General features: G+C 39.1%; 1 protein-coding gene and 2 long non-coding RNA genes across 5 annotated transcripts in view; all 3 read right to left on the bottom strand.

Annotated features, from left to right (window-relative positions):
* Positions 1 to 13,850: 13,850 nt before the first annotated feature.
* Positions 13,851 to 18,452, bottom strand: LOC120754799 (uncharacterized). Its single transcript, XR_005701570.1, has 3 exons — positions 18,385 to 18,452; positions 14,304 to 14,444; positions 13,851 to 13,964 (listed from the first exon to the last, which is right to left on the bottom strand). It is a non-coding gene; the product is annotated as an uncharacterized LOC120754799 (long non-coding RNA).
* A 16,933-nt stretch (positions 18,453 to 35,385) lies between these two features.
* On the bottom strand, positions 35,386 to 45,257 carry LOC120754201 (uncharacterized). Of its 2 annotated transcripts, none has more exons than XR_005701343.1 (5): positions 45,189 to 45,257; positions 44,648 to 44,712; positions 39,736 to 40,762; positions 39,163 to 39,310; positions 35,386 to 37,986 (listed from the first exon to the last, which is right to left on the bottom strand). It is a non-coding gene; the product is annotated as an uncharacterized LOC120754201 (long non-coding RNA). The 2 variants fall into 2 exon arrangements; XR_005701345.1 differs by having other exon boundaries at positions 39,736 to 39,810; positions 45,189 to 45,242.
* Positions 45,258 to 56,996: 11,739 nt separating this feature from the next.
* Positions 56,997 to 72,089, bottom strand: part of DIO2 (iodothyronine deiodinase 2) — a 15,605-nt gene continuing 512 nt past the window's right edge. Inside the window, exons 1-2 of one of the 2 annotated variants that reach the window (XM_040068696.2) lie at positions 71,958 to 72,089; positions 56,997 to 60,969 (exon numbers count right to left, since the gene is read on the bottom strand). The exon at positions 71,958 to 72,089 is cut by the window's right edge and continues 512 nt beyond it. In XM_040068696.2, coding sequence (XP_039924630.1) covers positions 60,352 to 60,969; positions 71,958 to 72,089 — 750 coding nt within the window. In that variant the 3' untranslated portion in view covers positions 56,997 to 60,351. The remainder of the gene's footprint in view (positions 60,970 to 71,957) is intronic. The other variant, XM_040068697.2, reaches the window with a different exon arrangement.

Genomic DNA, 72,089 nt, shown 5'->3' with positions numbered 1-72,089 from the left:
GAGAAATAAAATTCCAATTTGGAAATTTTCACATTTATTAGATAAAATGCATATTTTCCTGACAATCACTAAGCAAAATGCCAAGAATCTGAGCTGCAAGCTTCAACCAGATTATGTCTTTGACACTGTCCAACAATTAATTTCTTTCCTGATGAAAAATTAGAAACCTTAAGCTCCTAAAATGACTATATTTTTTGGGATCACTAAGCCTGAAAATTGCACTTCTTCACAAATAAGGAGCATTGGGTCATTAAAACAATACAGACTTTGACGGGGTGTTAATGTTAGCATAGAGATTTCCTACAGCTTCTCAGCACTAACAACACTGGCTGTCACTACTGTCACTTGTAATGTTCTGGAAGAGGCAGCTTGGTCCCCCTTATATAAGTTTATGCATTTATATTGTGTATTTATTGCATATTTACAATACATTTGAACTATTGTGTATGTGTAAATTTTATCAACCATTTAGCATCATTTTTATACTTCTTTCAGTTCAATTCATAATTTGGCATTATTTTAGGCACCCTACAGCTTTGCTCTACACAGGTTCTCACACAGAGAGAATTTCAAAAAGTCATATTATTTTCAGATTAACTTCTTCAAGTAGCCTGATTTTTGAGCTGCCTTGGCTTGGAGTGCCTGTCCCATGAAGCAAGGTCTCTATAATATTTGAATAACAACCTTTTTGTAGCCAAACCCCTTCTCCATATGTGGATGGGATCATGCACTGCACAGAGCCCATTTATTGCATTGCCATCAGCCGCCAGCTCCAAGGAGAGGCAGCATTAAAGACATGAGTGGAAGAGACAGGAAGAAAGAGGGCCAGTCCCTGCACAAGGCCACACACCAAAATGCGTCAGATAACCAGAAATTCTCAAGAGCTCCTCCAGGGAAATGCCTCTTTGCATTGCCTTTCTTCTATGTCCCAAAATCTGACCTAAAGAGCAGGTTCAGATACAGATGAATCATTGGCTATGAAACTGAACCACAGAAAGAATTTTCAGAGGTGGCAGGAAGGGTCCAGCAAAATAGTGGTATTCTGAGAAGCAGCTTGTTCCGCAGGAGAGAGAAAATACTTCATGGCTTTCCTCTATGGTTTCTGGGGTTTTTTTTCACTGATCTCAAAATCTTCAGGGCTTCCTGTGCCCCCTTCCCACATGGTATGTCATCGCTGAGAGTCCTCCAGTTAGGAGAGCAGGCAGCACTGCACATCAATGCCACTCTCAGAATCAACAACAGGGACCTATGCAAGGAAAAAAACAGCTACTCAGAAAGCATCTAAATCTTATTCCAGACATGCAAGCAAAGAGGGAGAGAGCAAAATGCCTAAAAAGAACAGTGGTCTCCAAATCAGCTGGCAGTCAGGACCAGGCAAATCCAGCATCCAGATGTTTCTCCATTTGAGGAGCATTTTCACAGGGAAGCCTGGGCTCCAGCACAATCATGAGTTCTTAGTTCAAAAGACTTGATGTCTTCTTTCACAAGAGCAGCAGCTCCAGGGAGGAATGACTTTCCAATGAAAGCGGGACACCTTGAGAAATGTCCTTCACATGATTTAGTCCAGTGACAATACTCCTGGGGGCTATCATGCAAAAACACAGATGGGAGAGAGGGATGAGAGAAGTGTTTGAATCAAGGAGTTTCCTTAACAGTGTTGAAATGCTTAAGGAAGTGCTTAACTTTTATAAAATGTAGTCAGTAGTGGCAGAAGCTTTTCTTTTCCTTTCCCCCTTTTCCCAAAATAACCTGGTACTCACAGTAATTACTACTATCACCAGCCTTCTGGACACAGTCTTGAACTCAAGGAGAGTGGCTTTGATAATACATCCTGGGGAACCTATGAAATAGCTCTTAGGTGTATAAATTTAAAAAGAAAATCAAAAGTAAACTAATTTTTCCATATTTTTTCAGCAGGAGTTTATATCAGGTAGGGAAATACCTGCCATCTTTCTGCTTTGTTTTGGCTTTTTATCTGTGATTGTTCATTAAGACCAGCACTTTCTTCACTGTAGTCACTCTGTATCTCAGCTTTAGCCATCACTCCAAAGGCAGGACCTTTGGAGCAAGCTGACAAATATAAGTGAATATATATTTGCAAGTTCCCTTAGCTTTCAGGTTTCCTGAACTACAGTTATCCTTTCTTACTACACAGAAAACCACTTAAATATCCCTCTTTCTTGTCTTTAGGAACTCCCTAAATGTCACAGATTCCAGCTGCCTTGCTTTTAGTCACCGAGTAACTGATTCCTACCTAGTCCTAGATCAAATCTTCCCTTTTGAAAGGGAAAAAAGTACTGTTTCAGTTCCTACCCTTGCTCCCACACTCAGTGTGTGTCTATCTACACCTGGTGATCTGCGTCATGCTCATTGCTCAATTCTAGAACATGCCTTTGAGTCTATGTGGAATCACCTTGTCCCAAGAAAGCACAGTTCTGTGGTGGTGTGCGTTTGTTTTATCTATTTAATGTAATTTATATTGAGTTTTCTGTAATGGTTTGTTCCTTGTACTCCCCTGTTTTTAGTATTGGTTGTAACCTGTCTGCCCAGAGTTAGAGAAAGTCCGTTACATGTCAGTCATCTCTTCCCCCTTTTATACCTAATTGTCAATCTCCTCTCTCTCCCCTTGGGCGCCCTGTCTGTCACCCCAGGACCCTTCCCTGGATCCTAGAAAGCTCCAGGGAGGGGGTCGAGTGATAGGCTGGGGCCCTGGCAATCCCCTCTCTTGGTTTTTTGGTTGGCCCCCAGTTATTAGGTTTACACCCCCGGTTATACCCCTCGTTATTGTAATTGGCTGACCGGTTGTCGCCACCCCGGTCCCCTCCCCTGTTTTTAAGCTCGTGCACACCTGCTCCCGGGGCTCTTCTGGGCAGGGGGTCAGAGAGTGCCGAGCTCCGTGCTCCCCCTCCCTGCAATAAACACCGTTATACCCTGCCTAGAGGAGTCGCCCTTTCTTCGGCCGCCGCGGTTGCGTTCTCCATCGATCCGCTCGTCGCCGGCTTGGGGGAATTGAGGACCCACGGGGAGGAGGCGGCTCGCCCGACTTGCTGCCCCGACCCATCCACGTTGCTGCAGTGCATAAACTGAGCTGGCCTGTGGCCGCGCTGGCAAGCGCGAGGACGGACACTGCATCACAGTTCCTGGCAGAACGACCCTATGAATAGTCTGGAAATGGAGGGTGAAAAATTAACTGTAGGAGTTACTCAGCATTTTGTATGAGTAGCTCTTTATAGTAGCTGACAGAGAGCTGCTTTAATTATGGAAAGATGTGTCTAAAACATCTGTAAGCATCGAGGCATTTCCTTATTCTATATCCTCCACATTTTGCACTTTTCACCTGCAGCATCTAGAAGATGACATTTTGGAGTGTATTTACTAGGTAATTACCCTAGAACAGCAAATGCAGTTATAAAATGTGAAACTGGCCATATTTTCACTCTTCCTCTTTATGAATAGCCACAAACCATCCTCTGTCCAATCAACAGCCCTTAAACCTGAGTGATGATATGTGACCGGGTCCTCTGAAGATGTTATCCATTCATGCGAGAAATAAGCAGACACAATTGTTGGTGATAATAAGTTTGCACTCCACAGACCCGTCACGATCCTTGGCACTGGTAGCCACTTAACGAGAGTGCGACAGCCCGTTATTCTGAGAGCAGGGATCTTCTGCACGCACCAGGCCGTGCAACAAACACTCAGCATTTTCATTTGCATGCCTCTCATGAGAGCCGCTTTGCACAAGGTGCGGCCAAAGACTGGACGTCACAGCTGCTCTCTCCAAAGGAAGCATTTACACCTGTTTGTAGCAAAACGCAGGTATGAATTTGAAGTAAATTCAGAAAAATTGGTATGGTTATTCCAGATGTCCATCAGTGACAAACTAAAAATTGCTTCAGACATCTAAAAATACCATTCTAAGCTGAAATGACCATCTTTCATATCTGTCACACTATTGATATAACACCTAATAGTCATGGATAGAACATGAAAGGTAGTAAGGAGATTTTCTCATCTAATTTCTTTATTATCCCTTTAAAATTTTAATTCCTAATTGTTACAATGAATATTGCTCAGTCAACATCTGAAATTTTCAGTCAGTTTCAGCTCCTATTTTTCCTATAAGACCAGTTACACTGCTAGTTCTTAAACTTTTGATGACATTTTGTGTCCTGAAAAGTGTTTAAAATGGATATCTTATTTCATATAATGGACAGCTTTGTTTAAAGTGGATATCTTATTTCAGACCGTTACACAGATCTATATGCTCTATTTGGGCTTATACATTACATTAAACTTATAACTAAAATTCTCATCCAGACAGTATAGAAACAATGGCTCGCAAATGTCAGTGCTGTCAGATCTTGGTAGTTCTTACCATGGTTATATTTTTTCCTCATGATACAGCTTCTAAATAAATAAATAAATAGATAGATAGATAGATAGATAAATAAATAAATAAAACCACACGTCCAAAATAGTAAAAAGGTTCTTAACCATTTTGGACCAACTGAAATAATTATAAGTATTATATGGAAAACTGAAGATGTTTTTTTTCCTCTGAGGTGTGATGCAAGGTGGAGACAGATTTTTATTTTAAATTGTTCATTCTTCTAAAGTCAAAACAGAGCTCAACACAGGCTAGTAGCATATACAGCAGGAGCACTATACTTCACCTCTCGAAGGGGGCAGCATGAGACCCTTAAAAGGCAACAACAAAGGAAAAATCATGAAGTCATAATGTTTTTTTAAGGACCCTACTACATGCTGATGCTCGTGATCATAAAAGGATCCCCATTGCCCTGAAGAGATTTGTTTCAAACCACTCTCTACAGGAAAGCCATTATGATGATATAACAGGTCCTGACTCCTGGAATTTATAAGATATGTCCAAGCTGTGAAAAAATGAAACATTCCACAAATCACTTTAATGGAGGTCATCACAGAAATTATCTTTGTGAACTTGAAACTGTCCAACTAAGCATGGTGTGCTGTGGCTTATGATAGAGCTGACAACTGCATGGGGGTTGTTGGCCAAAAAAAGGCTTTAACTCCTTTGTCCTCATTTTTGGGGTCCAAGGTGTTGGTATTACATCCCCATAAAACCCAGAAAGTTTCAAGTACATACCCTCAAAGCTAAATTATCAACAGTGAGTAGCTCAGAACCTTAGTGACAGTAAAGCATCTGCCCATCTTAGTGCTGCTTGTGCTTTCCAGCCTGCTGCAGCAACATCTGTCAGGATGGGCCTGAGAGAATGCAGACCACAGGGAACACAAACAGAAAAGCACAGTCCTCAAACATCTCCGGATATCAGTGAGCTCAGGGCCAGGCATCACATCAAAATGAAGAATAAGGAAAAGATTTTTTTCAAAGGTAATTCTGCTAAAAGAGTGTAGGTGTACAGGTGTAACTAGGATAAAAATTTAGCTTTGAAATTACAAAGCCTTCAAGGAGTTAAGGGACAATCTGCTTCATCTTAAACATTCAACTACTACTTTGAAATTAAAGAGTTTTCTGTTTTAACTTCAGAAGAAAGATTTGCCTTAACTTTCACAGGAAAACTTTCGATGTGACTGAGACCCCACTTCAAACACAGGGAGCACTGGCAGCCATTCAGAGAATACACACACTAGTAAACCTTTCTTTCCATGGCAAGAGAGTCTGCACGGCACAGGTCAACAAAATCCGCAAAGCCACTAAATTACATTCAGTTTGCAAATATAATTTCAATAAATATTTGTCTTTTCAAAGATCCTAGAGAGCTTGTTTAGCTTAGGAATGAGAACACAACCAGCTGCTGGGAGACAAAACAAGCAGCTTTGAAGCAGCCTGAACTCCCCTTGAGCAGCTCACTGTTCAAGTATCAAAAGACACTAGGTTCTGGATATCGTTTACAGGTAAAGATTTGCTGAGAAGTTCATGTTCTCCAAACTGGAGTAATCAACCCTGAAACCTCACTTACAAGGCCAGAAAAGTAATAGCCAGGTACCTCCTTGACTTGGCAGTTTAAGGTGCCCTGGCAGGAATTTAATCCTGTCATTCATATTTTCCTATCATGATTATTTACTCTTATTCCTTTTCTTTTCCTCTGATAAAATTTTATATTGCATCCCTTTGGACTTATTTCCTTGGCATAGAAACAGACAGGGGAAAAAATTAAGGCTTATCATGAAATCCTGGATGATATAATTTCTCACTTATTTGGAAGAAAACTTCAGGACAGAGGGTCCCAAGTAAAAATTGCTTAAGCCTTTGAAGAAGAGACTCTCAGAGATTGAATCTAGCACTTTTCTTGATGTCAAACAAGGCCTCAAAAGTCATGAGTAGCATTTAAGCAGAAAAAAGGTCTTCAGCTGAACAGTCATTTCTATATTTTTGTGTAAGTAAGACCTGGCTATCAATTGCAAACAAATCTGCCCAAACCAGAACTGATGAACTTCCAGCACAGCAGGGCACTGGAGGAGCCAGCACAAGAGAGAAATGCTAAGAAAGAAGCTTTTCCACTCAATGAGGAAAAGACAATCAAGACGGCCAGAGAAAGGCCGGTTAGGTGAAGCATAAATTTAGGGTGAAAATATACATTGTAGCTGTCTTGACAAATAAAAAGAATAAATGTACAAGACTCGCAAACCTTTTGAAAACAGTTTCCCAGATTGTTTGTTTTGAAAGATTTTTTTCCACTTTCAGAAGGGAGCAGATTCAGAATAAGTCACACTCATTATTTTTCAACAAAGTTGACATCAGAATAGGTCTAGCAATAACATCCTCATGCAAGGTTTAAAAACGAGCTTTTTCAACCATAAAATTACTAATTGTCTGTCTTGTAAAAAGATAAAGAAAATGAATGTTTCATTACTGTCAAGCTCTTGATATCTTGTTTTATATGGAGAAAAATTAACCAGTTTCAGCTTCACAAATGTGAAAATTTGAGATATGTCATTAAGCTTTCCTACAAGAAATCATAAAGAGCTGATTGTGTTTATTCTTCAATTGAACTTCTTTCAGTCTGGTATATAGCTCCTCTCCTAAAAGCTGTGGCACTGGAGCAGTTTCTGAAGAGAACGTTGTCAAAAAGTTATTGCAAAGAGATCAGAGAACCTGGATATTCAGTCCTTTTTCCAGCTTTGTAACCACTTTCTTTTGTGCCTTTGAGGAAATTATTTACCTTTGAGGAAATTATTTACCTTCTCTGATCTGTTAGAGCTGAGGCGTTTTTTTGTATAGTGCATACCAAGAAAAGAGAAGTTGATATAGTGTAGCGTGCAAATGATAGATAAGTTGGTGTGCAAGAAAGACTAACTGCAAGGTGTTATCGACTGCCTGGAGCACCTACGAGGCTCCAACAAACTGCACATGCGTGCTAAAAACCACAGAACCAAATGGAACTACAGGAAGGATTGCCTGAAGGAGTCTGTATTGAATTTGACCCCAGCAATTTTCAGCCTTGTGGTCCCCCTACGATGTCTCATGACAGCTGCCAAGGACAGGCCATGTGACAGCCACAGACGCTGACTTACACACAGCTATCTGGGCTAGTTTAAGGCTTTTGCTTTCTGCTTATGTGTGCAGTTCCAATACCTGCATTGGTGTGAAGAGTTACAGTGTTAACCACTCAAGGATTTTACCACCACTACTTTCAGTCATATGGCATTGGTAATACTTTCAGCCAGAGTATGTGCCTGCAAATTTCTTTGAAACCCTCTGATGAATTTAAGCAGTGACCTTCCAGAAAATTTTGAAGGATCTATTCAGCATTGAATTTTATGATCTGGCATATGCAACATATATTTGCAAGAAGCAAAGGAACTTAGGTACATGTCGAACACATGTTGACACCTCTGTGTGTTGTCTGGAACCACTCCATGATCACTGGAAATCTTGTCCATCTACACTCATTAGAGTTTACACTGTGACTGATCTGACCAAATAGTTTACAAAGAGCTTTCAGTTTAATACTGAATTCTATGCCCCACATTTAGGTCAGACCACAGGTTTATAAAAGTTTATGTGACTAGCTCAGGTATGGAAGACCACACTTCCTGTAGATACTTGAATTTATGAGTATGACCCCTTGTTCCTGACATGGGATATTTCGGTTTGGGTATGTTGTCCAGTAATCATAGGAGCTGAGAAGTCTAGCAAGTCTCCTTTTTTTCAACATCCAGTTCCTATTTCAGTTTTGCACAGCAAATATATACTTCTGTAAAACAGCAATCCATTCCAACTAGTTCATAACAGGGCTTTTTTAAGACGCAGCTGTCTACATTTTATGCACCCATCCAAAAATATTGATAGCAAGCAACAGCATTTACACAATACAACATTTTAGGTTGCTAGGCTGTAAGCAAATTTGCACCATAGAAGTGGTTGCCAAGTCATCAGTACTGCAGCATGGAGCTTGGGTAGGTGTTATATACTTACATCCAAAAACATGGTTCAGAAAGCTTTTCTCCAGCAGCTTGTTACACAGTTCTACCTTGACCAGCACCATCTCTTCCACAGTCACATTGGCCTCACCAAACCAGAGGAGCAGGGTGTGAATTGTAGAGTTTATTGCAATTACTCAGCTGCAACGAGGTGTGTTACATAAACAAGTTTTTTTAAAGTGTCCATGTATACATTTATACAGCACGTATAATTTCCAGTAGTAATGGGTCCAATGAAAGACACAACAGTCAAAAGGCAATAAAAGTTCAAAGTTCTATTGAAATTATTCAATTCAGTCCCACTGAATAAAGTTAAAATATTTCACAATATAATATACATTACAATAATTACTTCATTTACTTTTTCATTACAGTAATTAATACGTTTGGTGGTGAGCAAAGCCAGAACAAAATTTTTTACTCATCTTTTTCTTCAGAACATTTGAATTATGCAAAAACTGATTTTCATGTCAGAAAATCATTCTCAGTACATGATCCTTTGTCTAGTAGCTTATGGCCATAAAAACATCATTCAAAACTTAAGCACTGTGAAAAACCAGCTTTTGAAGACACCAGCTATAGTTAATAAATAATTGAAAGGGAAGAAAAGAGTTTTTCTGAGATAAACTGCTCAGGAATTAGTGCTAAAGTCTTTGGAAACAAGATTGTCACAGTTATAACATTACTTGACATGACAAAATAAACCAAGTCAGAAAGATGTGCAGAAAGGGAGCTTAAAGGGAAGAAGACATGTCAGCTGCAGTGTATGAGCCAGGGAGTTTGAGGGAGCATTTTGCCAGATCCTGACAAATATGGGTGGCTTTCAGATGGGTTAGCCATTATTGTCAGGCTCCTTTGCACAAGCACTTAACTGGATTAACAACATTAAAAGACACTCAACTGAATAGCTACTTATCCCTTAAAGAAATGGTTGGTGAAAATGAGCTTCCAGTCTCACAGACAGAGTCATCACCTCATTTTTGGAAGGGGAAGTTGAACAGTTTTGCTGTGCAAAATGCCCATGAAACATCTTCCCTGCAGGTCACTCACTGATCTATGGTGACTATACTGGCAGTCATTTCAGTCATTCAGAGATAAAGAGAGCAAACAAGTCTAAAGAACCTTCAGTAAAATAATCATTTGATAAAAAAAAAAAAAATTCTGGTCCTGAATTTCAAGCACATATAAAATCAGGAGATGTTCTCACAATAATTATGATAACTAATTTTGATCTGGGCATGATTTTACTATTCTGAATACAAAGGGTTTCTATGGGGCCTTTTCCCTCAATGAAAGTCTTACTGCTTTTTAAATATGATGGTGGGGACACCATATTTGATTTCAGGAGACTATAAGCTAGTAAGAAGGAAAAATTCCTCATAAAGACAGACTTATTAAATACTGGTTGTTCTCCCCAAGGAAAAAGTCTAGAAGCATCATCAGTTAGGGTTATTTCAGACACAGCTGGAGCAACACTAAAGTATCATGACCTTTTACCTCAAGGTATGTTTTTGCTTCATTTTCCACAAATCTTAGACCAAATTCCCCTTGGGATAAAAGGTAGGGAAAGAAACAACACACAGTGTTGTAGCTTGTTGCCTTTCTCCTGCTATTAGAGCACAAACCTTCTTCTGAGAAGTCATCTCTTCTTTGGCTTTATCAGAGCAACAGCTTTCTTGTCCTGAGGCAAATACACACTTTTCATATTCTAGTTAAAACCAACCATTTTCTTGGTTAACAATTCATGCTTCTGTTGTGATTGTATTGTTTATTCTGGTATTTTTATACATAAATATTTTCAATTAGTCTTCATGCATAAGCAATCTTACTTGTTCAGTTGCAAATCTGTATGGGTCCTTCAAAAATGAGAATATGAACAATGAAGGTCTGATGGAAGACTGTTGTTTACTCCAGCTGAGGTTTCTGAGCTCAAATATAAATAGTAAATTTAATTTCATTACTGAAATGAAAAGACATATCTGGCTTGTCCGTTTTAACGGGTCAAATCTAGAGCCTTCTGAATGTTGATGGTACTTTGGAGATTTTTTCCACTTTGATAGGTTTTACTCCAGAATCTCAAATTTTAGCTTATTGTTTTCATGAGCATTTAAAAAACCTTTTAACAAAAATTTCCCATCTGTAACTGGACACCTGGAATTCTGAAACTCAGGAACACATTCCAACAGAAGAATTAGTCATATTGAAGTGCATTTAAGTCAACAAGAATTTTTGTCACTGAGAATATATGTTTGATAATACTAGAAAATGGAACACCCCATCTGTCAATAAGATCAGAAGGAATCTGAATTTTCTTTTGGAAGAACAAAGTGCCAGGGAGACAAGTAAAGTGAAATGCAGCAGCTGTGTCTGAGACGATACACCACAAGACAAACACAGGGATTCTGATGGAAGGGTAATATTCCCTGTGGCATCGTGCTGACTATGCAGCTTGTGGTGTGAGGAATGAACTGCTGTGGTGCAAAAGGTTCAGATCTATCTATCTTGCTTCTTTGAGGTCACATCAGCCCAAGAATCTCAGCACTTACTACACAGTGGGTCTTGTGCCAGCTGGGCTCATGTATTGCTAATAGAAACTGAGTCAATATCTACAGTTTCTGAAGTGAAACTTGCCAATGGCAAAGTAAAACAAGTACCTGCAGCTCTGAAGTAGTATAGGGGAAAGTAGATTCATATCATACTACTTGCCCTAACTGGCAGAAAGTTTCTTAGCAGCGTAGGAGTGGGCTGAAATCCTATTGTTCATGTGCTAGAGAAATTGATGACAGCAAAACCAGATCATGTATCTGTTTTCTGAGTCACACATAAGCTATGTTAGAATTCAGAAAAGCAAAAAATGTGTCTAATGACTGGAATGTAATGTCTTATTTTTCACAGAGATAAAGATTTTTAGGGAAGTAGTGTAATTATCAGTACATATTAGTTTATAGCTGCACATGATTTATAAAGAAAATATCCTAGAATGACTGACAGTGTTATTATTCTGAAGTTAATACAGGACACCAAAATTTTAACATAACTACAGAAACATCTGCTATTAATGCATTTTTGCACTTGCTGCAAGTATTATTTTGAAAGCTTGGAAACTTGTCTGAGCTCAGTCTAAGATAAACAATACTAGCTCTGCTGAGGGAGACAGAAAAATTGGAGGAATCTCATGCAGCCTGAGGGGCAGACTGAGGAGAATGCAGAGACATGGTTTTCTTTTATACAGCTGTGTGAGTAACTAGACAGAGGATATACTGAGGCTTGGTTTTTATACCTTTCCCCTGCTTATCTTAAAACTCAGCTCAATGTTCATGTCTCTTAGGCAGACTTCTGTTTGGATGAAAATTGTTTATTACGTTAACATTAGATAGATCCAGAACCTGAGTCCAATTCTCTCACATATCACAAGCGCTTGGAGACAGTTTGGATCTTGGCTAGAAAGTGGTCTTTCTCCATTCTTGTACCAGAGCAAAGTGACACAGTAGATGCGTGTCTTCATTGACTTGCAATTTAAGTATCTAAGAGCATGAAAAGCATTCACATTCAATTTGCTCCATTTCACAAGATCCATGGAAACCTTCATTTATCTTCAGCTGCCAAGAAAAACAGTGTAAAAAGATAATTTGACTGTCTCCATCTTATAGCTGGGAAAACTGAAAATTGAAAAGATACATGCTTAAGAGTTCACACTGATTTGGTGGCAGGAAGAGTAAAAAGTCTCCTAGCCCTTAAACACCAGCAGAATGTATTAAAATTTAAACCATCTGTCAAGTGGAATATCTTGTCACATTTTATTTTGTTTATTTTTTATTGTCAGGAAAGATCACCGACTCTGCCCCCAGCTATGAGAACAAAAGTGGTTTCTGCTGGGGCTTGGGCTTTGTATTCTTCTGCTCTTTTTTCAATTGCCTTTTACTTCAGTGTCTTTTGTGCTTGGATCCTGTCTAACCTAGCCCTGATCTTACAGGATTTGAGATATTCTGAAAATAATTGAGTAGATATCTCTATTACAAGCTGGAAAGAATCTAGCATGGGTTCATTCTTATATCCTGGGATGCAATTATGAGAGTCAGCCCTTTATTCAGGATTTCTTAATCTCTGCATAAGCAATTCTCTTTGTTGCACAGCAGCTTAGTCTCTTGCTGTGTCGTAGTCATGTGTAGGTCCACATTGACTCTGTTTCCAAGTCTGAGGCTGCGTGAAGAGATGCCTTCTGCATTCTTTGAATACAAATATCTTGAAACCTCAGAATCTGGAATTACGCTTTCCGGAAGGATTTTTTTTTTTTTTTTTTTTTTTTTTTTTTTTTTTTTTTTTTTGTCCCTGCACCATTTCTGTTTTAGAAGAGAGGATTTTATGAACTGGGAGTCATGAACTGTTTATTCTGTTACTTCCTACAAAGACCTGCTACCACCTACCAGTATAGCCAACAGTCCACATGCTACTGGAGATGGAATAAAAGTTGAGTGACTCATAGTAGAAAAAAACACTTTATTTTAGGAAAGGGAGTAAGTGGTCTTGCTCAAACACTTTTCAACCAGAATATCCCTTGAATTTAATTCTAAAAACTGAAAAGGGAAATTGATGGGAAATGTAAGACATTATATTGCTCAGATTGCTCTATTCCCTCTTCTACCATAGTGTCATTACATGTTTTAGAAGCACCTTACTGGCACTTGCACATCACTGATACTTCTCAAAGTGGATTCTCTGCTTCTTGCTTTACTACTCAGAGCAGATTAGGTTTTCATGTTGGCTTATGGTTCAGTAACTTATTGAATATTTTCTGTATTTCAGCTGCCAAATACCAAAGGTAGTTAAACAACAGACCATTATAAATTTTAGTGATGTCTGAGATAGTTTTGAGGTCCATCATGATCACAGTCATCAGACTCCAGCAATAGTTCTACTTCCAACACATGCAAGTTTCACTCTTGCTGTGTATAACTTATCTCTAACAGAGAAGTCTTTGAGCACTCTGCTCCTGAAGTTTTAGGTGACTCTGTAGTTTTCAGGCTCAGATCACAGAGCATCTTGAAATCGAAAACTGGGACAGTGAAAATGTTGGTATTTTATGGAAATCTAATGTAGAGTAGGGATTCCCTTGTGCTAGTAGCAGCATACTGCTCCCAGTAGTGTTGTTGAAGAGACAGGTTGTTGTGTCTGTATCAGCAGTGTGATGCTCTTATCATCACTGTTCATCAACAACTCACAAAGGCAAAGGCGTGGAGGAAGATCCCAGGGATACAGCATAACCTCAAGAACTCTTTTTTCCTTCCACTCCTTGTCCTCTATACACACATACTGTAGCTTGTGCTCATACAGTGACTCAAATTAACAGTGTCACTATACCCAGTTCCAAATTTTCCCGAACTCTGAAATCTTATTCACGATATTATTCACAATAAATACATAAGGCTGAAATCTGAACCTCAGGCTCACCATGGTAATTCAGGGTAAATCCATCCACAGCTAATGGCTGGAGGCTGGCAGTGCTGTGGAATACATTACAGAGAAACCCGCTGTCCAACCTAGTTTGAAAACAAAATCACATTTCCCAAAAATGTGCTGCTTGACTGATTAAACCCAGTTGATTTTAAACAGCTACTACAACCTTCCACCTGGCTGGTATTGAGTGCTCTGTACTTACAGTGTCATATCCCAGGAAAATTGCTGCTTGCTTTTTCACAGGTATCTAGCTTCATTTTCATAATCACACTCCTGTTCTTTTCCAGATTTAACAGTATATAGCCCAGCAGGTTAGAATGAGACATATGCCTCCCAGCAATAACTTCTACACAGAAACTGTATTTCCTAACTTTAGTATGTTGAAATTTTCTTCATATGGCAATCACTTGCAGTGATCCTACCCGTGGGGGACTCTCCCATAAATAGTTTTTGTGTGTCCAGATGTAGGATGCCCTGTGACAGACGAATTAGCCTTGGACATCATTTCAGCAAAGTGGTTTAGCTCCATAATTTTATACTTTGGCAGCTGCAATGGACACCACCTACAAAAAGAAAAAAAAAAAAAAAGAAAGAAAGGAAAAAAAAAAGCTTTCTATGTATATTCTGGTTTAACAAAGGAATGTAAAGGAAATAAATAATGTTACTTGTGTTGCAGTCTTCTTTGTTCTACTCTCCAAGAGCTGCAGATCTTGCTCAACAGTTGCAAACAGTTTTTGTTTACCTTCAGATCTCAAGAACATTACTTTGACCACTGTAACTGTGCCAGAGGCAGATTATTCTACTGGCATTCAGCAAGAACTGACAACATAGCAAAATTCAATATATTTTGGAGAGCTCAAAATATTCAGCTATTTTGAGAGTGGAATGTCTCTTCTTAATATAAAAATTTCATAAATTGTGTATCAGTCAACACTGTTAAGCCAAGAACAAGAAAATCAAACAGGAGAATCAAAACATTGTCTTTGTAGGTCTGCCACATTGATAAGAAATGAAGTTGCCAGGAAGTTTAATGGCATAGCTTGTCATCAGAAGATTTTTCAGCACTCTTTTTTCAACCACAGATCTGGCTGAGTTGCAAGTGAAGAAGTTCAAAATTTCTGTTCTGCATCGTTAGCGGTTTCTCGTTTAGAGTGACTTTTTCACATTCTAAAAATATTTATATTTCACTTTATATTCCAAAAAGGTTTTTAAAAACAATGATCTCAAGAAGGAATAGATATTGCTTAAAATTAGTAGATCTACAATATGGTTTTATTTATATTAAATAAGGGGGAACATCATCAAAAAGGGAAAAAAATAACCTCTAAGAAGATTTTGAGAATGGTATACAAACTGAAACACCTCAGGGAACAAAAGAGTCATTGACACAGAGATCAGAAATCTTAGTAACAGAAAGGTATAGATGACAAATACCTTTCAATACCAGAAGGGAGCCTACAAGAAGGATGGAAAGAGCCTTTTTACAAGGGCATGTAGTAACAGGACAAGGGGAATGGCTTCAAACTAAAAGAGAGTGTGTTTAAGATCAAATGTTTGGTAAAAAATTGTTACTGTGAGTGTGGTGTGGCACTCGCACAGCTTGCCTAGAGAAGCTGTGGATCCTGGAGGTATTCAAGGCCAGGCTGAATGGGGCTCTGAACAACCTGGTCTAGTGAAAGGGTATTGGAACCAGGTGATCTTTGTGGTCCCTTCCCGTAGCAGTGTGCTTTTAGATGGTGTAGATGCTGCCCATATCCCCATAAGCATCTCCTGTGGAAAAGCCACTTGGGAGGAAATCAGGCAAAGCAATCAAGCTCACACATCCACACACGCCACTGCTAGGCTCAGCAAGGAGAGGCAAGAAGAGCCTTGGTATGATTCAGTTCCAGCCAGGTTTATTCCAGGTGCCAAAGGGAAGATCAGGGACTAAGGCCAGGCCGTGTGCTGTGTCCCAGTTTAGGCATGGGGTCAGTGGCCGATGACCTGCGGGCATTGGGACATTTCAGGGGACAGTTCAAGGGGCAGGGCAAGGTCAGTGACCTTTAGGGAAAACAGGGCCGGCCACCCAGGGTGCCACCACCAATAGGGAAAAAGGGAAAGGAGAAACCACAAGAACCAGGGGCACGGGGAGAGGAGAGACTGGGGCTGACCACAGGGTGCAAAGCACCCTTCTTTCAGTCCAAGCAGGGAAACTCTATGGTCCATTCTTCCAAGGCAGAACCCTGGGAATTCCCCCAAGAAGATTGAAGCATTCCACACTTTCCCACCCAATCCATTCTATGATTCCCTGAAATGCATTCCAATCATATTGTGACTGAGATGAACACAGCAGATGAGAGACAGGTGTAGTAGAACAGACTAAAATTAGAGGCAAGAAGGATATGTGTTTGGGATAATTAAATCCTAAGCTATAATTATTCAGCTAAGTGAATGAAGTATATAAAAATGCAAATTATAATAGATAATTTCCATAATTGCTAACTATAAAACACCCCAGCTATTGCAAAAAGTCAGTGCTAGATTCTCAAAGGTAGTTGGCCCTTGCAACCAGAATCAAGCATTGTAAAAAACTCAACATTTTAGGACCTTTTTGTCCTCTGAAATCCACAGAAACACAGATGGTTGCGCCACCCATCTGGCAAAGGGGAGACCTGAGCTCCAGTGTCTGTATAATTTCAGTGAATATACACATAAGGTTTACTGAAGCCAAATATTTTTTCCGTTTCCCCTGTAGTTTTGTAATTCTGAAGCAGTAATATCCTTGTCTTTTTCCCATCCAGATTTTCAGATGCTTATTTTTTCTATATGAACTGGTACAGTTAAAAGGGAAAAAGATTATTCACCCCATGATATTTAATTGACTGATATTCAGACCATTAGTGTGGGAGATGCAGCTTCAAACCTTCTCAGGCAGAGAGAAAATTAATCTCAGTCTCCCGTCTCTGAAGTGACAGCTCTTATGACTAAGTCACTGAATAAAAGGATATAGGGTAAAACACTCATCTCAGTGCAGGGATCCATGTTTGCTGTATTCCAGAAATGTCTTCCATTAGCCATTAAGGAGCAGACAGGTGAAGTAACAGCTATACTTCAGATTTCAGAACTGTTAACCCTCCACTCAATGCATTTCTAGGCATGACTAACAGGAGATAATGTTTTCTAGAAAACTTAATTAAGGAAAATTTAACCACGTAAAATGAGTGAACAGGAATTGGGAGGATCTGGGTGATTTTGGATATATGCAAAGACAAGCTGATCCTGCATGCATCCAGGCAAATCTGCCATTTTTTGAATGAAAGGCTTTGTCCCATGCTCTTTACATTAGGCAGCAGGTGGCCATACAATGTCTGGTATATAACAGATAGCATCTGTTATATACTCAACACCAGGTCCACAGAGTTTAACAAGACCACACTGGGTACTGCAGTTTGGCCACAGAAACCCCATGCAGTGCTCCAAGCTGGGGACAGAGAGGCTGGAACTCTGTCTTCTGGTAACAAAGATGATGAAGGGTCTGGAGCACACCCCTTGCAAGGAGTGGCTGAAGGAGCGAGAGTTGTTTAGCCTGGAGAAAAGGAGACTCAGGGCAGATCATATCTCTCCCCACAACTGTCTGAAAGGCTGTAGCAAGGTGGGTGTTGGTTTCTTTTTCCCAAGTAACAAGCAATAGGACAAGAAGAAATTACTTCAGGATGTGTCAGGGGAGGTTTAGATGGGTTATTAGGAAAAATTTCTTTGCAGAAAGAACTTCCAAGCATAGGAACAGGCTGCCCAGAGAAGTGGTTTAGTCACTATCCCCAGAGGTCTTTAAAAGATGTGTAGATGTGGCATTCAGGGGCATTATTTAGTGGTGGACTTGGCAGTGCTGGGTAAATTGTTGGACTGAATGATCTTAAAGGTCCTTACCAATTTGAATTATTCTACAATTCTGTGTTGTCTATATATATCAAAGTGATGTATACATTTTTATCCCATTATGTCTTGTGAAATGACTCAAACCATCTTTCAAGCTACATTTTCTAAGGTGAAAAAATAATGAAATAATCCTTTACATCCTAAAGCCCAAATTTGTTCAACTGTCTGTGTGCAGATTCTCTGCTACTATGGTTGATATAAGATTGGAAAAGGCTCCCTTGCAAAAAAAACTTGTCCTTTGATCCTGTAGGATAATAGGCTGCAGTGTTCACAGGTTACTGTCAGAAAGCAATCTCCAAGAGGCCAGCTAACTGGAGCAAAAAATGGGTTTCTATAAAACTAAAGTTAGGGAGAAACTTAGACTCCTTTGAATTCAATCACTTTTCAAGGTGTTTGTCTCAGCGGCATCCAAATACAAAGGTGAGAGGTGTGAAATAAAAAATGAAATAGAGCAGAATAGTTAGTCATTAGAAGGTCACAAAGTGAGACAGCTTTTTCTGGAACACATTAGCTTCAGTGATAAGTAAACCTTAAAAGTTCAAAAATCAACTTTAGCTGGACAATCCAAAGTTCAGATATTTCTCTTACCTCTTGTACCATACTCTCCCATGGAAGAAGAAAGCAGAGCAGGCTCCACTGTCATTTACATGTTATAAATGAACGTAACAGAGAACAGGTGTTAGCCTTTTAATTTCAGTTGCATCACACCACTGATTTATCTGTCTCATCCACCTGAACATCTCCTGAGAAGAGACTGCCAACAAAAACATCCCTTTGGTTTAGAGCCATGATAGAAATATCTGCCTCTGGAAAGTAGTAATAATTATATTTCCAGCTCTAATTTGAACCAGCAAATTCACAGAAGGCAATGGAAGTGGACTTCATCAAAGATATACTTATTTACCCAGTTTCTTTCAAAACCTTGCAGCTGGGGAGATGACACAGGCAGAACCATACTTTCTTCAAACCTCTTTACTTTCTCATTAAGCTATATTTTCCACCAAAAGCAAATAGATCCCGTCTCCATTTTTTATTACTGTAGCAGGAATATCAGGTTAGAAATGCAACCAAGCTGGAAGGAAAGAATATTTCTTGCCCCTGAAGATGTTTGAGCATCTGCTGAACAAGGTCTGATTCAACAGACTCTACCTCCAAGAAAACACTGAGTTTTGTCTTTGCTGCATCCTTAGACCATAATTTCTGGCCTTGAAGTGTTTGCAACAGTGGCCTCCAGGCTCTGTTTGAGAATGAGTTCACTAGGCAGTCACACCAGAGCACTCCACCATCCCCGGCAGGCTGTCCTGGTTTAGGGCAAATATGGGAGAAAACTCCTGAATGGGATCCCTCCGGGGAGCAAACGCAAATGGTCCAGTGAAGACTTTCCTTGGAGAAAAGTGGAAAAAACTATTTTAGTTAACAAACAAAGTGCATACAAGTATAAAGAATTAATAATATAAAACAATAAACCTCTCATTCTGGAGTGAGATGGCAAACTGAGAAAGTCCTTGCCGTGGGTGTAGCTCGGCTCTCTCTCAGTCTCTCCTCAGTCCCAGTCCCTCCGGCGCTGCTGGAAAATGCCGAGGTCCAGGCCCCGGTGGGCCACAGGTGCAGCCCCCAGTGCTTCCTTGGGTTTTCAGTCCAGAGCAGGTTTAAACAGTTCCAAGGGGGAAAAAAACAAAACAAAACAAAACAAAACAAAACAAAACAAAAAAAAAAAAAAAAAAAAAAAAAAAAAAAAAAAAACGATGAAGAAGAAAAAAAGAAAAAAGAAAAAGAAATATAAAAAGAAAAAAAAAAAAAAATACCAGTCCAGGGAACTTCTCTGCCCTAGCTAGTTGAAACTAAATAAAAGCAAAAATATCTCTGTCCTGCAGTCTCTCCAAGCCTCTGCTGGAACACCCCATCTGGAGAAGAATGTGGAGCAGTCAGGCAGTTTTTTCAAAACAAACTCTGCACTTCTCCTTGCTCTTAGAACCAGTCTTAAAGGCACAGAACTCAATATACACCACAAACAGAACAGACGTTTGGGGATACAAGCATCACAAAGTCACCATAGGACACAGGCTCAGGCAAAGTTCCAGCGCATCCTCACACTGAGGGAGTGCACATGGACACAGTTATCCAGCAGGCAAACAAGCACCACCTGTCCCTGCTCAGATCACTTCCTTACACCCACGTCAGTCATTCTTGCAACAACCTCCTGTGACTTCCAGGTCAGTAGGATGGGCTCTGGACTGTCCTCTCAGGCCTCCAGTGCTGTGCTATAAAACCGCACAGATTCTGAGGAGCTGATTGCCATCGGCATAAAGTGTGCTCAAAGTTAAGCACATGTTTAATTGCTTTCTTGAATCAAGAATCAATCTGTCCTCCCAACACTGATTATGGCCCATATCTTGCAGTGCACACTGATTCATGGCTTTGGCTTCACAGAGGTTATTGAGGAATCAGTGCTAATTTCCCACATTTTAGAAATGTTTAGGTAGATGAGTGTAGGAATCAATCAAGGTACTCCCTTTGCCATTATAAATCTTAGCTGCTAACAACACTGAGTGCCAAAAGATGTGAAATAAAATATTTCACTCCCCAAAACAAATGTGAATGCCTTTGAGAGGAGAGGTCAAGTGTGGTGTGGCATATATAGTACATGTATACACATAAATCATTGATAGCGAGATTACTTCTCTATATTGATCACATCATACTTTCCTAACTGGTAGATTATCTAAGAAAATAATCACTAAATTATCTTGAAGGTAACAGCTTCCAAGCAAGATTAATGATACATAATTTACTTTATGAAGGAAGCAGGCATCCAATAAATTAGGAAATGCATACCAGCATCAAAGCAAATTGTTAAGTATATCCAGGACTCACCTTACTGAGTAGTTGACAAACGGTTTTTACATTCTTTCCATCAAATCATAAGTATTTTCTTGTCACCCACCTCATTGTATAAGCAAATATCTGCTGAGTTCCCATACACATGCTATTGACACAAAATTAATTTCAAGGGATGGCGTTTGCATTCACCTATGGTCATGTGGATACTCAGTAAGAGAGGTTCAAAACAATTGAAATTCCTTTTGTGGGATCTTAAATTGTGATTTTAATTACATGTGTTTAGATGTTTTCTACCAAAATGTAAAACAAGTTGTCGTTCAGAGGAAAGATTCATCTTGAAGTTAAAAATACAGGGCCTCCAACCATAACAGTGTCCACGTACACCACCAGAAGCAGCCCTGATTCTGAGAGTAAGAGTGTCCTTACATCATTCTTCTCATACTGTCATCTTCTTAGGACTGCTCAAGATAGACATTTACAGACCTTTTCCCTGACTTGTGTCTCCTAGGGATTACCCGAGGTGAAATTTAGATTTAGAGTTTACATTTTTAAGTTTTATTTACCAGTTGCATGTACTGAATAATTTTGCTACTAGAAAAAAATCAAAAAACTAGTTATCCAAGCTAGCTCACTTCCACCTCTTAAATCTTTTAGCCTCTAGCATCTACAGTAGTTCCATTTTACCCCTTAAGGCTTTTTTAATTTAGTTCTAGGTGATTGATTGTTACTGATTACATTTCATGGTACTGTCACAGGAAAGAAGGGGTGGAGATTATAATTAGCCCTGTTTCTGGAAGTATTAATCAAATATTACCCAGCTTTCACTACCTCCTCAAAAAGGGAAGTGAGTTTCAGAGAGAAACTGAGGCACTGAGAATGTGACTTGCCTGCAGTCAAAAAGTGAGTCATTTATGGAAGTGCAGAATGTTGTGATGATCATGTCATGGTGTCAGGCAGCGTGACTGACTCTGAGCTCTGTGGTCTCATGGTGGAGGGACAGGCCCGGGCAAACACAGCCTGGCAGGCAGGAGTAAAAGCCCTCTGAGGCTTAGCTTCACTGTTGAAAGAGCACACTATCTGTTCCTGCCAAGTAATGAAATTATTGGGAAGGGTAATTTGGGCTCCCTGGAGAGACTGAACTCCTCACAAGCATTCATATTTGCTATGCCACAGATGACAGCCATTGCCTAGTATCATCAGCAGCAATAAATCTTGCTTTACAGAGCTCTGACATAGAAAAAGGAAGCAATGAGTCTACACTAGTTCCCTAGTTCTGTTACCTGCTTCACTTGGGTCTTGCATCAGCCATGATAGATTTGAAACAGAGAAGAAAGGGACTGTCGTTCCATCTGGAAGTCTGGGAAGTGTTTACAAACTCTCATCCCAGCAAACACTCTGAACAGCACAAAAATTAGGAAGAATGGCTGACAAACTGGCTTAGTTCCCAGAGACACAGTTCATGCCAACTGTACGTACAAAAGTGCCGTTGGGATAGTACTTCCATTGTCTGGCATATTCTGTAAAACGTGGTATAGATCAGGCTAATAAATTCCTTGATACTGCTATAAAGATGAGCTTTCTGCGGCAAGAAGATCTAAATAATACAGCTGGTGGTTTCTGTTGGAGGTTCTGTCTGACCAGAAAGCTATCTAAAGAAGCCTTAATGATTAAACCTTAAAACTGAGAGATAATGTAACTCCATAAGAGAGCCTTGAGAGCAACTTAAAACCCAGAAGCAGTGTAGAGGACAAAAACAAACTCCTCCCCAACAACAGCAACACATGTTCAGTCATTTTACAGTTCTGGACACTTTTGTTTGACATAAACAGGAGGAAGAAGTTTTTTAAATATAAAAAAAAAAAATTTAAATATTCAAAATATATTGAAAATTTGATAAACGGTGGCAACACATTGTTGCTTCAGCATTATGGAGATAAACAGAGAAGCAGAGCTCCACATTAAAGGAGGCAAAGAACTGTGACATATTACCTAGTCTTGTACATAACACACATTTTAAAAAATAACAGCTTACTTCTCACAGAATGTTATTACAGCCTGCAATGTTATTTCAGAGTATAACCATTAATGCCAGGCAGCATTTTCATTTGGCAAAGAGGACACAAAGAGGAAGGTACAGAAAAAGTTACATATTACAAAAGGAGAGAAAGGGAGGGAAGAAGGAAAAAAATGGACCAGTTTTCATCATTTTGACTGAATGAACAATGGGTGCAATTACACGCGTTCAGGCAGATACAATCAGCACACCACACACTTTCACAACCACTGTTCTGTTGAGTTCAGGCATTTACAGGAATAATATGTTGTGTTGCCTTCTTGCTTGGCTTGGTGTGCTGTTTCTCAAGAGGCTTAAGTTGTGTGCACAGCAGATGTATCCACCTGCGTCTGCTAAGTCAGGGGGCCAAGGCCTAAAATTACCCTTAGATGGCGGTCCCCAGGGCACAGTGAATTTCACTGCTGACTTAAAACATGCCTAAACTCCAAAAAAAAAAAACATAAGGAGGAAAAAAAAAAAAAAAAAAAAAAAAAAAAGGACACTGAGAAAATATGAAAAAGGTGAGTTCTCTCTCATTTAGCAAGAAAACTGTCACAGGCATGGCCTTCAGATGGATTCCAAACAAGAATATTATATTGCAAATAGAAAGTTTTTCATTGCACATAATATTTTCCAAAACAGCTGATGAAGATTTAACATCAAGCAGAACAGAAATGGAAACTAGTGGTGTGGTGGCATGCTAGCCAGTCTCATGTCCTGTATACCTTCCAAAGTGCAACAGGCAATGAGAGAATGAAATAAGGGCAGTCATACCCGACTCTCACACACACTACTGAAGCAGAGACTTCTACTGATACAGAAATTGAACAAGAGGCCAGCAGACATTGGAACAGACAGCTGTTACTTTATGAAGGGGTTCGCAATGTCACACTCCAGGAGTGCAAAGCTCAAAAGATATTTGATAACACCAGAGTCAAAAGGGTCACATTGAGACACATTGAGCTATGAAATACACATTTAAATGTCTGCGTCCTGACAGTCCATCCTGGGTTACAGAGCCAGCAGCTGGGCAGAGAAGTGCAAGTAAAAGGCTTACCATTGAGACTTGCAACACTTGTGTTGCATCAATCACTTTTTAGATAAGATAAAGTTGGTCTCTTTATAATCCTGGATGGCAGAGATGTGCATAATGGATCAAATCAGAGGACAACATGTTGTCTTGGATCAGCATTCCTTCATCTTCCCAGCAATACCCTTATTCACATACTGCTGGTGGAGGGAGGGTAGGGGGTGTGGGAAAAAAAAATCCTGGCCACTTGTAGAAGGGTAGGATTGTTGAGCCATTTATTTCTCACAATTGTTGCTTACCTAAGCAACAAGAGAAATAAACAAAAAAGGCACACGATGACCCAAATGTGTTTCTGCTGAAATCCTGTACAATTCCATTGCCCTCTGTTTGTGCTTCTTCTCATTCATTGTTTGAAAGTGGGTCACTTCTTTGAGACTGTATATACTGATATAAAATCCAGGTGAAATATTCCTCTACAAAAATACTGGTTTGGGGGCTTTTGTCCATTGGGTCTTGCCCCAAAGAGGCACAAAGCATACTCTATATCCATGGACTTCATAGCACCATTTGGCGCCTCCCAAAATGGCTTCCTTCTACAAGCACCCATAGGGCCATGAAAATAGTTATATGCCCACACTTCTCCAAACCAGCAGGTTCAGACTGGGGAATTGCCAGGACCAAGTTTACTACTGTCTGCCAGCCTTGTCTCATTACCGATCATGTATAATCTCTGCTGTGAGCTAGCAATAAGCGGTCTTCCTTATTACCATTGCAATGTTCACATAATTAAATTGTTCTCAAATTGTAAGCTATAACAGCTTACAGACTTAGATGAAATTGTCGTGACAATTCAGAAATGCTTATTCTCTCTAACCTGTTTATAGGAAAAGACACATCCCAATTGTATGTGAAAAAAAGCGCTCTAATCCATTAGAAGTCATGTCATTACTGAGTATGTTGATTGAACTGCCATCAAAGTTAAAAGTCTCCAGAAATCTTTGGGAATATATTTGTCATGACTGACAAAAGGGTTATCCAAGGAAACACGGAGCTCTAGACAAAAGTTAAGTTTTGGAAAGAAATTGACCCCTATTCTCACAAGTTGTAAAAATTAGATATTTTTCTCTACCAAATGAACTTAACAGGGAAGACCTAAAGCTCTGCTTAAGTCTCGGATAATTGTGAAATTCATAACCCCTCTTAATTTTTCATATCTGCTGGCTAATTTATTTTTTTTACATTTCACTAGAATAAACTGATTTCTTAAATTATTGTTTCCAGTGTTAAGCAGATATTAACATTAGTGGGATAATTATGAGCTTCACATTTTCCCAGAGGGTTGGAAAATGTATCAATGTGTACATATATATGTCTCCTACATTACTCATGGAGTATAATATACTTTACCCAGCTAGTCTGGAAGAGGGTCCTTCAACAGTGAATTTAGAGGAAGGCCACTGGCCCACTGAGGCAGCAAATATGTCTTCTATGGCAGAAGGCTTTTCATTAGCAGCAAGACAAGTCTTGCTGCTAGACACAAGACAAGATCTGAGCTTCAATGCTGTGCAAAGCTGGGACACAAAATGCCTCCTATTCCTTTTAAAACTTGTTCTCTTCTTTTCTCTTTGTCATTTATACAATGAGATGTTGAAGTAGGCAGGAGTGTCATTCTACTACAACATCAGAAATAAGAGACTTTGGAGAAAGAATTAGGAAAAGGACAAGCTATGCCTTTGGGCGTTACACATGAAAAATACAAAATTAAATAACACCAAGGAGGGAAAATATAAAATTTTCTGCATCTTGTAATTTTTGCAGACAACGAAGCTATTCAGTACAGGATTTTTAATGATTAATGAAGAGGATAGGATTGCCTTTCCAAAGCTGCTCTGAGTAGTAAATCACAAATGACCTTTAGTGCTTCCAGCTGAGGGTGATTTATCTCATTTTACCATTAGTGTCTATCATTGCTTTTTATAAAAATTGAGTCTATCTACTTCTACTAATATATGTTGCTCCTCTGGGGATGGTTCTGGACCCACCCATCAAGACCTCCCTTCTAAAACCACAACAATCTGGCTGAGAGCAACTGCTCTATGCACTCCACCCCTTGCTGTCCTTTGCTCTAACACCCAGGAGGGGAGCAGGAATGAGGTCAGGTTTGCTAACCTTTCCCCAGCTCTCAACAGGACATCTAACTCTTCCTTGGATCTCAGCTTTAAGGCTCCACTTTCTTGGGGAAAATGTGTCTGAGAATTTTAGGCATATTAAAAATGCTTCTTTTTAACTTTTTATTTCATACCAAGAGCACAGAAGTATAAAGGGTAAAGAACTAATTTAAAGTATAATACAAAACTAAAAGGACCAGACTTTTAAAAATAAGCTTTCTCAATCAGCTTTCCTTCATATAAGCCCCTTTCTGCGTAATCTTTCCAATGACATTCCTTCCATGCCAATCAAGGTGTCTTTTAGGATGAGGAAGTCAGGCCAAGCAAATAAAAGATCCTCCTCTAGCTTTAGTACAGGATTAATCAAGAAAAGTTGGGATATAATACAGGAAAAAAAAGATAACAGAATTCTACCCCGAATTCCTTGCTTTCACAAGGCAACCTACACTCCCACACTTTCTTCAAGAAGAGTAAACATAGAGGCAGACATTGAACAACACTGGAGATATAGATATGTTTAATACAAAAGAGAAACAAGAGCAAAGTTTAAAGGAGTGGATTCACAAGTAGGATTTTTGTCATTGTTGTAGCATCTAACTTTTTAAGCACTCTTTTATTTTGTGTCTTGAAAGAGAACATCCTTACGTAATGTGGTGAAGGTGGGGACAGGCATTCAGAAAGAAAGAGCAAGGTTTGCAATTTGGACTTTTATCAGCATGTTGGAGCTCACATACATCACTTAGTATACTCTGAAATCATTGATACAGAACCAAAGGAAATAAAAGGCATGAAATACCTGTGATGATGTATGCCAGCAGTTATATAATCCAAGCACTTAGCTGGTGCTTGAAACCACTCCTACCAGCTTCAAGAACAAGGAGCTCGCTTTCAGCCTCCCTGACCCATTCAGCTTTTGTCCTACATGCAGAGAGGAAGCAGCCAGCATGTTAAAATGTCTCCTTTTAGGGAGACCATGCAGATATCATAAGAGCAGTCTCAGTATTATTTCCACAAGAAGATAAAATACATGGTATATAGTGAATCATGGTACCTTAGTGAAATTTAAAATGGCAACAACTAAGAAGAGTAACATGATTATCAGTATTTTCTAATTAAAAAAACTTAAGCTCCACTAACCTAAGTTTTATTTTAGAAATGAAACAAAATGTACCCAAGGCAAAAAGAATACCTGTTCAAAAAGGTCAAGGATATTCCTGGGCCCTTGACTACAGTGCTGATTTTTCCAGCAGTGATGCTTCTTTGAGGAAAATGCACTTGCTACACTGTCCCAGTGCAGTTTTGCATCAGTTTCAGTTTCATATATTTTTTACAGTTTTAGTCAGCTATGTTTTATCACATATGCTTATTTTCAGAGCAGGATTGACTTTTGCATATTCATTAGCATAATTATTTTACTGTATTACTAAACTTCGTGCTTGTTTAGTATCTTATATTAAGGACTAAACCCACATTTCACAGATGTAAAATGACACAGGAGAAGAAAGAACAAGTATTTAACCCATATGGTGGTGCCTCACTTAAAGCAAAATACTCAAACACAATACTAGTCAGCAAGAGTAAATTTAAAAATTGCTCAAAATGAAGGAAATGCTGTAGCAAACATAGGAATAAACATAGAAATAGGAATATTTCTTACCTTTCATGTGGGCTCTTAACAAGGTTAAAATTACTTGTAATTTATTGTAATTAAACCTTGTTATCTCATGCCATTTCAACTCAGAGAGGTATCCAGCTATTCACAGTTATTTGTACATTTTCAGGAAAGAAAATAGCTCTCAGATATATCATTAGCCACACTGACCTACATAGATGTCATCTGCAAGACTGCAACCGAACTCTAGGCTTGGAAACGTTGGCAGGAACTTCTGCCTCATAGAAACCCATGCATTTCACATGTTACTGGCTTCCACTTGCCGCCTCTTGTATGGTATGGAATTACATATAGGATGTACACTCAGGAATGAATAAGGTGGGTTTTCAGGGAAGTCTGGGCACCAACACACATCCTCCTCTAAATCATTTTGCTAAAGTACCATCTCTTTGTCTCACCTAGAGTTTAATCATGCACCTGCTTAATGTAATACCTTTTAATTATGGATTCACACTAGTAGAAAGGGATATAGTAAGAATCCTATCCTGTAATAAAATACTACTCACTCTGAACACAGAGAACACACTATTCTATAAAGAGTGCTGTCTCAATATGAAGAAGATGAAATGTAATAATTTGTGTTAATGAGGTGTAAAACTAAAAGGGACTTTTCAGACTCCCTTTGACATAAAGGCCAGTAGCCCCTGCATGAAGCAACATGTCTCATGATTGACTTAGACTGTATCATTCAATGGCACATTTTACCTTGTCTAAATAACTTATGAGATGGAAAATAAATTACTCTTTAAAGGTTTGGCTAATCTACACCCACCTTTGGAGAGTCTCGCTTGGCAAGTACTGAGGAAAATGTTCTTACCTTGTGTTCATGAGTAATCAGTTAATCTCAGTTGGTTTGTACAGTCAGTAAGACAAAGCCTGGACTCTTCCCAGACATTTGTTCTAAGACATAAACCACAAATGCTCTGGCAAGTATCTGACTCCAGCAAACAAACACTGGTACATGCAAGTTCATTGTTTGGCACACCCTCTCTGATTTCTAGCCTTGCTGGCAATCCTTTCTTCTCTCTTCATTGCTATTAGGACACATCATATGCCTCAAACATTAACTTCCGTGTGTTTCTTCCTCTGGTGTTTTCTCTCTTTTTCCCTTTTCAGGCAGCAAGATCTTTCCTGGTACAAACATCCTTTAAAATAGTTGCTTTGTTCACACTTTTTTAACAGTCAGTTTCTGAGGGCTCAAAAGCCTACTCTCTTCAACACCTTATTTATAAATTTCCTTTCTCCAATACATTATCTGCTAGTCCAATTCCAACCTATTTACCAGCAAGTACTCAGGAAAGAAGTCTCTTTCTCTTAAAAATTCAGTTCGTAATCTTATCCTGCTATGGGATTAGCTCTGTCTGGACAAGAAAACAATTCTTCTGCAAGTATTTAATAATTTGTCTTTCTACTTATATTAGTTTTCAATATGATGGACAGCTCCATTCTATTAAATTGTACTTCAGCAGCGCCATCATCTCCATTTCCTTCCAGAATTATTTCCTCTTTCCCTTACTCTTACCCATTCTCTTTGCCTCCCTCTATCTGCTTTCTTCTATTTCCATGTTAATTCTTTCATTTACTAAAATGCCCACAGTTTTAGCAGTGTTTCTTAATATTTCTTAATAACATATTTACCTGTCTCCTATCCCATTTCTTCCCGTTTCTAACAGTGAGTGTCATAAAATTCCCAGAGGATCATAATGCTACCTGTGACCAGCTTTGGAAAAGGAGTCCTTTACTACTCACATCTCCTTTAATCTAGATGACTTGATGAGTATTTTGGTCAGGGTAGCAAGAACTCCAGAACGCTACCTACCCAGCCTAAAAGCTACCCAAACCTAGGGTCACCAGTTTTTAGTCCATTTTCTTCCAGAGCAATCACTGTGAAACTTCTAATGCATTTCTGGCATCCTTCCACAAGGTTTCTTATTAGGCAGCAGACAAACATTCTTCTCCAAAGTAGTCTGCAACATTTTCAGCTACTTACACTATTTTAATTGACAGATTTCCATAGCATATAAGAATCTTCATTAAACCTTCCTGATCTTCTACTGTCTCTATAAAGCAAACACCATGCACTACTATTATTTGGCTGCCTATTCTTCATTCTTTGAGAATCTCTAATTACTTCCCTGTCTATTCTGTCCATCTAACTTCGTGCTATTAGCTTCATTTAATGTAAACCATAGTCTGGAAGACATTTATGGGCAGCCAGGACAAGAATATCTTCACACTTCCTGCTGCTTTCCATGACAGATATTCTACAGGTTTCTTCACTTCCATAACCACCTTGATGTCCGGGTTGATTTCAAGTTTTCTCCTGCTGTGGCTGATCTGCTTCTGTGCTATTCTCTGTATTACTCCACTAGTTTCTGATAATATTATCTTCAATAACTTTGTGTCCTCTCATCTGAGGAGACAGAGTCTTCTCCTTGTTTTATCAAATCCCAGCTCCCCACTTCTGCCTATGGATTTTCTTTTACAAATTCCTCTTCAGAAGTTTTAATTCCTTTTTTGCTCATCTTGGAATACAGTTCTGGGTAAGAGAGCAATTGGTATAGAAGTTGCTTCAGCAAAGGTTTTTTCACTGAAAAAACATAATTAATATAAAAACAATTTCTCACTGCAGTAAGTTAGTGGCACAATGAAATTTTCATCAACAAAAGGTCCTGTAAATCCAGAAATATAGAACTTCTGTTTGAAACTAGCATCACAGAGGACCTCAGTGTGGCCAGTTAATCCACAGAAAAAAGCCTGCTCACATCCCTGCAATTTCTGATTATTTTTAACCCTAAAATTTGGTGTATACATAACAGTCACTCTATACACATCCAACCAAACTAATTTAGCTTCTTTCTTTGGTATTTTTTGGTGCTTTTGTTGTTATTGGTTTGGGTTTTGTTTTGGTTTGGTTTTTGGTTATCGGAGGGGTTTGTGTATATCCCTTGAAATTTGCTCAGTCTGGTTTGGCAGATCAGCAGTCTCACTTTTCTTCTGATAGCAAGCAACAGCAGTGGTGCAAGGATATTCTCCTGTTTAGTGACCTTCTGAATTTCTCTGCCCATTAATTTTTCACCTCAGCTCAGACATTACTGAAACACCTTTCACTCCCTCTGTCTTCCTCAGTACCTTGTTACTTACTTTGTAACTTAATGAAGAGTTTTGCTGTGACAGATGTGGTCCTAAAGACAGGTTAAATTGTATTCCCTTTCAACCGGGCAATATTCCTATTAGGATAGCAACCAACACATTGAAACAAATTTGAATTTTTCCTCTACCACACTATAAATACCTTCACTACAGGAAATACAAATTCCACTGCATGCAGACTGTAGGAAAATACACAACACAAATGAGTACTTCCAACTTTCAGGGAGACTCCAGCAGGGCTCTGGCTTTGGCAAGTGAAAGATTGCAGGCAGTACATCTTATTACATGGGTGGTCGAGTTATTGAACTTTATTGACAAAGGGCTGGATTTTCCAGCAAGACAGAGCTTCATTAAAATTCTGCAGAGACTGAAAATTCAATAATCTCTCTCACAAAGCACTGCATGAGTAGGGCTGATTAGGCAATTTCTCTCTCATGCCATTTCTTTTGCTAAAAGCGTTGTTACTTCTTGTTGGTACAAAAAGACAATCATTAAATGAGCATTCGCTATACTTGATTAAGCAGAAAGTTTTAAAGGTGCATTGGCTCTCTTTCTCTAGAATTAATTGAGGCCTTAAAAAAGTTGCGATAACAACACCACCGCCACTTAATCTTTCTAAGCTGAATTATTTAAATTTTGGATCTGATGAATACATTTATGGCTCTTCGTGGCTTTCAGTTCTGTTTTCATAGTTACTTGTACATTTGCAGCCAGGTCTACTGGGTACTGGGAAGAGTGTGTGAATTACTCCCTATTCACTTTCTTTCCTTGTAAATCACAACTTATTTGCTCTCACTGGGTTTCAGATTAAGAGACTCCTTAAGAATAGAATGGTAGGACCAGATTGAAGGTCAGCTACCTGATTGTCTATTTTTTGGCAGTGGCTATCAGTTGTTAGGAAGTGAAGCAACATAGCAAGATTATTGTTGTACTTAACCTTGGGAAAGACGTGGGCTTCAACAATTCACAGTTTAGGGAATTCTTGACAGAGAGGTTGTATCCTCATATTTAATAACTGTTGTTGGATTTTTCTTCTATGAATTTGTTTATTCAAGTGGCCCACCATTACCCCTCTCTTGTACAACATGACGATGCCCTGCTGATTGTGAGAAAGTTTTCCAGTAAGCAAAGCCAGTTTAGAGACCAGGAGACCTTATAAATCTGGTCTCAAGAGTCTGTACACAGTAATCACAGAAGCAATTTCCTCTCTTTGTTGTTTGGTGGGTTTTTTGTTGAGAGTTTTGTCTTCTTTTTTTTTTTTTTTTTTTTTTTTTTTTTTGGCTTTGGCTTTTGGTTTGGTGTTTTCTTGTGAATTGAGAGGGGGAGATGTTAGGATTTCATTTATGCAAAGAAAGCTGATCAAAAAGATCCAAACCCTACAGGATGGGAACCAAGAAAAAGAATTAAAGGACTTGTATTCCTGACCATTCCACTTATCTTCTCTGCTCTTGATCAGTCCTGTACTACTGATTGTTCTTTTTTAAAAAACAGTTAAGCTGCACCCAAAATAGGGTGTCTAATGCCACAGACAATGTCAGTATGCTCAACGACATTAGTTGTATAACCCAGTTTGGTCCTCAAAAATAAGGTGAGAAAGCTGCTGCTGTAATTCAATATGTTCTGCTAAGATGTTTTTGGAACACAGACCAATCCACTCTGACCCTGGCTGTATTAGGAAAAAAACCCCAAAACAACTAAATACCACAGTCCTGATTCCAGTCGTATTCTCTCAGCTGAACTCCCATTAACCTCAGTAAAATTTTGTCTAAGTTAGCACTGAGAAAAAAAAAACAACTAGTCTTCTGAATATGGTGCAGTATTGGTGCAGGTACATAAAAGTGTGCATTGAAATATGAATGCAAAGCTTAGGTATTGCTGTGCCTCTCAACCTTTGATCACCATGCCATTTCTGACAAACTGCTTGGTATTTACCTTGAACATTTTTTTCAGTTAAGGGCACCCAAAAGTATTTTAGAACTCATTGTAGTGACAGACACAGGCCAGAAGAACAATGTCTAACCTGAGACATGTGGGTACCAGATGAGGGTGTAAGAAGCACCAGGAGGCAGCAGGACCCAGCAATGTCAGCAAAGGCTTAACACACATGGGAGACCTGTCCTGGAGAGAGAAGCAGTAGAGTGAAAAAGCTTAACTAATGTTTCCATGGTTAATTCCTGAAGATACCGTTCTTCAGATTAAAATTTTGGACACAGTTATTGTCAAATCTGAGTGTGACACACGAACATACTTTCACTAAGTCTACAATTTTCATAAGATTCTGTGTTCTACAGCCTGAAAAGAGATTTTCAAGAAGCAACTTCTCTTTGTTAATGGCTTGAGACATACTCCAATGCAGGACTACACAGCTGTCTTCATATGGCTATCCTTTCTAAAACACTGTCCAGCACAACTGCTTCATCTCGAAGTTCTTTTGCATGTTGTTCTATTCTGCTATTTCTCCGAGCAAACTTTTGAAAGAGACTTGCTGGCAGTGCTCATATGTCTGCACGAGGGGGCAGGAGAGGCTCACAGTTTAGGCAGCAAAAGCTGCCTGCGATAAGAGAGTAAGAGGAAAAAGTGACTTTAGCACTGCAAGTCCCTCTGGCCCTTTACCCTTCTCCTCTCCTTGAGGACAGCCCTTGCTGCAAGGCTATTTCATAGTAGGACCTGGAAAATAAATATGGCTTGCAATAAAACTTGTGTCAACAAAGGTCTGCAGATTTGTCTCAAATACACATAAGTGTCTGAGATTGCCATTTTTTCATAGCAATTTCCATTCCTATAATTACTTTGAAATAAATACCAGAAAGAACTGCACTTAAAAGACAGATCAGAACATTCCTTTCCCTTATGTTTTTTTTCTGACCATAATTAAGACACTGGGCTTTAAAATCAGGAAACACAAACACCATGGCCTGGGAGATGTGAGGAATAGGGTTGCAGGAGAAATTAGTAGGATGCCTCATTGCAGTCACAAAGTAGTCCAGCAAAGTGGAGCGGAGCTTGAGTGAGCCAAGCCATGATCCCATGTAAATCAACATCAATCTCTTGATGCAGTAATACACCATTTACACCTAATAAAGAGTGGCTCACATTCTTCTGTGGGGAAAAAAAAAAAAAGTGCTGAGAAGAAAAAGCTCTTGTTCATATGTTTACCTAATCCAACCATTTGCTACAGTAATAACCACTAAAATTTGGTTTGGACCACTAACTTTCAGTCTTCTCATCTCCCATACATTTTTTAAAAAATAAGTGTACAAACAAGAACCATGAGAAATGTTTGATAGGTTTGAAGCTGAAACCTATTATTTTTTCAGGAAAATAAAAATTCAGCCTTGCAATACTTTAAAAAGGCAGAGGACTATTCCTTTCCTGTAAAGAGACCAAAAGAGGGTCTCATGAAGGTGATGACTTGACATGGGGTCTATAAGAAGACAGTAAATGGGGAGCTTCTTGTTACTCAGCATCTATCCAGATCCATCACAAGTGCTTTCTCGTATTTCTCTGCCAAATGCTTTGTTCCAGACCCTTCAACAGAATGCCTCAGGGCCAAAGGGCCCCGTCTTCATCCCCCAATTCTGCAGTTAGTAATGTAGTATCACTGACGATTGCTAGATACGGGTATGGCTATTCGGATCCTGCATTTTAAGGACTCGGCTGAGAACCTACCTGATTTTAAGCACCTAAACAACGCACCAAGGAAGCCTTCTTCATGCTCGGTGGCCAAGACGGCATTTTCAAAGCAAGGAGAAGATGACTGTAATTGAGGCTTCCCATGCGTGTCCAAATGAGAGCTTTACCCAAAACTGTTAAAAGCAATGAGAAGTCTTGCACTGACCTTAAAACTTTTTGAATAAGGCTGTTACATAGCAAATATTGCAGATAAGACTGCCACAGATTGGCACTCAGACAATAGAGGCAGATTTCAGGTAAAATCAACCACTGGTGCAAACATACCATTACTGAGTAATTTTGCTCCTGATCTGATCCTTACATAGCCTGTAACAAAATCTCAAGCTTGTGTGCTGCATCTTGGGTTTATCACAATTACTTGACTTGGAGATCTCTTTGTATTCCACCAATTCAACCATGCAAAATAACAGATTTGCATAGTGCAGAAAACAGTCATTGCATAAGTTCATTGATTTTATTATTTAAGGCAAAGGCTCTATTTTGTATTTTGGTTACATTTCTCTGCAGAAAAATCGTATTCAATGGCAATTGCAAGTCAGAATTGCACACTGCTGAGATAAAGGTGAAACATCAATAGTTAAATGCTTCTCTCCTGTGATGGTATTAGCATGACTGCTAGGAAACATGTGCTTGAAAATGCCAGAGAAAGTGATTTATCTGTGACAGAAGCTGTTTTAAGAAGAGAGAAAATGAAAACCACAACCACACTAAAATAAAGCCTCCTTTAATGAGCTTCGGATGCCTTCTGGAAAATTGAGAAGATATTTTAATGCATAAATGGTTCTTCTGGTATATCATTATATTTTCTGTTGGAAGGTTTTGTTGGGTGGTTTATTTGTTGTTGTTTGGATTTTTTACCTACCAAGTATATACTTTTTTTTTCTTTTTCTTTTTTTTTTTTTTTTTTTTTTTTTAATTTAACTGAGAACAAGACTTCTGTTGTTAGGAACAGAAAGCAGAAAAAAACCAATTTGCCCTAGTCATCAGAAGAACCAGTGTGAGAGATGTTTACCTGAACCTAACCTAGATTCCTGAGGATACCCACCAGTATTTCCTGGAGGATGGATTGGTAATCAATTTAGCTTTGTGTTGCTGAGCATGAGTCATTGGAAATCATAATGATCAAGTGTCTGTGTCATCCCTAAGGTGAAAGTAAAGAGAGGAAAGGACATGGAAAAAATTTAATATGCCTTTGCAGACGCTGCTTACGGGCACAGAAAAAAAGCAAAATTATACCTCTTGAGGGTGTGATGGTTTTCAGTCTATTTGATTGTGGCAACCGAGCTGCGTGCCAGTCTATGGCTCTCCTGTTGAACTCTCCTTTGTTATATTGCTCAGAAGAACTGACATATTTATGCCATTTTATGTTAACTGTTCCTTAATCTGTCTTATTCTATGCCACTAGAGACATTAGTGGGGTCCTATTACTGCTTCACTAGTTGTAAACCCAACTAGTTTACAACTAGTTGTAAACTCTTATCCTTCACTCTAACACTCAAAGTGCAATCCTGTCATTGAAGAAGTAATCTGAACTTGTTACCTAGCATCTGATAGCTTCTCCTTCATGTTTTTTCATTAAGTGGTATGAATTTATAATTCTTGCCTTCAAAATGAAAGGAACAAGTAAATAATTGAAAATTACAAACAATTTCAAGGTGCAAGCACAGTAGTATTCAACTATACAGTATTTCTTTCTACTTGTTTTCCAATGAATCTGTGCACAGTGACCAAGGCTCAAGAAATGCGGAAAGTGTTCCCATATGAGAGTTATTTATGGCATCATTGCAGACAAAAGGTCTATCTTTAACTCTTCCTGAATGAGTAATCTAGGTATGAAACAAGGACTGTTGAAGGCTCTTCCTTCAAACAAGTATTATGAAAAAATAGCAGCTTTTACCTGAAGCATAGAGGCCAGGTGTTTATCTGCCAGAAGCTGTTTCAGAAGCTGAATCTCCATTTCAAAATGCCACCTCTGAGATCACTCTCTAAATCCAGGCAATATAGAGAGAGGTCCCATCACATTGCCAGTTGGCTGGATCAGACTTTCTCTCATCTCTTCCATTCAGTGAGACTGCTATTCTTAGACACCTAAATTCATTACGTAATGATCTAAAGTCAGCCCTGTACATTCATGTGCTGTAACCAAGCTTTTGAACTGGGGAGGAGGAAAGGAATTCCTCCACTGAAACTCATGATTACTATATCCTGGTCTGGAACTGATCCTAACAAAGTAAGGCCTTGAATTCCCTTCTTAAAGAGGATTTTGTCACACCTGATGACTGTTGAACTCGATGTTTTCTCAACTCTGGCTGATCATTAACATGCAGGCTCTATGACAAGCATTTATTCTTTATTTTCCTTAAGTCCAACTGCCCAGTTACACCTCAAGTTTCCCTTTGCTCATTCCCTCTGCTTATTCCACACAGTGGATTTCCATGGTAGAAGGGAACATGCAACACTGCTGCTGACTGCTGCATAAACAACATAGGGGATGGGAAGAGGAGATCCAAGAGAAACATCTTACCGATGCAAATGGTATGTCACAAGCTTTTTTTTTTTTTTTTTTTTTTTTTAAGGGAAAAGAAAAGCTTTTCAATAATCAGTTGCCTTAGGAGAGACATCTGAAAGCATTTTGTCTGGCAGAAGAGATGTTAGTAGACTGCATGCAGGGTCAGGTTTAAGTTCATTTTATTACTTCAGCTTGTGGCTGTCACAGTCAAAATAATTTTTAGTGCGGGTCTTAGAGAAACCAGAGTTAATGCACTCCTTGCCCATTAAAAAACTTCATCTGCCTCATGGCAAAATGACTGTAGTGCATCTTTACCAGACAGTTGTGAATCATGTTTCATCTATCCTTAATATCTTGTCTTGAAATCACGCTCAGCAATCTGAAGGACCTATTCCGTACAGGCTTTTGACCACGCATTGCACCAACAATCTGTGTAATTGAAACTCTCCTGTAATTCAAGAATCCTTTTTTCTCTGAGCTGCGTCAGACACAGAAGTGTTACTGAGATTCAGATCTTTCATTGGTCACTCTTTTGCACAGGTTCTCTGAGACTAATCCATTTCCATTCTTCTGACATCAGTCCTGTGACAATCCCTCTTCACAGGACAGAAGAGAAGTGTCTCAAGGTTTCAAGCTTCCACCTTCTCCCACTGCATGCTCAGTCTTTAGCCTCCATTTCTACTTTGATTGCCAACAAGATCTTCTATAAAAGGACTGAAGAGAAAAAGGCTTATGGAGGAACCTGGAAGACATGGTTATTCAGCTTCCACTCCATTGTTGCTGCTGTCTCCCTGTGTACCTCCATCTCTTTCTGCCTTGCTTCTTTCCTTTTGTCACATATTTGTCCAGCAAAGAATGAGGGCATTTGTCAAGCAGAAGCCTGGTTTGTATTCTTGTCTTTCCTTCTAGGTGCTACTACACTCTTAACCATTAATATGTAACAATGAAGCAAGTCTGCAGTTTCACAAGCTCATCTCACCAAAGACTGAAGAAGCAAGTAGCTCCATTTTTAACTCCCTTGGCTGTCATTAAACTCTTCCAGGCATCAATGAGAAAGACACAAGAAAAGTCCTTGGGAACAGAAAATGTCAGGTCATAATTACAATACAGGTGCCTAATCTGTCACATGAGAGTTGAAGACCAAGACTAAATGTCTGAACTCACTCCTGAAAAAATGAAACCCAAGCCTACAAAGAAACTACAAAATTTCTACTACAAAACTAACTCCAGAATTAGCGGACCATGATAAAAAACAGCAGCTAAAGAATAAATTCAATGAAAAGCATGTATGTCACTCCCCTTGAGTTGCTTTCTTTTTGCTTCTGTCTCTCTGCATCAGTTAATAACCACTCAAGAGCTTATCCCTCCAGCTGCCAAGATATCTCAAACACAGAACCTTTTTTTTTTTTTTTTTTTTTTTGCCTATAGCTGGCCAGCAGATCTCTAGAAGGGTGGAAATCATCACAAATTTCAATCACGTGCAACTTGAAAGCGGTATCCTGCCTCATCAGGATTACACCAGTTGCTCATTCATCTGGTAGTGTTTTTCTCATCCTTTCTGAGTGCTAGGAATTAGAGAGGGGCAAGAGACCACAAGGCCATAAAGTTCACAGGAAACAGTAACAAAGGCTGTTGCCTTCCATCCAGAAGGCAAACAGCAACGCATCTAGTGATCCTTACATATATAGCAAAAAATCCCCTCTGCTACTGCAGCAAATACAAGTAGCTGCACTTACAAAGAGGGCTTTTGTAAAAATTAAAAAAACACAAATGAAATTCCTTCCATGTAAGGTTGTTCTGCACTATTACTAGTACCACAGATGCATAGCAACTGTTAAAACCATGCAGGGCCCGATGCACCAGCTGCATCTGCACACTGATCTTGGCCCAAGTCCATCTTCTGTTGTGTATGGGTGCCAACACTGCACCCACACTGCTCACTCTCCATGGCCCCATCCCCACAAGCTCTAAGAAGAGAGCTGCAGGAAGTTTACCTTACAGGTAAACAGGTGTTAGCACTCTCCTTATATAAAGAAAGGCACAGGATTTTCAGACTAGCTGTTTGTGTATTTACACTCTGGTTCATCAACCCTAGTACTTAATTGCTTCTTCCAAATTAAAGCAGAGAGGAGAGACAAGTTCAGTTAATGAATAAACTGTTCCCATTGTTAATTAATCAGTGGTAGAATAATGATTCAGAATCATTGCTGCTCTGTTCTAGCCATACTCAAAAGGAGATCAGCTCACCTCCTCCCAAACACTTGAGAAAGGCAGCATTCAGAGGTTGCCTAGCAAGTGAGCCAACACAGGCTGTGCTACAGAGTGCACTGACACAAACGTCGTCTTGACGCACTCCCACTTCAGCTCCCTCGTCACCAGCTCTGGGTATGTGACACTGCAAAAAAGGAGCATTTCCCAGGTAATCAGGGCCTTAAACAGCTAGGATTAAGTTTTGGCCCCAAGTCCTGGCACACCACTCAGATGGCAGAAAGCTGGCGTGCAGCGTTCCTGGTGTGACATGCGTAATAAGCAAGTCACTACCACCACCACCACGCACACTTGTCACACTCTTCAAATGCTCTCAGTGTTTTATCTTCATTTGTTGGAGTAATTAGAGTGGCCAATGTGCTGGATACATTCAGAGGTTCACTTTGAAGCTGTTGCCCTGTGATTGTGTTCCACAAAGAATTAGATAGAAACTTTTTCCAGACCAAATTATACCCGACCTGAGACCATGTGGATAATAAGTAGTGAGGAGCAGACAGGCAAATTGCCAGGCAGAAGTGGAAAGCAGGTCACCAGTGGAGAGGAGTAGCTCACCTTCATCACAAACAAACTGAGATGGCATCTGCTGTAGGTCTGCCAACTGCTCACATTTCATTGCCTTGATTTCACCTGTGGCAGCACAGGCAGGAGAACTGGCTTTGCACATGGTCAGGACATTCTGCTTTGTTTGAGTACTCGGCAGTCCATTGACCTGGCATTTTACGACGAACTCAAAGCACATTTATCCAGAACACTGGGAGACTGGGGGATGGAGGGCTATTCCAGGAGCTGAACTGACAGAAGTTGATGTCCCCATCATTTATGGCTTAATCAGTTTAATCATTGTGTCACCAGGGCATTACAAAAATAACAACTAGCTTCCAGACTGATCGATACTTTTATACGGTTTTTGTACATTGACCTTTTAATACACAGCTGACTGTGTCATTTGTCCTAATGGAAGAAAATGGCATTTTATCACTTTAAAAAAAAAAAAAAAAATTAAAAAAAGGCATGCTATTACCTCACTCCCACGCCCCACAGAGACTAGTTAAACTAAAGTAAGCTCGTAACAAGTGAACTAATTAGAGGATGAAAGGAATGGACACAGAGTTTAAAAGCCCAGGAAATCAAATTTCCTGGGATATTTGCAAGATTGTGGGTGTTTTCTGTGCGCTGTGAGACAGTGCTGGAACATCCACAAAAGCAAGGACTTTCTATCCCCAAGCTTCAACAGACAGTTCAAATTTAAGTACTGTGAAGAATGGCATGTGAGGAAACAGGGAAATTTGAGGGAGAGGTGAACAAAATGATTATTCAAGGAAAGAGAGAGTGAGGAAAAACTTGTCACATGACCCAGCCAGAGGATGCTAAAGAAATTAAGGGCAGGGTTGATATGGGAGAATGAATTAATTTTGAACATCCATGGTCTGGGGTCCAGGTGCTTAGTGACAGTTAAAGGCCTGGGACACAAGTGGATTAGACAGTAGTTTCTGAAGTAGCAACAGCAGGAAGTTTACGCAGGAAATAAGTAGCAGACAACCTCTTCAGAGACAAATATCCTGTTTTCTTACAAACTTTCCTAGTTAAGAAAAAGAAAGAATCCAAATAAATCCCATATAACGAAGTCATCAGATTTTTTTTTTTTTACTTTTAAAGTAAACAAAATGTTCTTTTGAGTTCTGTGAGAGGCATCAGTGTGTTTTAAAATAAGAAAAATTAACACCATATTTCCCACAACCAAACTTGCACACCCCAGGAGTTTTACTGCCCACTCTGGTTTTCTTTGTTTTGTTAGTTGTGCGCTCCACATCAGAAACAATGAAAGCTTTTTTGTTGTTGTTAAGAAACATCTTTCAAATTGAGCTGTAAACCACTCCTGGTGTATGTGAGCATGGATGTGTGGGGGTGTGTGAGCAAGCTTGTTTGTGACAGAGGAAGAGTTGATACATGTGTAATAGGGGAAAAATGAGAGCTAAGAAAGAAAAATCCAGTCTAAAGTAGAATCAAGCAGTTGTGAAACAGGATTATAACAAGATGAGGTTATTTTTGTGATCTTAGGCCAGTTGGGGAAGTGGGAAACCTAGAAACTCTCTCAGTTAATAGCAAGGCAATTCAGAGTTGATTAAATGCTCTTCGTTGTTTGGCTGTTTGTTTTAAATCTCCCAGCAACAACGGGAAGAAGATTTGCAAAAAACTATAGGAGGGAAAAGCTGCATGGAGTTTAAAAAGAAAAAAAAAAAAATTCCTCTATCCTTATGAATAAAAGCTCTCTCTAAGCTGGCCTTCTTTTACAAGTTTTGCCCTTGTAGGGTACTATATTGGAACAGCTGGGCTGCATTTTTTCACCATTCATTCTTAAACAAAAACCCCAGGGATTTTAGTGGGACCTGGTGCAGATTACAACAGCTCAGGGTAACTAATCAGCTGCTGCTGGGTCAGAAAGAAAAGATCCACTGCTGAGATATGGCAGGAATTACTCCCGTCTTTCAACTAAAGTGGTGCTGAGTACTGCTTCCTTCTGGCAGTTTCTGTGCTACAATTTTTTCTTTTAAAATCTTATTTACTTTTCCAGCAGTGATTCAGGCAGTTACTTAAGGTCCTGCAGCTAAATCAAATATTTAATTTTCATCTAGTGTCAGTGAGAGATAGCAGAGCTCGGCAGGTACTCAGCATGAACAAATTGAGATTTCGATTACTACAAGTACTTCAATGTTTTCAGCCATAGATGCAGCCCGTGCAGACAATGGGCAGCTCATAGGAGACATTCTTCCTGAGAAGCGTGTTGCCCTGCTCTTTTCCCAAGGCTGCCAGCAGAGCTAAGTGGTTCCTTGCGGAGCACACGCTTGACTCCACTGGGCTGAATCCCACACGTCACGCTGCTGGCATTGAGAGCAATCTGCTCTGCTGCGGGACAGCACAGCGCTGGGACACTCACCTACAGGTTAAGCAGTCAGCGTTCCATTCCCAGTCCTGCAGAGCCATCCAATTACTCACCATGCAATTACTTGGTAGTCAGTAAATAAAATTCACATGATCAGAAAAATACTGCTTTGTTAGGGAAAGGAGGAACAGGATAAATAGAAAATTAGGGGGTTCTTTTCCAGTAGAGAAAAATATTAGTTTCAAAATTTGTATCCATATTTCTTCTCCAGTCCAGGGATGTTTGTCTGGATCCATTTCTAGCCTTAAACTGCAAGGATGACTTACCATCTAAAAAAAGCCTCACATTTGGGCAATGTGTCTTAAGTCCTTTTCAACTAATTGAGCCTGCAGACTCCAGAAGCTGAGCCACCTCAGATTAGGTCCATGTCCTGTTAGCAACTGACAGTATGTAAGGGAATGGAAGTATTACACAAAACCTTGGTAATAGCTGAATTCTGCCTGTTAGCTTTAACAACTTTAGCAAAATAAAATTACTCAAGCCTAGCAAATCTGTTGTCCCTCCAAAGCTGGAAAGGAAACAAATTTACTTTCTCCTCTGTGCTTAAAGCCAACTGAAATAATAATAATTAGAAGAAAATTACCCCACTAGTATTGGAGTTAACTTTAATTCTATTGCCCCCACGAGACAATGCAGAAAAGTCAAACCCTCAGTGTAAAAGATACATCAGGTTTAATACATACATCAGGTTTACACAGGAAAAACCAAGTGCTACACTCAGCTTTGTGATATGATGATGACCTATGACTGCTTTCTACATGGCAGAGGGAAGCGGTGCCCCTTTCCTTCAAGTTCAGCTAGCTTCTGAAAATCTAGTTTAAGTTCAGATAGCTGTAAGATTACATGGAAACACTGGGTTGAAGGAGTGAAAGAAAAGTTTTATAAGGATGTGTTCCCAGGAAAACGCACCTATTTGCATGGCAAAGTGCTCACAGTGATCTGATAAAGCAAGAGAACGGTGCTCCAGAGTTTTTGTTCAGAATGAGTATGTAGGCCATGTAGACTACTTCCCTGGCTCAGCAGGCTGCCCCCAGTCTCCTTTCCAGTAGTGCAGTGAGAAGTGCCTTAAAATGCATGTAGGAAGATTCTATAGATAGTCTACAGATAGACCCTATAGATATGCAGGCAGGTTTCTGTTGTATTTTTGTTCTAATATTGGCTGTCCTAAAGAGCTAGGGTAATGCAAGTGTACTTGCAACTCAGCTGAACACATTTTACTTTCAGGATTTTTCTTACGATGTTCCAACTCAGTCTTCCTTTGCTTATATTTATCCCACCTACCCTCTTAAATATTCCCTTTCCCCTGACTCCTCTCTCTTTGGTATTCATGCCAAACAATTTTTTCAGACTGTTAAGATCTTTCTATTTCAGCATCCCCAAATTAAACCGGATTTAGAATCTTCTGCCATAAATCAAACAACATGAACAACTAACACATCTCTTAAAGGTGACTCCTCTCACAGAGCTGGACATGAGAGGCTGACAAACTCACAGCCTAGGACTTCACAAACTAGGTCAAACAACTGTAATTTCAACTGAGAATTTTCTGCCTTTTTTCTCTGCATGAAAACATACATTAACAAACTGATGCTGAGAAACTCCAAAGAGCAAATCACAGAGTTTAGCCAGCTGAAGAAGAGGCAGAACTTCAATTTGAGCACACAAATCTGAAACTGAATTTACCCTTTGATTTCTTATCCTTTTTTTGTGTTGACAAGAGAGGGGAAAAAAATTCCCTCTTTATGACAGATGTGTAACATTATAGAAATTAGCTTCTCTGCAAGTGTGAAAGCACTATATCATAAGGGGAAGGCAGGAGATGTCTTTGCAGGTTCTAGCCTACTATTTCATATTTATCATGTAGACACTTCGGATTAAGAAGCTGGCATGTCTCAAACATATCCTACTTGCTTGAGCGCCATAGTATTGGAAAGCAACATTCAGTGCTTCATGTTTCTTCTGTATTACAATAGTATTAGTTACAAACCATGCATGGAGACCAATTACTTTGCCCCAGAGCTATTTGGACCTCCAGGCTAAACAACTACTAACTGTCAGAACAAGGACAGAAATTAAATGCACAGCTGACTGCAAATCTTGGCTAAAGGCTAGAAAACAGCATGTCCACCCTTGAGCTTTCAAGGAGGTCTACAGGAAAACAGTGTGGAGAAATAAAGGAAAGGCATGGGAATTACTTTGTAAGACAATATGATACTGTAATTGCTCAGGAATTAAGGGGTGAGATGTAATTAATCACTACAATTAATTCATAGTTTAACCTTGGCAATATCCCTAGTGATCGATTCTGTGCTCAGGTTTTCCTGTACCTATATTCAGAATATTACCTAATGCAAAGCAAGTCACCCAGATTTTTAAAGTCCTTTAGGAACACTCAAAGCTAACAGCTATCTCTGAGAGTACCCCACTTTTTAGGAGCTAAATCACTAATTTAACTGCAGCCACATTACCAAGTCTCCTCACACACAGTTTCCAAGCTTAAGTACCAGTTCAAAGAAGTCATACCTCAGATAGGAGAGCCCTTTCCCACTACTTCATTGTTCCCTCACAGCACGACTGTTGCAATAACCCTGAGGACAAAGCCAGGAAGTCTGTGATACACCCCAGGCCATGACCATCACAGATTTGAGCTGAAAACTTCTGAAGGCAATCATCCTGAAACAAGGGATGATAAGTGACTATCATCTTTGTTGTGGGATATTTTCTTGAATGCCAAATACTGTTTTAAAGACTGTTATTTTAGCTCCCTCCACGGGGTAGAAGAGATCACCAGCGCTGAAAGTACCAACATATTTGAACTTAAAAAAATAAATGTTCCACAGAATGCATTGGAAATAGGCTAGGGGGCAAGGGGGCAATACATATAAAAAAACGTAAAAGCTCCTATCCTCTTTAAATTTCCTGGTCCTGGCCACCATATTGTCTGGAATTGATTCGGTATAAGCAAAAAATCTTTCAGATTTTAAAGAAACCATAAACCCCAAAGATATTCACTACCAGCCCCTCTCCCTAAAGAATAGCTCAAGTCTTTTTCAAGAGCACATACCTTGCACTGTGTCCAGATCTTTAAAAAACTAAAGCCTGTTTTTGTGTGTCTCTGCAGAGGCAGCTCCACAGCCAAGCTCTCAGCTGGAAGCTCTAATATAGAAATCAGTGTCCTTTTGTGCCTGCTGTGTTAGGGCAGTGTAAATTTACACCTGCCTCAGGTTTAGCCTAGCAATTAGTAATTATTTGGTAAATTAAAGAAGATGGGGAAGTTTCCTCTCAAATAAGGCTATTGTTAAATAAGAGAAAACTGAGTGCTACATGATCTGGGCATGCTATTTCTGACCTCGAAGAGTGTCAAACTAGGGTAGGTTTGTAGAATTCTAGGGGTTTCATTTGCAAAGATGTCTTAGTGTCTTCCACTCGCAACTTTGCTAATGCTGTGAAAATCCACTTTCAAAACTTTTCTTCTCTCTTGAGAATCATGATTCGTCCAGCCACAAGCAATAGTCAAAGATCAAGTCTTTTTCCAAAGCTGACCAGCATCCAGAAATATGTGTTCCACTGTGGTGAGCTGCGCAGTTCTACTTGGTCTAACAAAACAGCCCCATATCATTAGTATCTGAGGATGTCTCATTTGTTCCAACTAATGCATACATGTATCTTTTTACTTACCAAAACCAGCAGAAGACAGATCAGGTCGACATTAATAAGAGCAGGTAGTTTTTAATGGCTAAGTATAAAGTCCAATTTATCTCTTCATTTAAACAAAACAAAACAAAAACAACAACAACAACAAAAAAAAAAAAACCAACCCACACCCCACAAGAACAAAACAAAACAAAAAAACCCACACACCACAAACCAACAGCCCATAACTTTCCTGTACTGAACAAGGAATTCAGTCTTATGGCTCAAAGGGAGGGCATTCACTGAAGGACAAAGCCCAAGGGAAGGTGAGGATTTAACAGGTCTGATGAGATTTCCACTTGTTCTGGGCTGCAGATTAGAAGAAATTCAAAGCAGACCTGACAGTGCATAAAGAAGAAAAGGGACTGATCCAGAGCATGCTGCCATTCAAAGACAAGCAAGAAGCATTAACCTGTATTAAGGAAGACAAGAATAAGTCTAGAGGCTTTTCCTTAATGCCTGACATCTGAAACCAAGGTTCTTCTAACATAATTTCCAAATATTTTTGATTTTTGGCTTAGTGTCTGTTTCATGTAGAAATAAAGCAAAGCTATTGTATTTTGCGTGCTCAGAGAACTCCCAAAGTACTATGGCAGAATCTCAGTCCCATTTACTCCAGTTCACAAAACTGGCAAATCAGCCTCTTCTGAGAATCTGATCATTATGAAATTAGCTCTATGGGAAATGAATTCATTAGAAAGTCATCCCCTTAACATACAAAGACCATGAGATGCCTTTTCGTGTATAGATGGGCAGATGTGTTTTAGGATAAGGATAGCAATGTTTGAACATACTGTGTCCAGAATTTAAAAAAAGAGAAGCACCGTAAGGCAGTTTCACAAGAGTCAGTTAAAAACCTGTAGGTCTTATAAACTGAGGGCCAACAAAACAAACAGCAGTACTTTGTTCCCTATATGTGAACACAGGTTCTGATAGTACCATTTGTTTTTAAGCCATAGGGTATATTCTTGGTAAGTCTTCCCTTCCACTGGCAAATTGATGCACTATTCCTCTAAGTTTGGGTTAGGGTTATGCCAATTCCACTTGATCTGACCCTTTTTCCACACACAGCGCAGCAAGTGCCACCCAGGCAGCACTCAACACTGCTTGTCAGCACTTGTCCTCTGACAGCGCAGCAAGAGCTAGCCCGTGTCTGAGCTTCACATGAAAGCCCAGAGTGCCAGGACTGCAGCTGTAATATGCAGGACTCAGTCTCTGCCTGGCAAGAGCTGGGCAAATGCAAGGAAGAAAAAGAGATTTGCGCAAACTAATACTTTGAAAGAGAGTGGGGAAATACCACTCCTCTTGTGCAAGCTCAACAGAAATTCAGCAGTGCTCAGGGTCACCGAGGCCCACCTGGCAGCAGACTCCAGACATGTGTTAGAGGATCTCTAGCGCAATATCAATTCAGAGAGCACGGTTCCAACTGCTGGGCCAGTGATCATCTGACATCCTGCAGCTGCCCAGTTATTCAGAGAAAAAACCAAACCCAAACTCCAAGAAAAATGTCCATGGATCGGAATGCTGCTTAAGCAACAAAGCCTACCTGTACCTCTTGCATGGAAGTTAGAGATCCGTAATTACATAAATGCATAAAGAACTGTCCAGGAATAACGTCAGACCTGGAAGGACTAGAATTGAAATAGAAACTATGTGGTGTTGGAAGAAATAAAAATTTATTTTTAAATAAAAAAGTCATCCAAAGGAACAGCTACATTTCCCTTGCCTCCCTGAGCAATATTGAAGACGTGGTGGAGAGGAAATATTCTCATCTTTTAAGGAAATAAGTCCAAAAATCTGAATTCTTATTGTAAATGTTACCAGTATCAACTAACACTCTATAAGCAACTTCCACAGCATAACAAGATATTCAGTGAGCATTTAGTATACATTGTTTTCTGAATCACCAATTTCCTTCAAAGACCTACAGAAGCAACTTTAACACTTTTTTTTTCTTCTTTAAACAGAATATAGAATACCATAAAATGTCAGCTTGTATGCATTGCAAGCAAAAACCCCTCAATTATATTTGCAAATATCTATTTACAGAATGTTGCCTATTGATTTTCCTACCTGGGATCTTCAAAATCCTATGACTACTCTAAACCTTTTTTATATTTAACTGATTTTTAAAATAGATTTTGGACTAGTCAGTGTGGTCTAAGGTTTAAAAGAAAGGGATGAGAAACAGGAAATGTGGGAGAATTGAGTTGGATGAAAGCCTGGATAAAGGCCTGTGGTTTGTTTTCATGATTTTTAGTTAATAACAAGGGAGATTGGGTGTCTCAGAAAATTCAAAAAAGGGAAAGAAACCTTTATCCAACAAGAAAAAAAAAAAAAAAAAAAAAAAAAAACAACACAAAAAAAACCCACCAAAACCAAAAACCTTCATATGAAGGCAACTGAACTTGTAAACACTAATGGAAAGTAGTTATGTGTCTCATCACTTAAAACTGGAATTGAGAAAGTCCTAGAAATTATTGTCCAGGAAATTTTCTCTAGAATCAGAGAATCATAGAATGTTAAGAGTTGTAAGGGGCTGCAGAGGTCATCTAGTCCCAAATCCTTCTCCCAAGGGCAGGGACACCTCCCACTAGATCTAACATCGCCTTGAATATTGCCAAGGCTGGGACATCCACAGCCTCCCCGGGCAACCTGTTTCTGCGCCTCATAGTAAAGATTTTCTTCCTAACATTAGCATAAATCTCCCCTCTTTCAGTTTGCATCCATTACTCTTTGTCCTATCACTACAGCTCCTGACAAAGAATCCCTCTCCAGCTTCCCAGTAGGCCCCCTTCAGACACTGGAATGCTGCTATGAGGTCTCTATGCAACCTTCTTTTTACAGGGTGACCAGCCCCAAATTTCTCATCCTGTCTGCATTGGGGAAGTGCTTCAGTCCTCTTACCAGCTTCGTAACACTCCTCTGGACTTGTTCCAACAGGTTCATGCCCTTCCTATTGGAGGCACCAGAAGTCTATGCAGCACCCCAGGTGGGGTGTCCCGAGAGCAGAGTAGAGGAGCAGAATCACCTCTGTCAGCCTGCTGGTCATACCTCTTTTGGTGCAGCCCAGGATTATGTTGGCTTTCTGGGCTGTGAGCACACACTGATGCCTCACACTGAGTTTTTCTCCAACCATCACCCCGAAGCCTTTTTCTGTGGGCCTGCTCTCAATCACTTCTCTGCCCAGCCTGTAGGTTTCTATGGGATTGCTGTGACCCAGTTGCAGGACCTTGCACTTTGCATTGCCGAACTTCATGAGGTTTGCATCTGCCCACCTCTCAAGCATGCCAAGGTCCCTCTGGATGGCACCCCCTCCCTCTGATGTGTCAACTGCAACACTCACCTTGGTGCTGTCAGCAAACTTACTGAGGTGCACTCAATCCCACCAGAGATATTGAACAGTATTGGCCCCAGTACCAGCCCCGGAGGGACACCACTTGTCACGGGTCTCTACATATACAAGGAGCCATTGACCACAAGTCTTTGTGTGAGGCTATCTAGCCAGTTCTTCATCCACCAAGTATTCCTGTGCCAGTTTGCAATGGGATGCCCTAGAAGCGCTGGACCTGTGACTGCAGCAGTGTTGGAACAATATGAGCAAACATCAGTCAGCTGAGTGTTCTTGTCCTAGCACTAATAGCAACAAATGATGCAAAAAAAAAAAAAAAACCAAAAAAAGGCTGTACAAAATCTTTTTCTTGTATTGTGGAAACAGTAAAAACAGTCCTTTTACTGTTTTCCCAAACCTGCTCTTCCATGTGGATAGGTATATGAGGTCTATTGTGTTTTGTAATGGTTAACCTACTTAGGGCACATTCAGATATTGTTTTTTGTGTGTGTGTGTGCACAAGGTCTGATCTTTTGACAAATGCTTGGAGAGCTGCCCATTATAAAGGCAATGATTTTTTTTTTAAAAGGAGACACTGAAGATTCAGGAGTACGTCTGCAGGAATATGACATTAAATTATTTAAGGTAAGGAAAGGGCTAATTTTTTTTTAACATTCTACTGTTACACTGCCGATCCCAAGGCTCTCTCCCTTCTTTGGTCCTCTCTCATGCTTACCCTCCTCCTAAACTGCAGACCAACACAAGCTCTGAGCAGCTGAAGGCAAGAACAAGGCAAGTAAAGCTATGGCATTTTGATGACTGCTGCCAATATAGTTCATCTGTTTTCTGCTTTTTTCTTACCTTTTTTCTGAATATTATCACTTTAAATTAAATTTCTTTAAAGGTTCAGAGAATCTTTTTGCAAAAATAATAAAAATAATCAAATTGTTTACTTCTCACTGAAATGTAATTATTTAGTGCTAGCTTCCTAATCATGTTAATATTTTTGATTAATCGTTAACAAATTGTTGCTTAAACTTCAGATTTTCTATTGTTATCTAGTTAAAACTTATGATAATATCAGATGAGTTTTCTGAAAATTTTGTGTTTTAAAGCTTATTTGTCTTAACTTGTCACAGTTACCTTGTTTTTGTAGTCTAAAATGTCAGTCTATAATGTCCTCCTTAAATATTACTTATTGTAACATAATGGCTTACTGCATACCACTGGAGCCACAGTTCATGGATTCTCATGAAGAAGACATTCACTTGTAGGATTTTCCTTTCTTTCACTCATTCCTTCATATTCTGGCAAATTTGCCTATATAGGGATGCAGGGAGAACACAGAAGAAAGAAAAAAAAGTTAGACTCTGCAAGATTCTAGAGAAATACATAGATAGATAGTCATAATGAAAGTTTGGCTGGCCACAGGGTTGATTTCACCCATGGCAAGAAAAATCTTCAGAAAATAGAGACTCACTGTGTGGCACGTATTTTCCTTTTAACATGCTCTGGCTTCTTATGGAATACTTCCTTTAAAGAAGTCATCCTCCATGTTCACCAATGCCTTCATCATTGCAATTAGAAAACTGATAAAGTCCTACCCTACTTTTTCTCAGAAAAAAAATACTCATCTGCAGGTATTCAACAGTTTACATGAGTAGTATTTTTTCCTGAAGATTTCTACTTCAGAATTTTTATGCACAATATATCATGTGAAAAATGTCAGTTATGCTTGGTATGGCCATCTCCTTCTATTTACGTGTGATTCCATCTTATTTTTTTTTTACCATGGGAAAAATTCATGTCTATGTGTCTCTGCGTGGATATATCTCTATTCTTTACCACATTCTGAAATAGCAATGTAAAATGTCTTGACATTTTCCACAAAAGAAAAAAAAGCAATGACAAAACCCCAACAACCTTGGAAAGAGTTCATGTCTGGAATGTTTCTGGGGAGAAAGAATTCACAGAAGATTATGTTTCAGAAGAGAGTAATGAATAATGGAAACTATGAACTGTGAAGTCCTATTATATCAGTTGTATTTAGGTTAACCACATTTAATTTTTTAAAGTCCATAAATGCTTAAGAAATTTTAATCACATCATGGACTTATTTGTAAACTTACATACTGCCCTGAAGGAGACACTGATTCTAGCATTCTGTTGTGACTCATGTGCATCTCTGATTCAGGCTGCCAAGAGTCAGAAAACAAACTAAGTAGTATGTAGTGACTAAATTTCCAGTAGAGTTATCCTCAGGACACTCCGCTGCACTTCTTTCAACACACTAAGATGAAAAATAAAAAGAGGGTCATAGAAAGCAGTCTTTAAGTTTGAAATTTAGCACCTTTTTTTTTTCATTCTGTTAAAACTAAAAATTACATAATCTAAGCATGCTTACACACCTAACAGGAATAAAATTTCTTTTTGTTGCCCACTATATTCAAAATAGGTATTCCAACACTGTACACAAAAACCTTTAAGATGGTATGTGAAAGCCCTTTTCCTTAATAAAAATACTACTATTACTTCTGAATTTTTCTTCAAAATTCAAATATCATCAACTTTACACAATAGTTCTTGTTCTCCAAATATCAGAAGCAAACCTGGATGCATGCTATATCTTGATAACATATATATATATTCAATTTGAATTCTTTATTGCATGTCAAGGAAAATACAAGTCTACAGCAAACTCAAAGACACATCAAAGTATTGCAATCTGTTTTTTTCTTTTATTGACAAGACAAAGAGGTTTAAGAAACATTTAGAGCATGATCAGTGATTAAATATATCATGAGTGACAACATATGGTAGTAGTCACAATCAAAAAAATAGTTACTTGGATTCCTATTTATCTGTCAAGTGAACTGGTTTATCTGCTGATCATAAATGAATGTCAGATGTAATATAATGGCTTTTTAATAGAAGGAAGCTTGACAAAATACTGGCAGATGGTATTCTGGGTAATGATCCAGACTGCAGTAGTCTCAGTAATGACTTCTTTATTTACCTGGCCCCAAACAAAGAAAGGAGAAGCAGGGAGGGAACACAAAAAGATTCAAGTAGCTTGGGCTGCTCTGGCATTGTAAATGCTCAAATCACTGAAGCAGCACATTCACTTCTGTAGTGGGAAAAAATATGAAATTGATTAAAACAGTATAAATGCAACAGGAAGATCTTCCTCCTCCGCAGTCAGTTTGGGAATGGAAACTTACCTAGTTCTCATGGACTTTTTCTCCCTGTTGTTGCTCTGAAGTGGTCAGTTGAGAGGAAATTCTGTCCTTTAAAAAAAACATCTCATTGCACCACTGGGCCACCCCAGCAGGCTTTTTCTCAAGGAGTGGTGATCCACTCCAAAACAGAGACCATAGCATTAAGGAATGCCTTAGAAGCCACAAAGGACTGCCATGTGGCCTGAAAATCTTTCTTTTGCCTCACATTGACATGGATCATGGTACAGGACAAAGATTATCTTTCTGCTTCCCTTAACAACTCACAGAAAAAATTCTAAGCAGCCATCATGAACTTTAAGGAGTATCTCCAGACTTTGTCACAGTTATGATTTCTGAAACCTGAAAAAAATACTTGTGTCAGATACTGGAAGTTCCATTGAAGTTAGAATTTGATGTTCTAAGTAAATACAAGTGGAAGCCTCATTGAGATTTTCATACATAACTAAACATGTAATAAGAAAACTCTTGCAATCAACATTAAATATTAAGTCCCACTGGAATAAAAAAGATCTGTTGAACTTTTCTTCTCTCCAACCTCATCTGCTGTATACTTCCACTGCTGAAAATAGTGCTGGGAAACTTATTCATCTGTTGACTTGGAAATATCCAACCCAGTAAAAAACAGGAAGACCCGAACTTCAGCTCAGCACCAGTGGCACGCAGAATAAATTAAGTGGTCACTACAATCTACACAGGAGGAGCTGCGTGTGATACTGGACTGCTTGCCATGATATTGGATGACAGAGAAACGGTATTATACTGAGTTATACAGATGTTGGTGACAGGCAAGAGAAATATCCTGAGAAAATAGCTCTAATGTTTACATGCACTTTCAGTCAGGCATCCAGGCTAGCTGTTATCAAATCAGTCTGTAGTAGAGATGTACTTCTATTTTTCAGGTGCTTTGAGAAGCATGGGTGACAAAGCTGTATTTTCCATTAGGCATGTTCAGTCTTTACGTGAACTACTGTGGACAGTTTTAGCACTGCAGTTCAGCCCATCTGTGAAGATGTGCAAGAGACAAATTCTGCAGAGAAGAGACAATTTCTGCAGCTAGCAAAAAATCTGCTGCTACTTCCATAGCAGCATCAGCTACAAGATTTCCTTTCTCATGAAGCAAGTGATTTTCATTTCCAAGTATAGTCTAGAATTTCTGATTTGGAAGGATTGGTCTAATTTCCCGTGATTTTCTGAGAAAACCTCATAAAGATTTGTCTCATAAGACCTCTGCTCAGGTCTAATGTATGGGAGTCACTGTGCTCAGACCCTCACTTTGTGTGAGGCTGGAGTGTTGTGAGTTCCTGCAAAAGGCTGGCAGACATATGGAAATACAAACTCTGGTAGCTAGAGCTGAGCTGAAAACCTGTAACTGTTCACTCCCAGTTTGCAGGAAGCTTTTTTGTGTTGTTATAATCTGTTCAGAAAGCCAGTTTCAGCTCTGCAGGATGGCATGCAAAAAATTATGTTTGAGAACAAGCGCACATGCAGATGATGTGCACGGAGAATACACAGATAAAAACAAAATACTGTATTCCCCAATTTCGCACTTGGCCTTCTGACAACTGACATCCTGAAAAACATACTTGAAATTAAGACCTTAGCTACTCTGTAGCCTTAAGTAAACTCCACAAAACTGAAGACTGAAATGGGGGAATCACCAGTGATATGACAGGTTCAAGAAATATGGGAAATCAGGTGCAGGAAGGATATAAGGAAAAGAGAACAGGGTTAAAGGACATCAAAACCTGATCAATTCCTAAAGAAGAAAAGGCTTTTAAAAAAACTTCCCCTCCTTTTACCCGCACACTTAATCAATACCTAAGTCACAGTAGATCTTCTATGGAAAACAAAAATATACATACTGAAAATATGGGAAATACTGACTTAAAAAGAGCACTTTTCCTGCCTGCTACTTCTTTAATTTTATATAACAGGCACTTAGAGACAACTAAAACTTTTGATACATTCAAGTGTTTCATATATATGACCTAAGTTGGACTCTCATTCTCTAGTCAATTCACAAAACAAGGCTTACAAATCTAGGCCTCAAGGATTTTAACAGGGTGTCCATTCCATGTGTTTCCATTTCACATTAGCCCTCTAAGACATATTTAAGCTTGTTGATTCACTAACATGAACATTGGAAGCACACAGGCATATACAGTGAGTTGATTTGCCCGTAATCTAAGTTTTTATCCAAGATTTAGGTCCTTTGCTTGAAGACTGTATTTGGGAAAGGTTTATTATGCCTCAGAAATTCTCTGCTAGAAAGTAAGATCTTGAGCAGTAAGCAATCATCTTAAGATACAGCTCCACAGATAATCTATTTTCTTTTTTGGCAGTTTGTTTCTACCACAGATATCATCTATTCCAGAAAAAAACCAAAATATTCTCACAAATATTCAGGATTATCCAGAGTCTAATTTTTGTTAACAATTTATTTATTAATGTTCCTATTTTCTAATAAAACTGTTATTTCATCACATCTGCCTTCATCTGATTTACACAGCTGTGAAATAAGAAGCAAGACCTGAAGGGTATTTTTATTTCTTCCAGAGTACTGAGTAGTTCTGTATAGCAATAACTGATATAATGGTCATAATCACTAGGTTTCAAGGGCTATAAAATATACTGTAATGAATATTTCTGTTTGGGGAGCTATGATATAACCTTTTTCATGGTCTTCCTTTTGGTGATTTGTTTTGTTCTTTCTCACCTATGTACACCAGCAGCTTTTAGATGCAGGGCCCTATAAAACTTATTGTAACAAAAGATGACAAAGAAGAGAGAATTTCTAAAATACTATTAAATCACAAAACAAAGGTTTTTTAAAAGTTAATGCACATTTTTCATTTGGGTTTGTTGTTTTTTGTGGGGTTTTTTTTGTTGTTTTTTTTTTTCCTTGTAGCAGCTATTCAGCTGTGGTTTAAATTTTATTTTTGATCTTTTGCCTGTACATTGAAATGGGAGTGGCATTTATAGCTGATGCATTCATAACTGATTTGCCCAGGTTTCATGTGCTGTATACAGTTTGGCATGCTTTCTTCAAGCACTGGTTTGGGGGTTTTTTGTGGGGGGAACAGTGCAATTCTGTGCAGACTCAACTACGGTCCTTGTAGCTCTCTGTTTCCCTCTCCTTTACCTTTCTAAAAAGTTGAGAGTAGTCAGATAGTAAATTAGCTCCACCAATGATAAGGGACTTTACTTGTATTGCATAAGATCTAGTCAGGGTGGTATAAGCTTTTGTATTAAATACAGTTCTAAGTTTCCTTGGTCAAATGTCAGGATTCCACTGTGTATTAGCAATCAGAATAAAACACAGAAGAGGTATATTTTCCTTTATCATTTATTATAATACAAGAAAAACAAATCTAGAAAGCACATTTCATGGAGCACCATATTGTAACAAAATTTTGCTGGCTCTCCTGCAGTGTATTTTTGACATTTAAACAATGACAAACACACAGTACACACAGGCACCTACACCACGGTGATCTTATGAACAGACCCAAAGAGATGCCTCTTTCAAATACAGACACACAAAGGTGCACAGAGTGCCAGTGTGAGGGCATCTGAACGCTAACTGAGTTAACCACTCTTTTGTTAGCGATCTTCATAAGCACACAAGCCTCCCCTGTCTCACCCCAATCTCTCTTCACTGAAGACTCCCAAGTTGGGCCCAACTGATTATGGATTTGTCACAGACATGGTGTCAAGTTGTACAAAACTGGCCAATATTCCCTACATGACATCTCTTATTGCTTTGGTTATAGTACTGAATGAAAGTCTTTAAAACTCTTAAATCTATACTCCACATCACAGAAATGACATTTTCACACATGCAGAAACATAACTTCCCTCTGCACACACATGGATGCATAGCACAAATACCTTTTTGAGAAGTGTTGTAGGTTTCCTCACCAAGATCACCTTCCTAAAAATCACTGCATTTTGTTTTTTAAAGTGTTCACACAGTTCAACAATATATTTCATAATATATTTTCTTATTTTTAATAGATGGGGCACGTTTTCCTGCTGCCTTAAATTTATGTCATTGTCTACACAAGGAAAGAGCAAAATGCTATCGTTTCTCATCTGCATAAAATGTTTTAGATTCCTTTTATACAGTGCTAAATACAGATGCTAAGCACAGAACAATGTAGAATGATAGCCCAGAATATCTTTTTACGGTGCTCAAAATGAAAAGTACTGGAAGTTTCCCATACTAATGTTGAGACACAGTATTGGGGTCTCTATTATATACAGTAGCCTTCCAGAATGCTTTCAGGCACCTATTTCTTGAGCTGTTGCTCAACATGTATGTCACACTGGAGCACCTCAAGTAATATGGTATAGTGCCCTGACACAGTGAGAATGAGACAGAAGCAAATCCAGCCTCACAGCAGAATAGACAAGGCTAGCAAGGTTGTAAAATCTCTACCTGGACCTAAACAACTGTTACAAAAATTTGGGGTATCTGACATATGGCCACTTTTATTATCAGTTAAGGACAATGCATGACATTTCATTTAAAATGTCCATAAAATATTTTAATTTTGTAAAAAAAAAAAAAAAAAAAGAGAAAAGAAAAAAAAAAAAAAAAAGTGCTTCTGTCAGCCTCCTAGAAAGTCCTGTTCCTTTTTTTTTTCCTTTATGCCCATTTTACTTTGAAGAAAGCCCTGCTTTCTGACCAGAAGTTTTCTGGGGAAACCCAAGGTTCTCCAAAATGTATTTCTGTCTTGATAATCAGTGAGGCTGAAACATCTTTAAATTTTAGGCAGGACAGTCATACATGTTGCCAAGGAAGAAATGAAGTTATTGTGTATTTTTATTTGTGGAAAATCAATTTGTTTTTCCCATTTACAGGGGCCAATTTTATAATTCCTGTCTACAGTGTGGTGAAGAGGCATCTATGAATTGCAAAACAAAATAATGGAAATTCAAAAGGAGAGAATAGACTTGAAAAATAATTATAACTTTAGATATGCAAATGGGTATTAACAAAGTGAATTCTAATTCTGACTCTTTCCTCTGAACTAAAGGTATGTTTCAATAGCTGTGTTAAACATTTGGCTAGCATTTCCCATATAAATAGTTCAGACTTCAATGATATAATGAGGAAAAGAAGAAAAGTCTTACTAGTTTAAGTTTTACAAAGGCTATGGAGTTGTTATGGATTAAAAAAACTTTCATATGACTGAAGAATAGGATATAATAGCGAAAAGATGTTGTGTTGGGTATATCAATACAGATTTTCACTTGGATTAATGTCTACATCTTTACTCACCTGAGGAAAAGGGCAGTGTAGCAAAAACAGAAGCAATTCAGAGACAAGGAAAGAGTATGAACCTTTATAAGAATATGAGTTATTGTTTGTCTTAAACAAACAAAAGCTATGCAAATTTCTATATAGATTATATAATGACCAACATACAGAAGAAAAATTGGGATTGTTTATGTTTAGTGGTTTAGCATATAACAGCAAGAGATGAGAATAACATTGAAAAGCATCCTATTTAAATATAAAAGAAAAAAAATGTTTTCTTTTGGTTTTCTTTGAACTTAAATAGGATGGTTTTTCTATTTTAATAATCCTCACAAAATATTTAAATCTCAAAACCCAGAATCAGCCTCTTATGAGGGATGATGAGCGATCAACAATCACTTTAGATGAGGCAAAAATAATATGGGCTGAAGCTAATAAAAATTCTGTAAGTTAAAAATTATTGCACCTTCCCCTGAAGCATCTGATACAGTCAGAGGTAGGACACTGGATTAAATAAACCATGTATTTTGGCTACGTTGCTGTTTCTATGCTAATAGGTTTTTAAAATTCAGTTATATATCCCAGTTAGTCAAGAAGATCTGTAACAATCTTCCACACTGATCAATGATTTACAGTAACATTAATGAATGGTAGGACAGGACAATTATTATTAATGGTCTTAGACACCATTTATATGTGCACCCATACGTAAATGCATACATAAAATTGTATTATATGCATATGGATGCATATATAAATGCACACACAGACACAGGCCTTCTGAGAAGTGGGGCTCACCAGGAGATCTGAGGACCACTCCTTGCACCCTTCTCCAATGCACACTACCAACTGTGTAAGTGCATGTGTATCTATGTTTAACAGTGTGTGGAGGAAAATGTGAGAAGAATGGGAAGCATGAACCTGAGCACGGGAAAAATCACCCATGTTACTGTCATTATTCCAGATCTGTGCTTGAAAACACATTTCCGAATTCCTCCTACATTGGCTAAGCTGACCAACAGCCAAGCTAGAGGAAATAAACAATATTAATGGGCATTGAGAAAAATAAACCACATGTATTTTCTATTCTTTCTTATGTCAGCATCAACACATCATATTCCTGATGATGGGCAGGATGAAAAATTAAAAGAACTAATTTGATTTTTGACACTTATTTTGTTTATCTGTTTCATGGTTCTGCCAAAGATGAGAGAAAACTTGGATAGTCCATCTCCATATGGGTTTTCATTTATTAGTTCTAATAAGTTAGCTCATTGTAAATCTGCCTCTTCATCAGGCTTGATTAAATAATTTTAGTTTTAGAAATACCTAAACTTAATGTATACTCTAAGTTCACAGTATCTCTTTCAACATAACAATCAATCCCTCATACACATTCATATGAAAATTCTGCCATCTTTTACACTTACTCACATTAACTCAAACTATTTGTCCTCCCTGTTTCTCTTCTGGGAAGGTTTTCAAGAACATAATCGAAACAGACTATGAGTTCCTCCAGTAGCAGAACTGCGGCTAATCAATTCTAAGGCTGCAAACAACTTAACTTTCAGATTAACATAACTATAAACTAGGTTCAGGTATCTAAGACAGGAAAAGTCTGCATGACTACATTTAACAGGGTAAATGACAGGATAGGTTTCCAGTTTGATGAGGTAAAATTGTGTGTATGTTCCCCTGTCCCCAAAATACACCTGCAAGGTCATTATCTCACTTTTTTTTTTTTTTTTTAAAGAGAGAAATAAGGGGTTTTTGTTTGTTTGTTTGTTTTAAAAAAAACTATAAGTGAAATTACCTTTAAGCCTATCACTAGACAGAAAGAGATGGAGGTGGGTAAAGAAACAGAGACGAGAACCAGAGAACATTGATAAATGTGTGTTGCCAGCTCTCAGAACCAAGGGTTTGGTTGGCATCAGCTGAGTTTTGTCTCATGATGCATGCTCTAGATGGTTCTCAAAGTTGTGTTATAATTAGCCCAGGTATTTCATTTTTCAAATGGTAATGGGCTTGTTTGATCACCTTTGTCTTTTTGGTCCAACTCCACGGATTTTAACACCTTCCTCAGCAGGCACAGGCTTGCACACTGGATACAAATGTAAGGCAGCATTACGTAGTTAATATGCTGTGCAGAGGTGTCCAGAGAGAGTACAAATACCATCAAAGGTTCATCTTGCTCTGAGCAGCGTGTGCCATGTGCCATGTGTTGCATGTGGCTCCTGAAGTCTCTGAATGACACATTTTCTACCAAGAATGGAAAATCGCCACCTTGCACTGCATTTGTATGCAAAGTAACTGCAAAACCCCTGCTCCCCCCAGGTTCCTTGTATTGGCCACAGAAGCATTTCTGATGAAATCTACAGCATTGCCTTTCCATGGAATGCCTTATAAGCAGAAACACTTCCTCTGCCTCACCCCAGGTCTGGGGCTTCTGGGAAACAGGTCTTATCTAACCACCCTACCTGCTTGCCAGCAGCACCTTTTTTTGAGAAACCTATTCACCTCTTCTGTCCCATAGCAAGAGCAGGAGTAGGATTTTTTTTTTCTCTTGACAATGTTTCTGTGGAGCTAGATTTTTATTTTCTTTTCCTAGTTAACATTCACTTGACATGGTTATCAAATGTGTTCTCCTGCAATCATCAAAAGATTTTATTCGAACTCGCATATGTTTTCTTTTTTTTCCTTAAAGGGACGTATCTGTTGACATAATTCGTGTGGAGAACGGATTTCATCTTTTGCTGAAGTTTTGTTCCAGCCAAAGCCGGACCTCTTGAAGGTTGTAGAAAAAGGGGCCTTTGCCCCCCAGGTAGGCAATTTTTTGTCTCTGCACAATGCATACTCGTTCAAATGAAACCCCATAGGCCACATTGGCATTGTTGTCCATGCAGTCTGCCACCACTTGGCACTGAGGTGGCAAGGAAAAATGCTCTAGGAGCTGGTGAGCAGCTGCACATCTCTCTTCCTGGCTTCTGTGTTTCTTAACTTCGAATGAAGAGGGAGAGATTCCAGGCGCAGCCCAGCCATCTGATGGGTGAGCTTCATCGATGTAGACCAACAGAAAGTCAGCCACACCAGAGAACTCCTCCACCAGCCTGCTGAAGGCTGACAGCTGGCTCGTGAACGGTGGTCAGGTAGCTGAGCCAAAGTTGACCACCAGTGGCCGCTCTGAGTTGGCAAAATCCAGAAGGTGGCATTTGGTTCCACACTTGCTACCAACATTCTTCCAGCTGCCACTGCTGCCATCACTGTCCTTGGCTATGTGGATTACACTGGAGTTTGGGGCTTCTCCTCCCAGTTTGACCTGATGGCAGAACAAATTAAAACATGGCAAGTTAGTGTGACTTGCTTGTGCAGTATCCTTACGACTACCCCTCAAACAGTCACCTGCTCAGAGTACACCTAATGAGTCACATGGGGACAGAGCAAATCATCAAAAGCAGCAGCTTCAAAATGGTCTTGTCTACCTGCACTCACTATTCAGGAAAATGTGGCATTTCTGACAAATATGCTACTTCATTAATGTTAGAAAATCTGTTAAGAGGTCTATCCTGTCCACTACATACTTGGTCCTGTCCACCCTTATGTATTTGGAGACTTGTATTTGCTTGTAGACAGACTACCTCAAATTTCTTCTGACTTTCCTCTGTGATACATAGTTTTTTCCACTGGCATTTTCTATGAGTTCTCTCCATTTGGTTCACATTATCCTTGAAGCTTGCTACTCAAAACTTAAACAGTGTTTTCACTAATTTTCAGCATAATCAGACAACTACTTTGTGTAATGAAGTAGCTCACAGACTACACCTGTTTATATATTCTAGCTGTTTGCTTTTTATGAGACAACGTGACTGTTTTGGAAAAACGGTAGCCTGTTGATTAGGGGTTAGCCAATAAGGTGCTATAAAGCCTAGGCCTCTTTTCAGCCCACAGCCTGAAATTCAAGCCATTTTTCCAATTCTCAAAAATCATTCTATATTATATTCCTGATCTTCACAACACACACAGTGCCTCTCAATTTTGAGAGATTTGCAGATTCGTACATTCTCTTCCATCCTTCAGTCCAAGAATGAGAATACTCAAGAGTACCAAGCATAAGAGATCTCTGCAGATGCCCACTTAATATATACACTGCTTTGACAGTGAATCATCCAAGATTGTGCTCTCTAAAATTTCTGCTAGCCCCTTTGCAGAAATTTCATCAGTGACGGAGTGACACATTTCCTTCTACTGCAATGTTTCTTTACAAGGTGATTGAGGGAAAAAACAGCAGGAAAAGGGGAAAGTTTACATCATGGCTGAAGTAGGATGAGGTGAAAATTAACTGCTCCATCTCCAGATCTAAGTCAGACCCAACAGGCAGTGGTGGAAAGGTCATTTTGCCTGACCATTTCTGTTTGCATGTCTATAGAAAAAAAGACAGAATAAAATCAACTCACAGGAAGGAATGCCAGAATAAGGCGGAGCCTGCAGAGGGCTCCAAGATCCTTTGCTGATAACTACTATAGAACCACAAAACATTATTTCATAATGCAATTAAGTTTTAATGAGCTCTGCCACAGCAATTCCTATTTCTCTGCCTTTAACTTCAACCTCTAGTACAGTAAGGCAATTATCCTTTTGTATTTTCCTGACTTTTTCTATCTCTCTCCCCTGACGAATATGTTCAGAATTGTTCCTTTGAAGGAAATACACAGGGCCAAATTCTGAAGTCTTTTACATCTTATGTATTTCTTTCTGAAGCTACACTGCAATTGAAGTCTAAGCAGTTAACACTACATGAGAACTGTGTAAAAACTGAATAAATAACTGATTTTTGGTGCGCTTGTATTTTACATTGCATTATAGGTATCAGATGCCATACAGGAATCAGGTGCACTAAGAAGCTGAGTGAACAGCTGAACACTGAACTCATGCAGTTCCTGATGAACATAAATCCAAAGGCAAGTAGATTGCTGATACTGGATCCTCCATTTCTCCCTCAGAAACCTAACTATCTTGAACAAAACTGCAGTTACTCGTGACTGCACTTTTTCATCGAATAACATTAGAAGCAGGAGTCTAATCAAAGAGATGTTTGTAAGACACAGCCATTATTGCTTCCAGACTTTGCAGCTATATGAGAATGTCTCACAGTGTGTTGGCACATGATTATGAACATTATTTTGACTCTTTTCGATAGGGCAAACTGAAATACAGCCATGCCACCATTCTCACTGAGAGATCAGCAAGGAAGAGAACCACAGAAAGAAACATGGCCTGAGACCCACAAATCTCGCCAGGCCAACTATGTGGTGATCATGCCACTGGAAGAAGAGGATATGCAGCTGCAGCACAGTCAAGAGAAATAATGATGCTCTGGGAAAGCAAAGCCCCTTTTGCCCCCATCTCTGTAAACCTGCATCTGCAGTGTTGCTACCTGCTAGAGCACTGGTAACAGTTTAAAATAAACCTCGTGCTTTGCCTGTGAAAGCAAGAGGCTTGAAAAAGCTGAGTTTAGGACATCATATATGAGTGTACCATCCACTGAACTCAAAGAAATAAAATAACTACATCCCAGTTTTTGAGAAGAAATTATCTGTCTGGAAAGACAGGCTCAGAGACCCAGGCTCTTGCATTTAGGAAGTGGCATTAAGCATCTTACAGCATTTAAGGCCACCTACACCTTAGCAGGTAGTCTTCTCTTCAGCTGTTGATCATTTCTGTCTGCCGTTCTGTGATGTAAGATAGGTAAAGCAGGAGTCAGGTAAAGGGCTGTACTTGAACAAAGAAATACACAGGTCAGGATCATGTAGCATTCATATAATCACCCTGAGAGCTGCACTCTATCCAGAAGCCAACTAAACAATTCAGCAATTTGTGATAAATTGGTGACTACCAAAAAAAGGGACATCTCAAGAAGCACAATACATGCATATTTACATGAGTACTAAATCCCTCTTTACCTAGAAAGATTAACTGTTCCTGGACTACATACAATACATGTTTTTTCAGAGCTAGCTTGCTCAAAATGTGACTTTTGGGCAAAGCCTGACATACAACTATTTGTGCTTCACCCAACCCCCTGGATGAATAATGGACCTCAGTATTTAAGAGTGTGTGCTCATCCAGTCAAAGAAAAGAAGTAGTGACAGGTCATTTATCTCTGATTAAAATAAATCACAATTAAACAACCCACTTTGAATTTCTTATGTTTGATCTCATCCTCCAGAGGAGAAGGAAAATAAAGGTAAAAAGAGGAACCTACAAGTCAGGAAGGAACAGAGCTGCTTAGGACCAAAGAAACATCTCAGCAGTTGTTTCTACTTATTCCTCAGGTTTAATTTTAACAAAACTATCATGACTGAAAATATCTAGCCACCACTCTTTAACTGGGAAACCACAGTTTGCTCCTTGATTCCTTTAAGCAGAAGAGTGTCTATGTATCATAAGCTCCTCATTACCAATTCCTCATTCAGGTCTACCAAACCCTTTAATTTCCTAGGCCAGTTTGTAAACCCTGAAGAAATTGACTAATGAAACAACTTCCAATGCACACCAATATGGCAATGCCCTTCAAGTCCTATTTAACTTTGCTACCAAAGATGACAACATATTTTCTGTTCTTCAACAATGCAAGTTTGCATTCTGTCTGTCATACTTCTTACGGATTATAAAAATATATGGGGTCAGAAAACAAAGTACAAAGAAGCCTCTATCCATCTATACAGCTATACATCACCTTACAGCAGTTTCTCTTCATTTCCCACAGCCATGAAGAAAGTCTCACGGCCGCAGGTTACCTATCATTTTAATTTTTGTTTCTAGGAGTGCTTGTGTTGAGTTTTTTTCCCCTTAATGAGACATCCTTGCCAAGCAGGCATTCACGAGGCATTTTTTGCTCTTGTAGAGAAGTAATTAGGTCGGTGCCTTGTTCCATGCCAGTGTCAGGCACTCCAAAAAGCAGCCCTGCCCAGTCGTTAATGCTTAAACATAAGCAGCAGCGGCAGATCCACTAATTGGTCTTGATGAAGAACTGACGTTCCCAAGGGACTGTTTATTTCACCAGACTCTAAACCGATTGACACAGGATGACAATATCATCCTTGCTGATCATCTGCATGGTAGGCTCTGGCCATCTTCTTTGTTGTTATTTATTGAAAGAAAAAATAGCTCTTGGAAAAGAAAATCAACACAATGAGAAAACAAACAAAAACACTCATGTATTCAGCCAGGCTGCTTTTGAAATCTTACACAAAGGCAGGCAAAATATAAATTCTGAGAAACAAACCAGCAGAATTCCCCTCACACGCAATCTAGCATTCCCATAATCACGTACTTTTGTGCGTGAATATTTGGCCATTCAGTGCCAGCCTTCTGAATGAGGTAGAAAGTGAGCAGCCCGCAGGCATCTCCTCCCACACAGCCTGCATGGGACACGCAAGGTAGGCCATCCATGTCTGCGATTCAGCCCAGCCATCAGCAGGGGCAAGCAGCAACACCAAAGCATGACTCGCATCATTTGTGAGAATTTTGTGTTTGCCTGACAGCCTGTTCTGTTTGCATGCAGAGTGAAAAGGGAGCAAGACTGCCGATGCTTTAGCACACAGTCTGCAAAATGAAGGAGACTTAGGAGCAGGAGAGAAAGCCCTTTTCATAAACTGCAGGCTAGAAATAGCACATACTGCGGAGTTTGTAGTACATTTTCCATAAGGACTAGGTAAAGCCCCATGGACAAAACCTTGCGTCCTCATTTACCTTTTCTTTTTTCATATTTTGTTTTTATTAACTTCAGCATAACCTTCCTGGGATCCTGTGCGCTGGAATACAGCTTAATTCCCTGTGCCAGGGATTTTCATATAATTTGGCAGATTCATCAGGTTGTGTCAAACCCCTAAAAAAAATAGGTGCTGCCAGACAATTAACAGTTTATTATATTAATCATTTGAATATGGACATGTTGTGTTTGGGACTGGAGCGCAATGATTTGAATGAACTGAATCCCTGCAGCCTTCAGCATTTTTTTAAAATTCTCTGCTTTGATTTGATCCCATTCAGCTAGGTATACCTTCATCCAAATCATAATTTGACTCTGGCTGGCAAGTTCTACAAACTATTATCTTTGGGTTTTTTATTTCATGACTCAGAGTTGTGCAGTTGGTAAGAAACACAGAAGGCCCTTGTCTGGAGTAGAGTAGAGGAGCAGAAGTTCTTTGTCTTTTTGCAAGGTGGCAACTTGAATGACTCGAACTAGAGAGTAGAGACTAGAAATGGTTCAGGCTTTCCCAGAGTCTTTTATTTAGGATCAGGTATGTGGAGCTGACGAAGGTAAGTGGGAGACAAACAAACCAGGCACAGTCCAGATAAAAATAACTAGTCAAATGCTGCTCTCTCCATTTAAAAGCCACCAGTCCCACAAATGAGTATGCATGGCACAAGGAAAGCATTAAGGAGCCTTTTGCCTTGCACTCTTACAGTTAATTTTAGCTCCTGTGATTGAGGAGCCAAGAGCAAACTTCTTAAAGGCTTTGTGCTCAAGATGGGAGCACAACCTACTACACCACGGCCACTGGGATCTACCTACACCTGACAGAGGCCTTCACCAGATTTTGTTAGTCAGCATATTAAGGGAAATTGATATTAATTTGGATGATGGGTTTTTTTTTTCTTCTTTTTTTTTATTCAGTTTTATGAGTATGAATACACAGTGGTGGTTTTGACAGAGAGGTAGAGCCAGCACTCAAGGACCACATACAATCCTCTTCCTGAAGAGTGCCCATTAGCTAATTTTTTGTGTCTATCACAGCAAAAAGGGGTGTTCACAAGGCTTCAGCAACAAGGCAAGCACTCCTTACAGTCATTTTTTTACACATAAGGGTGAAAATGCAACAATGCAAAGAGGTGTGGAAGAAGTAAATTTAGATCTGTGAGATGAAATGGGAAGAAAGCCTATGTGGGATAAAAGTATTTATTTTCCTACTCTGTCTGTTTTGAATGTTTGAACTCTTAAGTTCCACGGGACCAACTGTCTGCTCCTCTTGTTGGGACACTGCCTAGTACTATGGGTCCCTGGCATAGGTTGATATTCAGACACAACTACAACAAACATGATTATATATTAATAATAATGAGAAAGTTTTAATAATAATTACAATGTCAAGAGCAAATTCCGTTGAATTTATGTTCCCAATGTTTCAGGAGAAGTTTTAATTGTGGTTTGGTTCAGTTTTGTTTTTCTCACTTCTTTCAAGTTTGTTTTCATTTGCAAATGTCAATGAAAACAATTCTGCTTAAGTTGAACTCTGTAAAACCAATAAAATATTTGTCATACCACACAATGTCTAGTTCTAAACCCTGAAATTATACAACACTTTTTCTTTTACAAATTCCCTTTATCACTGTCAAATGCAGAGAGGGATACTTCCTTACCTTGCCAGACAAAATAAATACAGATAGTTAAGTATGAAGGTTGTGTCTTTGTTTCAACCTTTAAAATGTTTCCCCAAAAAGCAAAGAGTTACTGGACAGCCATTGAGCAGGTAGAGGATCACGCTTTTATATTACTTTCACATATGTCTTTGTGATAATGTTGTGCAGCATGCATTTAACACGTAAGGTTTGGGATTGTTTTGCTTTGCATGCTGATTTATTTTAGATCATGTACCTACCAGGCAGGAAAAAGCAGCCAAAGGTAATTTAACTGCCTGCCTGAAAACCCAGGAAAATCTCACTGGGTGTTTACTGAGCCACTCTGCTTGCTGCTACATCCAGAGCTGGGTCTACGTGCTCTGGGAGGTAGAGATCTGGGATCCTGTGCCAGCCTAGGATCCTGTGCCAGCCTAGGACCCTGTGCCAGCCGTTCCCCTGTGTTGGGACTGTCATGCCAGAGCTTGCTGCTGGCCCATTCTAAAGACAGTAAAAAGCCGTACAAGTACAGCCATCCCTCCCACCCACCGCCATCCCTCACTTGGGATACCAGCCTCCCTCTGAGGCCCATGACGCACAGTTACACACGTCTCTGTGTATGCGCATGTGTGCACGTTGCCCCCATAGGGACAGCACAGCATCCCTAAATATTGGGCTGCTGCAAGGAGAGGCTGCTAAGGTCTTCCTTGTAACTGCCTTACACTGAGGTGGAGAAGAGGGACGATTTCCTCAAGGATAACATTAAAGCTTTCTACTGGAGACCATGAATGATAGCTCTGCCTTGCTGCAACACAGAGCTTAAATCTGGCACTGGAAAAGCTCCCAGCACGAGGCCTCACCACTGGGCATCTCTAACGCGTACAACCCTTTTTTAACCTATTTTAAAAACATTTTGAGATAACAATTTCTCGCTTTTGGTTAGAAAGGCTAGAAGGTTAGAAAGCTTAGAAAACAGATTAATCCTACTACTAAATAAAGCATAGAACTTAGCAGGTAAAAAAAAAAAAAAAGCTTTTAAAGCTTTTTTCTTCCAAAACTTCTCCAGCTTTTTCTCTGGATTTTTGCAGATGTGTGATACATTCAGTATACATGCTTTAAGCTAAAACAATATCTCACTAGCATTTGTAGAAATGGCCTATGTAAATCATGGATACACTAACACCCTCCCAAAAAGTCTTGTTTTTTTCTCGCTCATCAATAGCTGTGACTGCGTTCATATCGGAATGTATGTGCACATACACATGTGTATATATACACGGAGAGATGAGAGAGACTGACTCCTGGAAATGTATGCTTATATATGTGTACTTTTGGTTTTTTATACATATATGTATGAGAGACAAATGGGTATATATATAGATCTTCACACATGCAAACAAAAATTGTAAATACCTACAAACACATACATATATAAAAATAATATGTAAAAAAATTGCACTCTTTCAATTATAGAAAGTTAATCTAACTTGACTGCTAGCTCTATTTATCTCTGTTATGATGATTAGTTTGGTCCTAAAGACTCCCTTGTAGTGTAAGACACACTTGCCTCTTGGAAAATAATAGGAGGATGGTCTGTACATCACAAAGCTGGTGCATTGTTGACAATTTCAACACTGAGTCTGACAGATATTGAACTCAGAGCTAAGAAAGTAAAAATATATTATTCATAAGTAAAATTAACATTAAAAATCAAAATAAACAGAAAAGCAATTATTCTGATTCCAGCAGGATTTTAAAATGTGGAGAAAACCAGACATATAGAATATTCCAATAAAAAAGAACACTGAATATACTCTACATATAATACAGCAAACTTTGCATTGTTTCCCCACTGATGGTGCTAAAACCTTCAGCTGCTGCTAGGTAACCTTGCCTATGAAATGATTGCCCTCACCAAAACCCATGTGCAATAATACTTAATAATAACAACAAAAAGCAGAAAAGAAGTTGAAATTTGGATGAGATATTAATAAGGTTTTCTAGACAATGAGAAAGAAAATCAGAATAGCTTGCTTGAAATATACTCTAACCATTACAAGATCATATCTTGTACACACTAGCCTTGGGGAAAAAAAAAATCAGTTCTGGGACAATGCATGCTTTTGAGGCAAAGTTCCTTTCTTGTAATAAATTTACCTTGATTCAGAATGCAGTATCTGCCCACAGTGTTTTTCTGGAATGGTTTCCTATAAATTTTTCTTTGAATAGAAATTTTACATCAAGTAATTTTGTGAAAAATATTATGAAATGTACTAAGGAAGAATTCTGTGTGAGTGACACAAAATACAGTAAAACCAAGCATAGTTACTTCTTTGATCCAGTCTTCTACTAATTGGCAATCTGGCTCTGGTTGTCTCAGACATCTGCAATTCTGTTATTCTACATGAAAAATGGTGGTTTTCTCATAAATACTGCTCAGTGGAATGAGTTTAAGTACCTTTTAAAGTAATTTGCTAATACTTGGCTTCAGCTGGTAAATTGGAGGAACAAGCAATCATGGTTTTGTTATCAGCTACATTTTGCCATGCTTCCATAACATTTTAATTTCTCACTTATTGTCTCAGCATAAGATATCACAACAGGGTAATTCTATTCAGGATTTAGAAAAGGGTGATTTAAGGAAAATTTTGACATTCTTTGATATATGTCACTATTTCTCATGCTTTTTAAATATGTTACAAATCAGGGTATGTTTCAATCTTTTAAAAATGTACTAGTACAGCTTTTCAGATGAAACTTTTTCCCTTTTTTTTCCTTATAGAAACAACAAAAGATTCTCATCTGTTGTGGAGGTGATGAATCTTCTTCCAATATTACTTCTCAGTTTATTTTGTCCCCTTTATAATTTGAATTCTGTACTTGACAATCTTTCCATGACAATCAAGAGTTTCCAATGATCTTCTGTCTTTATGGTCCATAATTCTATTAAGTAAAACAGTCTTTCCATGAATTGTTGGTTAATTCATTTTGTCTTAAGTGTAGCTGCCATGAATGGACTTTTTCCTCTTTTTGGAACCAGGTGATAAAATTTGATTGTGTTTACATGCATTTATCTGCTGAGTTCATTAAGGCAAAGAGTTCATTCTAGGAACCTTATGGGCTGATTGACCTGAATAACTCAGATGATTTAATCATGATAAGGGAGGGAATAAAATTACCAAAGTTCAAGGTATGAGTTGCGTTGCCAACACCAAAAATAGCACAGTCACCATACCTGTTGCTCCCATGGTTAACATCAATGATACTGAAAGAAAGATGAAGCAAGACTTTGAAGGCTACAGAAAGTCATGCAATACCTTTAAATAATTTTGTGTAAGTTAAGCTAAAAGAGATTGAAAATATCGCAGGGACATAAGGTTTCTTACAGCTTAACTACTTCTCAAGACCCCAGGCCACATATAGGTTGCAAATACAAGAACTCAAAACTTGACTGTTGCAGAGTCATGCTACCAACTCCCAGTGGAGCCTTGACCAAGTCATGTGTTAACAGTCCTGCCTTGCCTTGTCTGTAAAATAGGAACAATTGTGTTCAGTGACCCATTTAAGAAGGCCACTGTAAAATGTACTTACTTAATGTCTATGAAGAGAATAAAAACAAAGATTAGAAGGGCTAGAAGAATAGTGGGCTTCATTCAGCATTATTTTATTTGGGTAGTCAGCTGGATGATTCCTGAGGTGGCAGTAAGAGGTTGACCCATTTGGCAAAAGCTAGTTATTTATATTTGACTTACACTGAAAATTAATGTCCCCATGGCTTGAGTTTCAGGCTAAGCAGATGGTATTCTATATCACAAAGCCAGCAAACACCAACATCACCAGTTCTTCACATTTTTAGCTAAGAGCAAAAATAAAAGCTATTGTAGAGGTGTGAAAGTGAATTGGGGGGAAGGCAATACAAAAAGAAGTACTTCAGAAGCATATAATTTGGACAGGACCCCTATGACATCACATGGAATACATTAAATTAGATGGTCTAAATAAGACAACAAATTAACAGACTAAGCACTGTTTTGAAAGTCAAGGAGCTCTGAATCCAGTTCTACTTACTAACTTGGGTGGTCTGTCCAAGAAATATCATGGGTTTGGGTCCACTTTTTCAGTATATAAAAGGGAATTCTAGCTACCTCATGAGACCTGGGCAGTACCCCTGGCTATGTTTGTAAGAAATCTTAAAAGGAAAAGAAGAGCACACATTGCATAACTGTTACTGGTTTTATAAACTTAAATCACCAGGCAGCTGTCCGACAGCTAGTCAAGTTCCTTTTTAATCTCTTGCATGTCCCTCTGTCACTGCTTTCATGAAGGAAAACCTTTTTCAATTTGTGCAGATTTACTATTACTTGGATACTTCCTCCAATTTAAAAGTTAACATATGAGCAATAGAAAATGCCAATGTAATGACAATGCTTCATTTTTATATTTTACGCTAGGTAAAACAACTCTCACTGCATAGCTAACAGCTATCTATGTAGAGCTCTATCTGAAGATGCAGTCTTTTTATGGTATCTGAGGATCTCACATGGCAATAATAAGCTACAGCTGTGAAAACATCTAGAGTATTGAACAATAACTCTTTAACGAATATCTTGAAATACTTTAAAAACATGAAGAGTATTATTCCTGCTGTTGGGGAAACTGAGGCACACCTAAACTAGGTGGCATAACCGAGGCTGCCCAGAGGCTTAGCGCAGGGAGTCAGCAGCTCTAGAATTTCATTAATCCTTAGAAGTACCACTCTTTTCAGCTAACGCTTCTCCCATCAAACTTAACGTGAGATAGGTGATAGTTTGCACCACACGGTCATTCCCTTCCCTTCTCCGCTGACGAGCGGGATGCTCGTCCCAGCTCGCCCACCCCTCCCCGCAGTCCCCATCCCCGCGTACTCACCTGCTTGTAGGCGTCCAGGAGGAAGCTGTTCCAGACGCAGCGCAGCCCCTCCGAGGTCAGCATCCTCCGCCACTCACCGCGCCCAGACTTAGAGCGGCTCAGAAACAGAACCATGTGCTTCAGGAGGATCAC

The sequence above is a fragment of the Hirundo rustica genome, chromosome 6 (genome assembly GCF_015227805.2).
Source record: "Hirundo rustica isolate bHirRus1 chromosome 6, bHirRus1.pri.v3, whole genome shotgun sequence".
NCBI classification, from domain to species: Eukaryota; Metazoa; Chordata; class Aves; order Passeriformes; family Hirundinidae; genus Hirundo; species Hirundo rustica.
Note: the sequence above shows the minus strand (reverse complement) of the source record. Positions and strands in the feature narration are given on the sequence as shown.